Below are 72,089 nucleotides of genomic sequence, written 5' to 3' on the forward strand. Positions count from 1 at the left end.
CAAAGCTCAATTATGCCCCTTGACGAAAAGAAAAATGTCGGTAACCCCTACAGGTCCGAAAACCATGTATTAAGGCCCTAATACCAACCGTTATGGCACCACACTACCCCTGCTCTAGGAATCAGATAAAGAAATGAACTGCCGTAACCATGACAACGTCAGCTTCAGTATTCGTACAGCAGCGAGATTATCTTCTTATAAATAAAGTTGTTCGTGTCTGTTTGTCTGTCTGTTTGTTTGTTCCACCATCACGTCGAAACGGCTGGATAGATCTCAACCAAACTCCATATTTAGAGTATACTCACCCCGGGGAAAGTTTCGATATGCATAGAATTTTAAAATCTTTGAAAAGACGGGGGTTTTATAGGAAAACCACAACGGTTTTATACTATTATAGGCAAAATATCGAATTTGTCGTATAAGGACGAGACAAAGCTCAATTTAATCCTCTTGACGCAAAGAACAAAACTCGGTAAGCCCTACGTGCCCGAAAACCATGTTTTAAGGCCCTAAAACCAACCGTTACGGAGATATTGTCACCACACTACCGCTGCTCTAGGAATCGGATAAAGAAATGAACTGCCGTAACCATGGAAACGTCAGCTACAGGATTCTAGAGCAGTGAGATTATGCATGTACGTTTGGGCATAGCTGCCAACCAAAATTGGTACAAATAAGACTTAATATCTGGAAAAAATATACTGTTGTGTAAGGCACTCATAGGACTCCTTTGGGCGGGGATGGAAAGGGGGTGAAGTACGAGTATAAAAATCTTACTATATATAGAAATGGAAGTCTGTGTGTAAATGACACATCTCCTCCTAAACCACTGGAGCAATTTCAACCAAACTTGGTACACGTATTACTTACTATCGGGAGACGATCACTGTGGAGGGTAAGCCATCCCTAGCGCCCTTAAGCGAGTGGGTCAAGGGGGGGGGGTATCGTTACAATAATAATCGAGAATAGTGTCGAATTCATAGTTTTCGGAGTCGCTGAGTTGAAAAGTAATACTCTAGAAATTCTTAAAGTCCAGCCCCCTTTTAGGTGGGGAGCAAAGGAGGGGGTGAGATATAGAAATAATTAAAAACAGTTTCGAATCCATAGATTTCAGGGTCTCTGAGATGAATAGTATTACTTCGGATTTTTTGCAAGTCCAAGTGGGGAGCGAAGGGGGTTAGATATAAAATTAATCGAAAAACTACATATAAAAATATTATCTTCTTCTTCTTACTATATATAAACATTGATGTATGTGTGTGCGTGGGTGTGTGGGTGTGGGTGTGGGTGTGTAAATGACACATCTCCTCCTAAACCACTGGAGCAATTTCACCAAACTTGGTACACTTATCAATTAGTATCAGGAGACAAACCGCGTGAGGGTAAGACACCCATAGCACCCTTATGGGCAGGGGGCGAGAGGGGTGGTATAAAAATAATCTAGAATATTATCGAATCCATAGTTTTCGTGGTAGCTGAAATAATTAGTGACACTCCGAATTGTTTAAAATTCATGTTCACCCCCCTTTGGGGTGTGGGTGAGGGGGAGTGATATAAACATAATCGAAAACAGTGTCGAATCTACAGTTTTCTGGGTCACTGAGATGAATGGTGACAATTCAGATTTTATATCTCTTAGTGGTGGAGGGCGCGAGGGGGACAGTCTCATTGACAGTTGAAATCCTGTACATCGTATCTATAGTGCGACGGCTAAATACATATAGTTATCACTTATTAATTTTTGACAGGATCAAATACTTCCCAGTCGATTCGAGCTTCCATAAGGACGAAGTTTTACTCGAAAATTAAATAATCTAAAACTTGAAATCAAACACATCTAAATAATTTTAAAACTACATCATAGATCATAACATATCAATCTGCAAGTCAAAAAGGAATTCTATAAAAATTCACTTCACACATAACTAACTGGTAATGTAAATCTTAAAGGTAAATATTCAGAAACTATCCGGGCAACGCCGGGTACTACAGCTAATGTGTAAATAAAATCGTAACGACCGTGTGTCTGTACATTGACTATTTTGGCGAAATTTCCGTACAGTTATCCGTTTCAGGTGTAATAATGACCATCTGCGTACTTTTTAGCTTTGGTCTCTGTTGTTTGTCTGTTTGTCTGTTTGTCTATAACATAAAAACTACTGGATATATTTCCACCAAACTTCATATTTAGAATCCACCTGTCCTTGAGTAGGTTTCAGGGCCAATATTGTTTTAAATTCCCTGAAGTGATTGGGGTTTATACGGATCCGAAACTGTTATTTTGTACTCCCACAAATTATACACAATCATATTTAATGGAAATGTACCTGCCTTAATGGAAATTAATTTCTAAACTCTTTTTCTCATGTGCATCATTTCGATACGAGGATTAATAAGGGATTGATAAGATATTTGAACCAAACTTTATATTTAGCATCCGTCTGTCCAAAGTTAGGTTTTAAGCTCAATGCCATTTCAAATTCCCCGAATGGACTGGGAGTTTATTGGGAACCAAAATGGTGATTTTATTCTCCCATATTATATACAGTACAAGACCAACCTGACTGGAAATCGACTAAACTTGATGGAAATCCGTTTCTAAAACTTTTTTCTCATGTGCTTTTTTTTCGACCGGAAGATTAATAAGGGACATATCATGAAAGGTCGGTTTTGCATGGTAAGTTCAGTGGACACAGCCCAAAAGGGTACGTGGAGCAGATTCATTATCCATCTGTATAAATCAAATCGTAATGATCGTGTGTCTGTGCATTGACTATTTTGGCGAAATTTTCGTACAGCTTTCCGTTCAAGAGGAAATATTTATTAGCATATTTATTAGGAATAGTTTCCTGAAAGTCCTAAATTTTACACCCTCGCCCAAAATCAAGATTGCGTCACAATCTTCCAGACGAGCTGGAAAATTGAAATTAGGGAAAATTAGGCAGGATAGCTGGTATGTGGTTAAAATACCTAGGTAGTACATGTAGCTCACCTCCACTGGGGGTGTGCCTGAAAGGAGCTGCACCACCTTTGGATGAGGACACGAGTTTACTTTATCCTAAAAAAGATGACGACTGCTATAAACTGAAGGGATCAAACTGAAATCGCAGGCAGAACTGCGCGCGATCCTCCATATTGCCTGCCAGAACTGTTTTTCACTTTTTATCGCCTAAGAATATCGAAATATGGAAGAAATTTTGATAAAGGTGCAGACCTTCGTTTCGATGTGTTTCGCGGCTAAACGGTAAGTCCTATCACAAAACGGATGGCACAATCTCCGTTCAATTTGGAGTGATCTACAACTTAAGACCTGTGACTTTTTGTCGTCTCTGTTTCTCTCCCTTATACGTTCGATTTGGCTTTATTTTTCGATTGCTCGTAAATTTTGTGCTTTTTACACGTATATGACATAGTTTGACACTCTTACAGGAGAGAGTTATCGAATTTGGCATACACATTGACACGACCAATGGCTATATGCAAACCAAATTTCATGATTCTAGCTTCCACATAAGTATGTGCAAAATAGCGTATAATGTTAAAAATGTATCAAAATTTCACTCCATTCAAATATCGTAACTCAATCGATCCCATAAATACGAGAGATACGAGAAAATGTTTTAAGACCAAACATGTAGAGCGATAAAAGGGACGTCTAATGGTGAAAACTGTTTGTTGATATGACTTACCGTTTAGGAGCAGTAAATCTCGAAATGAAGGTATGCACTTATAAACGTGCTCGTGCTTAACTGTCATATATATAAATATAATCGTAACGACCGTGTGTCTGTACATTGACTATTATGGCGGAATTTCCATTCAGTTGTCTGTTTCAGTTGTTATAAAAACCATTTGTATATTTCTTAGCTTTAGTGTCTGTCTGGTTGTCTGTTTGTTTGTCTGTCTGAATTCTTATAACTTGCTTTTGGTAATAGCTTTACGTCGATCCGATACAGATAGGTCTTATGGCGACGATAGGATTTGGAAGGAAGCGGCCGTGGCCTTAATTATGGTACAGCCCCAGCATTTGCCTGTTGTGAAAATGGGAAACCACGGAAAACCATCTTCAGGGCTGCCGATAGTGGGATTCGAACCCACTATCTCCCGGATGCAAGCTCACAGCCGCGCGCCTCTAACCGCACGGCCTACTTGCCCGGTCTTATAACTTGAAAACCACTGAATATATTTCTACCAAACTTGATATTTAGAATCCACTTGTCCTTGGGTAGGTTTTAGAGCCAATATTATTTCGGAATACCTAAATATACGGGAAGGGGGTTATATTCGATACCGAAACTATGATTTTGCACTCCTTCAAAACATGCACATCCAAAATTAATGGAAACCCATTTCTAAAACTTTTCTCATGCGCATTTTTCGACAGGAGGATTAATAAGTCATGAACGGTCGGTTTTGCAGGTCCAGCGTACATAGCCCAAAATTTGTTGTACGTGGAGCAGATTCCTTATCTATCTATATAAATAAAATCGTAACGACTGTGTGTCTGCACATTGACTATTTAGGCGAAATCTTCGTACAGCTACCCGTTTAAGGGGTAATAATGACCATTTGCATACTTTTTAGCTTTAGTTTTCTGAAAGTCCTAATTTTTACCCTCCCCCCCTCACCCAAAATCCTTATTGCGGCATGATCTCTCAGATGAGCAAGGAAATTTAAATTTGGCAAAATTATACGTTTTATCCTGTAACCGACGGAATCTTCCAAGATCTTTAAATTTTTCACTTTTTATGCCCGAAGAATATCGAAATATGGAGGCAATTTTAATGATGGTGCAGACCATCGTTTCGAGGTATTTCGTAGGATAAACGGGAAGTCCTATCACATAACGGATGGCACAATCTCCGTTCAATTTGGAGTGATCTACAACCTTGGTCTTATGAATTCTTTCGTATCTGTATCCCTTATACGTTAGATTTGTCTCTATTTCTTGATTTTAAGTTAATTTGGACTTATTACATGCATAATTCATATTTTCAATCATTTATAGGAAAGATAGAATCATCAAACTCTACACGAATATTGGCCCACCCGGTAGCCATATGTGAGCTAAATGCTGTCACATAATTATCCGAAAAGTAATGCAATGTGAGATAACCTTACCCAAATTTTACCCTATTCAACGTTTCTACCTCAATCTGACCTATGAATAGATGAGATGCGGGAAAATATCATAGGATCAGCCATTTAGGCCGCTAAATACGACGGCTTATGGTACAATCCTTTGTTGATATGGGTACCGTTTAGCAGCAGTTAATCTGTAAATGAAGGTCTGCAATATTGTAAACATGCATATACTTTCGTGTGTCGATGTATATATATTAATTGATGTCGATTTGTAGCGATCGAGAAAGGGTGTGACTGCTATTGTAATCAGTACTCCCCACACCGACCTTGACTGGCAGTAGGAATGGGGTCCTTCTCCAACTCCTCTGTAACTGGCATTAGTAAGGAGGGCATACTATTGTAATGAATAATTCACTTCTCGATTTGACTTGCAGAAGGCAAGGGAGCATGCAGTTTTGTTCAAAATTCCCCTACCCGATTGTACATGGCTGTAGGCAAGGGTTTTCGCCATTATAAATAAATGTACCCATCTAAAATGTGACTGGCATTAGGAACAGTGGCCTGCTATTTTAATGGAAACTCACCAACTTGGTGTGGCTGGCAGTAAGCTGGCTGACGGAAGGGAAAATATGTCTGTCATTGTAATGATAACTGCACAACTCCATTTTGACTGGTATAAGGGAAGTTGCGTGCCATTATAATAAAAACTCCTCAACTGTAAACTGTCTGGAAGTAGAAAAGGGGCCTGCCATTGTAACGAAAACTCCTCAAATCGATTGTGACTGCGCAGTAGGCAATGGGACCTGCAATTATAATGTAAACTTCCCAGCTCGATTGTGAATAGCAGTAGGCAAGTGAGCCTGCCGTTATCATCGCAACTCCGCAACCTACACTTTACCTTGGAAACAACGTATGTGGACCTCCCCATGCTGTTTCTCGGATAATGCTAAGAGACATGCAATTTTATAACAATCTTATTTACTGCATGTGCAGTATTTACTTCGATATCCGTATACAATGTAGAATACCGCAGCGAAGCACGGGTACATTTGCTAGTCTACAATATATCACAAAAACCTAACATGTTACAGACATGAAAATTGGTATTTGGAATCTCCTTTAAAAAAAGAATACAAATTTTTGTTTTCAGAAAATCCACTTAGGGATGAGGGTGGGGGTTTGAAAATAACTGAGGAAAGAGTTGAATTCTTTATATGAGGATACATATATCTCAGAAAATGAAGATGTTACAGACGTTAAAACTGGTACTTGGAATCTCTTTAAAAGATAAATGAACACACTTTTTTTGGGGAAATCCAGTTAAGGGGGTGAAATAATAAAATAATGCGGGTGAATTTTTAAAATGATTATCTTCTTCTTCTACCGCTTTTCCCACACCTGTGCGGTTTCAGGTTCGAACTGTGCCTCACATGTAGATTTGACCCTGTTTTAAGGCTGGATGCCCTTCCTGACGCCAACCCCGTGTGTAGGGATGTAATTACTATTGCGTGTTCCTGTTGTGGTTGTAAATGGGGTGTGTTGAGTAAATATGAAGAGGAGAGTGTTGGAACAAACAAAAACAACCTGTCCCCGAGCCAGATGAATTAATCGCACGCGATTAAAATCCCCGACCCAGCCCGGAATCGAACCCGGAACCCTGTAAACCGAAGGCCCCAATGCTGTCCACTCAGCCAAGCTGTGGGGCAGTTTTTAAAATGAGTATATCTACAGTATATCTCATAACTTAACAGTTACAGACGTGAAATTCGGTATTTGTAATCCCCTTTAAAAACAAAGAAACACGTACTTTTTGCTTTCGAAAAATCAACTTAAGCTGGAGATCGAAAATAAGTGAAGAAGGAGTTGAATTCTCTTTATGAGGATGCTTATATCTCAAAAAACTAAAATGTTATATACGTAAAAATCGGTATTTGGAATCTCCTTTAGAAATAAAGAAACCTTTTGTTTTTTCGACTTAAAAGAGGACTGTTTCTTATATGTAGAGTTCCATGTCGCATGTTCCAGATTTAGCTCTGCCAGCAGCCTGGTCATCTTAGCCCCAAAAGCAATGCCACAAACGTAGTTTTCGAAAAGGTTCTGGGGTAAATGAAATGCAATTTTTTGGTGAGTTTTTATACTTTAGGCAATTTCAGATAATGTCTTAGTGCACTACCGAGGAACAATTAATTTTTATCATCATCATCATCATCTGTTTACCCTCCAGGTTCGGTTTTTCCCTCGGACTTAGCGAGGGATCCCACCTCTACCGCCTCAGGGGCAGTGTCCTGGAGCTTCAGACTCTTGGTCGGGGGATACAACTGGGGAGTATGACCAGTACCTCGCCCAGGCGGCCTCACCTGCTATGCTGAACAGGGGCCTTGTGGAGGGATGGGAAGATTGGAAGGGATAGGCAAGGAAGAGGGAAGGAAGCGGCCGTGGCCTTAAGTTAGGTACCATCCCGGCATTCGCCTGGAGGAGAAGTGGAAACCACGGAAAACCACTTCCAGGATGGCGGAGGTGGGAATCGAACCCACCTCTACTCAGTTGACCTCCCGAGGCTGAGTGGACCCCGTTCCAACCCTCGTACCACTTTTCAAATTTCGTGGCAGAGCCGGGAATCGAACCCGGACCTCCGGGGGTGGCAGCTAATCACGCTAACCACTACACCACAGAGGCGGACATTAATTTTTATCAACTTACCAAATCCTCGCGATGGAAGCCGTGGGTAACAGCTAGTTAATAAGAAAGGGAAGTACTTCGAAGGAGGTAAAGCTAACTAAAGAATTATTTTCAAAATTTGGTTACTTTTTGAACCGGCTTCGTAAGTGTAGGAAACGCCAAATACAGGGTGTATCAAAACTCAATTCGCAAATTTATAGACTTGAGAGAAGAGTTTTTGGTTTATAAAATGACGACAGGTCTGAAATCATAAGTTAATGTGCATTTTCAAATGGTTGAGAACAATGTAAATCTAATTGGATATTTTACAAAACATGACAAAAATGTCGCCATCTTACTTCGACACACGCTCTGAAACGACGTGCCATTCCCCGTCGTACACTTTCGAAGACCCCATGCGTATGCTGCAGAGTACGCAGCTGCAAGCACCTGAACGACGAGTTCATTCTCAGATTCATTTGGAGTCTCACACACTCTCCTACTCTGATCCAAACGAACTAAAACGTACTGCGTGTTGACACCATGGTATCTTTAAGAGAATGCGTGCTATTGCTGGTTTTAAATAATGAGATTCATAATTAATTTACATCCTTAGAACACAGTTTCTGATTTTGTCAGTCAGAAGACCCCATGCGTATGCTGCAGAGTACGCAGCTGCAAGCACCTGAACGACGAGTTCATTCTCAGATTCATTTGGAGTCTCACACACTCTCCTACTCTGATCCAAACGAACTAAAACGTACTGCGTGTTGACACCATGGTATCTTTAAGAGAATGCGTGCTATTGCTGGTTTTAAATAATGAGATTCATAATTAATTTACATCCTTAGAACACAGTTTCTGATTTTGTCAGTCAACAATTCGTTTCAGACCCATGATTATTTAACAAAATGGTACATTTGTTTCAGACTTTATTCAGGGGTGGCTCGTGAGGGAGCAGCAATGTAATAAAGGATTATGAGACATTTCCTCTCAAAAACTGTTTAGAGCCAATGAAGTAGATGTTAAGCCCCTTTAAACAACAAGCATCAAAAACAGATTATATTAAATTTCAAGAAAATGCTTGCATATCTTTTCTGACTTCCTATGAACGAGCGCACACACCGACATGTGTTCTGGCGGCGTTTGTCTGAGTTGTTGTGCCAGATCTCACGGGCACCACTTCCGAACGTAAGACACTACACTAAAGACAAGTTCGGGATTTTATGCGTTGTTAAGGCTGAGGGAGTGCCAGTGGATGCGTGACTCAGTGCTCCAGTTTCCTCCACTGAAATGCAGCGTGCAACAAGTACAAATATACCAGCCTAGGCACAAGTCAAAACTTTTTATATTTCAACCACTAGAGTAGAGAATATGGCAGTCACAATGTAGACAATGACCTGCGTTACCAGTATAGCGATTTTATTACTGTATCTGTATATATCCTTTAATGACAAGTTATTCTTAGTTCTCTGGTGTTAAAATAGACATCTATTGACTGTTTTTAATCTCGAACCCGGGGCCGCCTGGTGACAGGCGGACGCGTTGCCCCCTACACCGCGGGGCCGGACTTGCGTATGATTAGTACCATTTCTCTGTTTGTGATCCGTTGCGTGGAACGGGACCTAAAGTCGGATTTTTCAGTTTTGAGATTTTTGTGGTTCTAATATTGGCATAAGATGCTGAACACTTAAAAAAATGTTCATGCTTCTAGGTGAAATATATCAGAAGATATAAATTATTATTGACTGTTGCTATTAAGTAAACTGTATTTTGAGAAAAACACAATTACAGCTTTCAGTAATTTTCTTACACCATCTGGGTGGGGGACGCAGACTACACCCACGGTATACCCTGTTTGTCGTTAGGGGAGACTAAAAGGGGCGACCAAGGGATGATGAAATTAGAACCATGAGACTACTTGTGATTAGTACCACTATGTGAGGAACACCATGGCTTTACGTTGCTCGTACCCTTATGTGCGGGACACCATGGGTCTGTGTTGCCTGTGGGTGGTACCATAACGTGTGATACACCGTGGGTCTACATTGCCTATGATTTTTTATTGTTATTTTGTAAAATGTTATTTGTTTGGGGCGTCGACCTATAGAGATCTTTTGCCCCTACTTGCACCATGTGATATGAACCTGCATGTAATTGGAATGGAGGAAGTGTAGAGTGTTGAATGTGAGGAAAGGGACGTTGAGGACGACAGAAACACCCAGGCCAGGGATATTAATGATTTACAATTAAAAACCCCTGACCCAGCTGGGAATCGAACCCGGGGCCGCCTGGTGACAGGCGGACGCGTTGCCCCCTACACCGCGGGGCCGGACTTGCGTATGATTAGTACCATTAATTGAGCAACACCATGAGTATACGTGGCCTGTGTTTTGTACTTCTATGAGAGGAACACCACTGATACAGACGGCGTCCGTGATTAGTCCCACGATGTGAGGAACATCATGGGTCTACGTTGCTTGTGAGTGGTGTCCACATGTGAGGAACACTATGGATCTGTGTTACCTGTGAGCGGTGTCCACATGTGAGGAACACTATGGGTCTGTGTTACCTGTGAGTGGTGCCATTATGTGTGATATATCATGAACCTGCGTTACCCATGATTAGTACCACCCTGCAAGGAACACAGTGAGTGCGTTACCTGTGATTAGTACCGCAATAGGAGGAACACCATGGTTCTAGTTTCCAGGTTTACCCACGGTATCCCCTGTTTGTCATAAGGGGATTATGAAATTAGAACCATGAGACTACTTGTCATTATGAGCGGCCGGTGACCTGGATTTTGGACCCCTTTACATAATAAGCATCGTCCCAGTAATCAATGAAATGGATCCACAGATAGTTTTGGTTTCACGATCATTTTTCATCATTCAGTCAATGGATACTTTTTGAAGTTTTCATTTTCATTTCGTTGCACTTCGTACCATTAGGGGCCGGTGACCTAGTTGTTAGGCCCCTTTGAACAACACACATCATCATCTTACCAATAATTGTGCAAAGTTTTCATGACATCGGGTGGCGAAGGCTCGAACTGCAGCGTAACTTAGTTTGTTAACAAGACCCACAGGTAGCGCAAGAAGTCAAAATATAGAAATGCAATGTTACACAAGATACTTTTATTTACCAAATTTGTAAAATGTCCCTTGCCGACTTTGGGTTCCTTTCCGCACAGCGGGACACATTTTTGCTGTGAATTTCTTTCTGGTTCATTACTGTAAGTTGGCGAAACAGTTACCTTTCCATACCGGAACGCAGGCAAAAAAATAACAACATTGCTAACTTTGCTGCGTTCATGAATAGCGTGGTCAAAATATTTGTGTGTGTAATCATATAGGGTGCAGCGGAAATCCAATCCAAATTTATATATGTGTGTAGAGTTCCCTTGACGTGGAAGGTTTCGCATTTTGTAAATTTCGGCTTCGTGGCAACCGAAATTGTGACCGAGTGTTTGTGCGCATGCGTTTGTAGGTGACAAGCTACTTTCAGTAACGTTCTTATTAGTTCATTTGCAGGTGTTGTTTGCAGTTTTGGAACAAATAGTTTCGGTGAGGAGGGCCCATAGATGTTTCCTTCATAATTACGTATTTTCTCTGCCAAAATGTCACCTCCGTACAGGCCATGAAGGCCATTGGAAGAGTGGAAGGTAAAGGCTTCCACCATTGTTAACCTCGGCACGGGATGGGGTAGAGTGGTTAGCTCTACGCCCAGCCTCCTTTTCTCCCAGGAATTAACCTGGTACTATTTTTTGGTGTAGGCTGAGTGAACCTCAGGGCCATATGAACCTCCTGAAGTGAAAATCTCGTTTCTTAAATTTTACGATTTCCTGACGGGGATTCGAACCCACGTCCTTCCGGGCGAACCGAGCACGCCTTTACCGCCTCGGCCAGGCAGCCCCTTATTTTCTCGGAGAGGTTGTTAATTTGTTCAATAATCTTCTTAAAAAAGGAATTTTAAGGAGATGCATATGGATTAAAGTAAATATCTATAATAGTTTTTCAATTGATAGGAAAATAAAATCTGTGGTGTAGTGGTTAGTGCGATTAGTTGCTCCCCCCCCCCCCTCGGAAGCTCGGGTTCTCGGCTCTGCCACGAAATTTGAAAAGTGGTACGAGGGCTGAAACGGGGTACACGCAGCCTCGGAAGGTCAGCTGAGTAGAGGGGTTTCGATTCCCGCCTCAGATATGCTCGAAGAGGTTTCCCGTGGTTTACCTCTTCTCCTCCAGGTAAATGCCGCGATGGTACCCAACATAAGGCTACGGCCGCTTCCTTCCCTTTTCCTTGCCTATCCCTTCCAATCTTCCCATCCCCCCACAAGGCCACTGTTCAGTATAGCATGTGAGGCCCGCCTGGGCGAGGTACTGCTCCTGCTTCCCATTGTATCCCCCGACCCAAAGTCTCACTCTCCAGATCACTGTCCTTGGGGCGGTAGAGCTGGGAACACTCGCTGCGTCCGAAGGAAAAACCTACCCTGGAAGGTAAACCGACTAAGAAAGAAAATACGAAAATAAATGCACTCTCTGTACTTGCAACTTCGAAAGATTTGCTTACAAATTTTGAATTCGCTGGCACCACCGATATAATAATCACCAGCCACCACTGCTTCTATCATCCCAAGAAGTTGATGAATTTTGGTAGAGCCAGTGTAACAGAGTATGAGCTGTATTATCTTAACAGCTGCCTCCGACGATCAGAGTAAATTTCAGGGTGGTCTAACGGATCTAAGTTCCAGGGTCAGGGAAGTGCGGGTTTTGCTAACTCGTCTCCCTTTACAGTGAAAGTGAGTAGGGCTGCAACTTTTGGCCACCCTCTGTGGTGCAGTCGGTTAGTCGTTGCATACGTTAGTGCCCAGAGACTAAAAGAGAGGTAATAGCCTTCATCCTCCACGCCTCAAGGAGCCTGTGTGGAGATGACTTTCCCGTTTGCTTTGCGTATATCAATTCAGTTCTTCTTCATCCCCTTCAGGTTGAATTTCTTTTCAGACTTGTGGGTACAGGAAGGATCTAAACGTTTGAGTTTATTTCTAGGATTTGGATACACTTATCTGGAATAATTTCCCAAGGAAAGGCATGATTTAGCGGGTAGGGAAGTGGATAAAACGGGTGTTCTGTAAAGGATTTTTTCAGGAGACGCCAAAATAACAGACAATGGGCCATATGAGTTTCTTCAGAATTTAATAGTAATCACATACATTTGTTAAGAACGAAGCCATATTTTCCAGTGTCGACTTAGTTAAATACAATAAAAACTTTCCAGTCTGTCAAATACAAACTTTCCATGACCACAGTCCTGAAATAGTGTTTGGTGACAACGGACTTCGCATCGGAAGTCTAGATAAGTAAGTAAGTTTTTCATTATATTAATACTTTTATATTTATTTTATTTTCGTCATTACTGGTTCATGTTATCACTAAACTCTCTATCATTGACAAGTTTACACAACGTAAACAATACTGTACGTATATAAGTATGTTTTAAGTGATTTGATAGAATCTGAGGATGTTCTTGTAGAACGAAACATGTCATTCTTTGTATATTAGTGTGTATTTTACAGGTATGTTTATAGTGTTATAATTTATATTCTAATTGCTGTGTGTTTGACAGACTGGAAAGTTTTTATTGCATTTAATGACATAAAGGTATACATTCATCATCATTGTAGAGTTTGTGCCTTTCAGCGTTTTGTCTACAAGCCTTTTCATTTTTCCTGTTTGTTTTAGATCTTACCGACACAGGCAGTTCTTATGGCGATCATGGAATGGGAAGGTGGTGGTGGGTATTATTGTTTTAAGAGAAAGTACAACTGGACCACTATACTTCATTAACACTAGTTGGAGGGAAAGATGGAAGGGGTGCAACACTTCGAAAAATAATGGTATTGAACCCATGACCTTTGTGCCCTAAGAATATTGTGTATTAAATTGTCAATTGGATAAGAAGTTTGATTCTTGATAGAATGGAATTGACACGTGGCTACGGGGTGATTACCTTCGGTCCCACGCTCTGGGATACGTGACGTCAGTCGCACGTGTCAACGGCGGAAGAATCTTAAGTCATTTTTGTAAACTATTTCAGAAGAGCACGTGTATATGGCGTGCCCAAGCCAAGTCGAAAATATAGTGCCTATCAAATGAGGTCATTTATCCAACTAATTGAACATGTATAAATTTTAAATGTCCATGAACACTACCGCCGGAAATGTAGCGAGTATATAGTCACCTTCAGAACTCTTGTAATTACAGTTTAGTTAAGTCAGAAAAGTTATAGAAATTTTCTTGGCGGCAAAGGGAGATGCCTGGAGAGAGGGGGTAGCTGCTATATATAAGAATTGACGCCATGACGAAGCCCCTGCATTTTATGTCACGAGGCGGAAGACAGAGGGTTGAGCTCCTCTGTGAAATCGAACGACAAAAGTAGACTAAGTCCAACCAACATATTTCAGCCGATGTGGCTGGGGTCTTGACTCCATGTGGAGATAGTTTTTCTTGAGCGGAAATAATTGTACCAGATAGGACGGTCAAAGTACCGAATAAATTCTTATGTGATAAATAAAGTAATTCGTGTGCGGAAATAATTACAGTCCATCGTGTGCGCTCAACAAGAACAAGTGAATGGCATTTTCTTTTTTTATGCTTTATTTCCAGGAAACCGGAAGAATTTAAAATGATCTGTACAGCCACAAATGTAAAAATGGCTAAATAAAAATGCCAGGGTCGCTGGTGAGCCCAATGATGACCGATGGCGTAACGTAAGGTATGTGACTTACCACCTATTATATCTTGTTTCATGATCTCTAAATATGTGTATTTGAATGGGGTATATACGACGCAGTTGGTCACCCCTATGTGGTTTTTGTAAATGTCAGAATACGACGAAAAAGGGTCATTTGTTTTATTTTCCACTTGGATAATATTTTGAAGTGATACCACGTCCAATGTAGATCGTCATTTCCGTGTGTTTATTGCCTATATTTTGTGATGTCAAATTAAGATGTTTATTCGACGTAAAATTTTCCTGTCTGAAATTTTGACGTAAATAATATAAGAAATCCATGGTTACTCATTTTCAATCGAGTGGAAGCGCGCTGTCGGGTGAGAGTATAGTGTGATGAATTTGGTCACGGAATGAAACGTTTTTCTAGGCTCATTTAAACTGTGTATGACTGACAATAAAAAAGATTTAGCAGAATTTTTCAGTCATTTGCGTGAAAATCCAGTTATTAAAATACGATATCATTTTATGCGAAGTTATTCATTATTAAAGCACTGTGCGTTATTAGACGTCATGGATTCTAGTAAGGATTTTATTCCAGTTCTTTTGTCAATGATAGTCGTCAGTTGGGAAACAGAGGTTAGTTGTGTCGTGTGAGTCGAGATGAGATTTGTGAATCAGGTTGGAGACCTGTCAATGAAGCCGGGACTTGTGGAAGCCCGAGGAAGATTTTATAATGTTGGGAATGGAAAGCAGTATACAGGGAATCCGCGCCAGTAGTAATTTGCGAAGTGTATAATTATGGTGGGTATTTTAAAGTATAATCTATGTGCATTTTGTTGGTCAGAAATATCGTATTTGTTTAATTATGTCGGCGGAGTTTAAAAGGGAGCATTCTCAGAAGCCAGTCAGGTAGAACGGACCAGATGTTACATATCACTGCCAAGCGGACTTGGGGGCGAGATGCAGTCAGCTGATAAGTGTTCACCGCGGGGATAACGGGACATGCAAAGTGTGTTACGCGTGGAATTGAGATTGTATTTCTCGGCAGGGGATAACGTTAAATGTTGTAGTTAGTTGAAATTTTCATCCGGGAATAACCTGAGTGTTATTAGATACTGTCAATTTGTTTAATTGGGGACGTAATGTGCATTTGATACGACGGACTTAGAGTATAATGAACAAGATTAGCCAAATTCAGGGTTGTCCAAAATATAGAGAGATTGTAGTGATGATTGTTTGTCTGTGAGGGGTGCGCAAACTTTATAAAATGTTATGACGAGATATGACATCGTAATTACATGGCGAGTTGCTTTTGGTTTGTACGTAGATTATTAGGGTTATCCAAGTGTTAATAATGGCTAGGATTAGATTAGACTTAAAGTGTGAGATCATGAGACAAGATATAACTGGACATGAATGATGTAATAGTTCTTTTTCAGCTATCGGATTCAACAGATAAACATCACAGGATAAAAATTTTACATCACAACTGCGTAGAAGTTGTAAAGAAACCATTAGTCCGCGGAGATAGAATTTGTTGTTCTTTAAGATTTCATTAAATCATTTAAATTTATTTAATTATTAAATTCAGTGAAACCGCATTTTGAAATAACTTTAAATCAAGCGAATAACTTGGAGATGCATTCTGGAAATCTTAGTTTGTTTTCTGGGGAATGTGTAAATGTTAACGTAACGATTAAGGGGACATATCAAAAGGTAATGGATTTTACTGCCACAAAGTATTGTGAGCATTGCTATTGTTGTATTATTTAACTTTGATTGATTGAGCAGTGAATGTGCTGGGGATAGTAAAGTGGAAACTTTGGTCATCAACCGATGTAACATAACTGTGTTTAGCCTTCAGCTTAGAAACTTGGTCAACCTCAGTGACTTAGATTAGGGCCATATACCACTGTAGCATCATTTTTCTTGCGGTCATCATCCACAATGACTTTAAAGTAACTTAGAAGTTTAGATGTCGGTCCATGACATAGTCGCAGGTCACATCGATTCAATTAAGGGTCCATGCCGTATAACCACTGTGTGGCACACACCGATTGGACTGCCTTAATTATACCCAGAGTCCAGAGTTCGTGTTACGAGGGCTGGACCATAAAGGATCACTATGATGGTACATGTAGTCTCACATGGAAGCCGAATTTGAGGATTTCCAGACTTTCCTTTCTTTATTTAATAATTGAGACAATGGTTTCTAGTAAGAATGCCCATCAGGCAGTTACGTCAAAGGATCACACCAGTGTTCTGACACTCTATGTAAAGTAATTGTGGTGTCCAGTGGACACAATTGAGTCAAATGATACCGTGGATATAGCAGAAATGCTACATGAAGAAATTGAATAAATAGGAACATTTTAAACCAACCTTTCATTTGAGTAGATAGATTAGAATTACTGAACCCCACCTTTACCTCAGCAAGTGACGAAGAACCCGATACGATCCAAGAGACAGATCTCATGAAGTTTGCTGATAGGTAAGAAAGGTAGGTATCCCTCAATATGGACCCAAAGGGTTCAGTATCGGCCAAAGAAAGACAAGGGCGACGAACGGCGTGAAAATGAAAGACTCCGTTGGCCTCGAACCCTAATACCGGCGGTGTTGGTAAAGAACAAGAGTTCATCAAGAGAGGTGGGATAGGATAGATGAAAGTGAAGAGTCTGGCACAAGTACGTGGAAGCAATACCATGACCCAGCTAAGCGTCCCGTGGTTGCTAACCCACACTCCCAAGTTAAGCATCCCTGGAGCCCCTTACAGTCGCATCTGACGACAGCCAGGGTACACTGTGGGTGCAATTCTACCGTCCCTACCCACAGGGGGAAATGGAAAAGGAAAGGGCTAAGATTTGGAAGAAAGCGACCGTGGCCTTAATTGTTATGAACCGGGCGAGTTGGCCGTGCGGATAGAGGCACGCGGCTGTGAGCTTGCATCCGGGAGATAGTGGGTTCGAATCCCACTGTCGGCAGCTCTGAAGATGGTTTTCCGTGGATTCGCATTTTCATACCAGGCAAATGCTGGGGCTGTACCTTAATTAAGGCCACGGCCGCTTCCTTCCAACTCCTAGGCCTTTCTATCCCATCATCGCCATAAGACCTATCTGTGTCGGTGCGACGTAAAACCACCAGCAAAAAAATATGGTACAGCCCCAGTATTTGCTTGGTGTTAAAATGGGAAACCACGGAAAACCAACTTCAAGGCTGCCGACAGTGGGATTCGAACCCACTATCTCCCGATAATTGGATAATGGCCGCACTTAAGCGACTGCAGCTATCGAGCTCGGTAATACGCCAATCTTTTGTTAGTAGATTTACCAGCACTTAAAAAGAACTGCTGGACAAAGTTCTGGTACTCAGCGTCTCTAAAAAGCATGAAATTAGTTAGTACGGCTTATTATTATTATTATTATTATTATTATTATTCGTTTTTAAGGGGCTTGAACTAGTAGGACTTGTAAGGGAAAAGACAGACATATATAATTTTATCAAAGAAGGCAATTCATAGCAAATTACACTATATTCCACAATCGAAGTGTGAATTTGTTAACCGCAGGCAAGTGACGCTAAGGCCGCACTGCACAACGGACCCGACAGTAGTCCTGGGATCGGCTGCGGAATTTTGTCCGGTTTTACGATCGTCAACTGCGCTTTGAAGCCGTCCTTATTTCCAGTATATTTCACTCCGTAGTTAACTCCGTCGGTGTCTATCCACGAGTAGCTCCCAGTCACCTCTTGGGCTTCCTCCGGTGTACCCTCATCTCTGAGAACTCCACTTTCATCACGGACGATGCCATTGCTGGTTCGAAACCTGAAAAAGGAACATGTTGGTGTTTACTGACACTGTTCATAATGCTCTAAAAATAAAAACATCTGAACATCTGTAGGAGAAGGAGGAATTACAGATAGCATATTATAGAAAAGCGTCACATCCCTCCATATGGGATTGCCGTCAGGAAGGGTATCCAGCCATAAAACATGTGCTGCCGACCGCGAGTATTTAGGAAAAGGCCAGAAAGAAGAGAATAATTGTTCTTGGATTTGTTGAGACTTTTGTGCTGCTCTTCTTCTTCTTCTTCTCGATTCAACTCATAAAACTCGTACTATGGCTGACGAAAACACAGACTAGATCAAATGCTTTTATAATTTTGCGAGCACAGGACACATTTATTCGTGTTTATTCACATTTACAATAACAGGCAATGAGTGGCCTAGTTACATGGAAGTAAAACATGGCGGTGTGTTCCCATCCTCCTATATACAACAATTATTACCTACTATAATGATATAACGTAAGTCGTTGTCGCCTAGCGACAATCTGTCCATCACGCTCGATCCAAACTTGGTGCGGCTTTGTAATTAAATTAATTCCATAAAATTACTCATTATAAAAGCTACCCATCCGATTTCGTTGAAACCACTTCCTAAATACGCCCGTCTTTGAATGAAACGTTGTGTCAAAATTTCAAGTCAATCGACCGACTACTTTTACAGATTTGCGACCACAAACGTATGCAAGCTGAATTTTTATATATAAAGACTACCAAATGTACGGTATTCTACATTGTATACGATATCGAAGTAAATTAGTGTGCATGAAGTGAATAACATTTCTTAAATTGCATGTCACTTGGCGTTGTCCGAGAAACAGCATCGGGAGGTCCACAGACGTTGTTTCCAATGTAAAGTGCGAGTTGCGGATTTGTGATGATAACGGCAGGTCCACTTGTCAAGGTAAGATTGTTTTAGAAACGCTGAATAGGCTGAAATTTGTGTGTTTTCACACAGTGAGTTACTTTTCAGATACTTATGTGACAGCTTCAAACATAGAATTTGGCTCACATATGGCTACTGGGTGGGCCAATATTCATGTAGAATTTGATGATCCTATTGAACAAAGATCGTGCCATCCGTTTTGTGATTCTACTAAGTGTTTAGCCACCAAATACAGTATCTCTAAAGGAAGATATGCACCGTCATTAAAATTGCCTCCGTATTTCGATGATTTTCGGGGGTAATAATACATTTTTTTAAACATCTCGTAATTTTTCCGATGGTTGCACGCTAAAACGTATAATTTTGCCGATTTTCAATCTTCTAGCTCGTCTGGCAGATTGTGCCGCCGTCTTGATGTGGGAGATCGGGTTATAAATTAGGACTTCAGGAAACTGTTAAGCCCATGAAACCTATAGGTTACCGTATCGTTTTGGATAAATATATCCTACTGCGTTCCTATGCAAATTTGAAAGTCTCCGCGTGTCCCACTCAGATAATTTTGAGAATTTTCGATTCTTCTAGGGATCCTGAAGTCATCGGCTTGTCTGTTACCAAGTTTTAAGTTTCTAAGATGCCTGAAAGGGTCTCATTAATTCACGTCTGTTTTAATTTTTATACCTTAATTTATCTTACTATATATAAAAATGGATGTATGTATGTGTGTATATGACACATCGCCTCCTAAACCACTGGAGCAATTTCCACCAAACTTCGTACACTTAGGACTTACTATCTGGAGACGAGCACTGCGGGGGTAAGCTATCCGTCGCTCTCTTAGGGGTGGGGGTCGGTGGGGCAAGGTATAAAAATAATAGAAAAAGTGTCGAATCCACAGTTTTCAGGGTCACTGAGATGAATAGTGACACTCCCGATTTTTTAAAAGTCAAAGTTCAGCTCCCTTTTGGGTGGGGGCGAGGTGGGAGTGATAAATAAAATTAAACAAAAATAGTGTTGAATACAGAGTTTTCGAGGTGAATATTGTGCACTCCGGATTTTTAGTATCATGTGACAAACCACGTGGGGGTAAGACAGCCCAGGAACCCTTACGGGTGGAGGGGGGCGATGGGGGTCAGATATACAAATTAACGAAAATAGTGTCGAATCTATACTTTTCGGGGTCGCTGAGATGAACAGTGACACTCCGGAATTTTTTCAAGTCCAAGTTCAGCCCCTTTTGGGGTGGGGGCGAGGGGGGAGTGATATATAAAATTAAACGAAAATGGTGTCGAATACATAGTTTTCGGGGTCGGCGAGGTTGAATTGTACACTCTGGATTTTTAGTATCAGGAGACAAACCATGTGGGGGTAAGACAGCCCAGGAACCCTTACGGTAGGGGGGGCGAGGGGGGTCAGATATACAAATTAACGAAAATAGTGTCAAATCCATACTTTTCGGTGTCGCTGAGATGAATAGTGACACTCCGGGTATTTTAAAATTCCAAATTCATCCCCCTTTTGAGGTGGGGTGAGAGGAGGGAGTGATATATAAAATTAAAGGAAAATAGTGTCGAATACATAGTTTTCGGGGTCGACGAGGTGAATTGAACACTCGGGATTTTTAGTATCAGGAGACAAACCACGTGGGGGTAAGACAGCCCAGGAACCCTTATGGGCAGGGCGCGAGGGGGTGAGATATAAAAATCATCGAAAGTAGTGTCGAATGCATACTTTTAGGGCTCGCTGAAGTAAATAGTGACACTCCGGAATTTTTTAATGTCCATGTTCAGCCCCCTTCGTGGTGGGGGCGATGAGGGTGATATATAAAAATAATAGAAAATAGTGTCGAATCCATAGTTTTCTGGGTCGCTGCTATGAACAGTGACACAACAGACTTTTAGTATCAGGAAACAATCCACGTGGGGTAATACACCCCAGGAACCCTTAGGGTCAGGGGGGGGAGAGGAGGCTGAGATATAAACATCATCGAAAGTTGTGTCGAATCCATACTTTTCAGGGTCTCTGAGATAAATAATGACACTCCGGAATTTTTTTAATGTCTCAGTTCAGCCCCCTTCTTGGTGGGGGCTGATGGGAGAGTGATACATAAAAATAATCTAATATAATGTTGAATCCATAGTTGTCGGCGTCGCTGAGATGAATATTGAGAAACCGGATATTTTATAAGTCCAAGTTCATCCCCCTTTGGGGTAGGGGGCGAGGGGGAGAGATATACAAAATTAATAGAAAATAGTATCGAATACATAGTTTTAGGAATCGCCGAGGTGAATTGTACACTTCAGATTTTTAGTATCAGGAGACAAACCACGTGGGGGTAGGACACCCCAGGAACTCTTTGGGTGGGGGACGAAGGGGCTGAGATGTAAAAATAATCGAAAGTAGTGTCGAATCCATACTTTTCGGGGTCGCTGGGATGAATAATGATACTACGGAATTTTTCCAAGTTCAGCCCCCTTCGTGGTAGGGGGGGGGCGATGGGAGAGTGATATATAAAAAATCAAAAATAGTGTCGAATCCATAGTTGTCGGGGTCGCTGAGATGAATAGTGAGACTCCGGATATTTTATAAGTCCAAGTTCATCCCCCTTTGTGGCGGGGGCGATGGGGATTGAACATAAAAATAATCGAAAATAGTGTCGAATCCATAGTTATCGGGGTCGCTGAGATGAATACTAACACTCCCAATTTTTTTAAAATCAATGTTTATCCCCCTTTAGGGTGGGGGAGGGGGAGGGGGAGTGAGATATAAAAATAATCGAATATACTGCCGAATCCATAGTTTACCGGGTCGCTGAGATGAATAGTAACATTCCGGATTTTTAAAGTCCAACTTCAACCCCCTTTGGCATAGGGGGTGAGAAGGTGAGAAAATAAATTGTCGAAAATGACCGAGATAGTGGACGTGTGTATGTTCCAGTATGACTTTCAAGTATGACTTACTACCTGGAAAACATACTTTGGGAGTAATACGCCCCTAGAACCACTAGGTAAGCGGGTGAATTATAATCTGTATTAATGAATGGAAGTTAGTTTGGAACGATCTATATATACTGTACTATATATATGAAAATGAAAACAGACGTGAGTTAATGAGACCATTCTAGGCATCTTAGAAACTTAAAACCTGGTACCAGACAAGTTGATGACTTCAGGATTCCTAGAAAAATCTAAAATTCTCAAAATTCTCTGAGGAGGACACGTTGGGAGTTTCAAATCTGCATAAGAATACAGTCTGTGATATTTATCCAGAACGATAACTTATTGGTTTTACGGGCTTAAAAGATTCCTGAAAGTCCTAATTTTTAACCCCCTCCCCCATATGAAGACGGAGGCACAATCTTCTAGACAAGTTAGAAAATTGAAATTTGCGAACAGTATAGCTTTTTTTGTACGTTAAATTTGTCTGTACTTCTGGATTTACCTAAATTTTTCACTTTGTACACGTATAATTGATGGGTTGATTCACTTATAGAAAAGATGGGATCATCAAATTCTACACAAATATTGGCCCACCCAGTAGCCATGTGTGAGCCTAATCCTATGTTTGAAACTGTCGCATAAGTATCTGAAAAGTAATTCACTGTGTGAAAATCTTACACAAACTTCACCCTATTCAACGTTTCTACAACAATCTTACCTTTAAATAGATGAGATACGAGGAAACATCATAGGGCCAGCAATTTAGATTGCTAAATGAGGCCAGAGGTGTGTTACCGTAAAATCCGCTTTCCGATATCATGCACAGTTTAGCAGCAGATTCTGTAAATTTAGGTGAACATGCATACACTTCCGTATGTCGATCTACGATTATTCATTGCAGTCGATTTGTAGCGATCTAGAAGGGGGCGGGGGGACTGACATTGTAATTAATACTTTACAAATCAATAGTGACTGCCAGCTGGAGGGCGCCTGCTGTTGTAATCAGTACTCCCCACATCGACTTTAACTGGCAGTAGGAATGGGGACCTCCTCCAACGCCTGTGTACAATTGTAATGAATAATTCCCTTCTCGATTTGACTGGCAGACAACAAGGGAGCGTGAATTTTTTCAAAACTCTTTTAGCTGATTCTCTTTATCGTTAGGAATAGGTGCTCCACTGCATGGGTGCCACCGATTATTAAAAAAAATTACCCATCAAAATGTGACTGGCGTTACGCATAGTGAATTGCGCTAGACAAGTGGACCTGTCATTATCATCACAACTCCGCAACTCGCACTTAACATTGGAAACAACGTCTGCGGACCTCCCTATGCTGTTTCTCGGATAACGTCAAGAGACATGCAATGTAAAAAATCTTATTCACTTCATGTACAGTAATTTACTTCGATATCCGTATACAGTGTAGAATACCGTAGCGAAGCACGGGTACATCTGCTAGTATATATATAGATCGCTCCAAACTGACTTCCATTTATTAATATGGATTATATTTCACCACGTTCTCTAGTGGTTCTAGGAGCGTCTTCCTCCCGCAGTATATTTTTCAGGTAGTAAGTCATACTTGTAACAATTTTGATTGATAGCCACGCTGGAACATACATGCGTCCAATTTCTCGGTCATTTTTGTCAACTTATTTTTTCACCCTTTTTCACCCCCTATGCCAACGGGGGCTGAATTTAGACTTTAAAAATTCCGGAATATTACTATTCATTTCAGCGACCCAGAAAACTATGTATTCAACACTATTTTCGATTATTTTTATATCTCACTCTCCCCTCCCCCCTCAAGGGGACTAAAATTTTGAGTTTTAAGAATTCGGAAGTGTTACGATTCATCTCAGCGATCCCGCAAACTATGGATTCGACACTATTTTAGATTACTTTTATACCTCAATCCCTTCTAGCCCCCCGCGCAAAAGAATCTGAACTTTGACTTTTTAAAAACCGAGAGTGTCACTATTCATCACAGCGACCCCGAAAACTGTGGATTAGACACTATTTCCGATCATTTTCATACCCAACTCCCCTGACCCCCCCCCCACCCTAAGGGTTCTACGGATAGCTTACCCCCACAATGCTCGTCTCCAGATAGCAAGTCAAAAGTGTACCAAGTTTGATTGAAATTGCTCCAGTGGTTTAGGAGGAGATGTGTCTTTTACACAGACGCATACATCCATTTTTATATACAGTAAGATTACACGGCATAAACCTGTCCGGATTCATGGCTAAATGGTTTGCGTGGTCACAGGGGTGCCGGGTTCGATTCCCGGCAGGGTCGGGAATTTTAACCATAATTGGTTAATTTCTCTGGCACGGGGACTGGCGGTATGTATCGTCTTCATCATCATTTCATCCTCACCATGACGCACAGGTTGCCTACGCGCGTCAAACAAAAGATCTGCATCTGGCGTGCCAAACTTGTCGTCGGACACTAGAAGCCATACGCCATTTCATTTTTCTAGGGCATAAACTCAAAATTTACATCATGAATAATTTAACAATACTTTCTAGGATACCCTTATTTTTCACCACTTACTTCCAAAATTCGTTAGTGATATCTGAAATCGCTCCTGATTTGAATTTTTATTTAGCTTTCTCTAAATCTTCTCTTACTTCTCATCTAATGTAGGTCCAGCATACACCAGCCCTCCCGATATTCAATTTCCTTCTATCTTCGGTCTCCACCCACCTTCACCACCCAATAACTTCTCATAGTTCTCCACCCAGTTAGCATGACTTGTTTCCGTCTGGGGAGTAACTTTCTGCATTGCATATATCCGCTTAATTGTACTCCACACTTTTCTATTTTAGAATTCCTATTCAGCTCAACAGTTCTTTGCTTCTGCCTTTCAGACTTAGTTATATACAATATTTCACTATATTCTTTCCTTCTGTTGCAAAATTCAATCCTTTGAGTTTCTCCACCGTCCTTTCTGTACGCCTTCAATGTTTTCATTACTTCGTACTTTTTATGCCTGAATTTATCATTGTGCCATCCCTTTTTTATCCTCTTCCAATCCTTTACGCACATCTTCTCTCCCGTCATCTTACACATGTTTCATGTTCCTCACATTCCTTTTCATAACATAAGAATTACCTTGTACGTCCGCTTCGAGGAATCGTATTTACGCATTTGAACTTCTCCTTATACGTATCATAATTTCTACATCTTGATATATTTTCAACACTACTAGTTGATGTTTCTCAGCCATTTTAAGAGTTCAAGTCAAACTGGGGACTTCAGAGTGCGAAAAATAACTTTTAAGCGGTAATGTGTTGCAAAACGTTTGAACAGGATTGTGATACGGCCTCGGCCTCTGATTCTAACGTAGAATACCTACCACCTGATAAGTATTGTCGAAATAAAGTAGTCGCTATGTCATTTTACATCACTGGGGAAGTACATGTGCTCGCCGGGGTCTCCAGTAGCGTGGAACTCGTAACACAACGCTCGACTACTTTAGAATTAACACGTTATCAGTAAAAATTTTGACATTTGACTTTCGTTATTTTGGAATTTTTGGAATGCTTAAATGTCGCTTCATTTTCTACGGTGTGTTTTCGATAGTTTGGAAACCATTTATTGTCCACATGTCGTAGCAATTTGTGAATGGAAGGCCTTAATCAATTCAGTCTGTCATCATTGATCTACATTTAGGCTCATGTTGGGCGTTTTTAGGACTTCTTTTATTAGAACCAAGTATCCCTGCTGGTACTTCTCGTAAAAGATTGGAATGTAACTTTCCTGGACCTGATGGTAATACACTGAGTGGTCAAAGGTCATGGGGGGACACTGAATGTGCTTCTCCGCGAGCCCTTAAAACGGCAGCAGTACGGCGAGGCATCGACTCTACAAGGTGTTGTAATCATTCTGGAGGGATCTGGACCCACGCACCTTGGACTGCTACCCATAACTGGTCTTGTGTAGTTGTGCGGGGTTCATGGAGAGTACACCAACATTGATAGCATCCCATGAATTGCTTATTAGGATTAAGATCGAGGAATCTGGAGGGCCAATCCATGGTCGTAAATCCACTGGAGTGCTCCTCCAAACACCTGCTTGCCACAACAGAGCGGTGATATGGCGCATTGTACTGTTGAAACAGAGCATCTACATCTGAGTATTATAGGGCTAGAAATGGATGCAGATGTTCTTAAATAATGTCTATATAGCATGCACTAGTTGCACTCCCTGCAGCCGGCACTGGGGCCTAATTGCGACCATGAAAACGCCACCTAGACCAGAAATGAGCCACCTTCTCTCTGGACACAACCTTGTTGACACGCAGGATCCATAGCTTCATGGGGCATACGCCACACTCTCTCGTGCCCATCAGCTGGATACAACTGGAACCAGGATTCAGCGGCCTATACCACTGCTCCCATACCACTCATACCAGTGTTCCATTTTCCACTGCCGAAGTTCGCGGGCACACGCATGTCGCTGAGGTGTCACAAAGGGACACGAGTAGTTCGTCAGCTGGTGAAGTCTAAGCGGTCCAGTTGCTTCCATACAGTCCTGGTAGAAATGGGTTTCTGACTCCCAACTTTCAACTGACTCACAGTAGCCCGTCGAGCGCCCAGTATGGTTCTGGGGAGGCGACGTGATGTCCGTTCGTTGAACACCTGTGCTCTTCCCGTGCGGCTAGTTACGTGGGTGGTAACATTCTCTCTGCGATATTGAAGATCCACCCTCGACACTGTTGACTTCGGAAAACCGAATTCGCGTGTAATCTCCGCAATGCCATGACCCATGCGCCATACACCGATCATCATCTCATTTTCAAAGTCGGTTAACTCACGACGTGTTGCCATCTTCACGACACTGATGTCTGTGACAGACTGCTCAGCTACGCCGCGGCTAGCCGCAACGCTCCGGGGTCATACACAGCACATTTTCTAATGGGATACCCGTTTTCGTGACTTTTGGGCACTCAGTGTACATTCAATTAAAATGTTGTCTGATCTTGTCTTTGGGGAGTGTATCTTCTTTCCTAAAAGGGTGTGAACACAAACTTTGGTGATGACACAGGAAGATAATCTTCACATAAATGCGATTACTCGAAGCGGACGTATAAGATAATTCTTATGTTATGAAAAAGGATGTGAGGAGTACGAAACATGTGAATGGACAGGTGAAGAGTACACAGAAGTTACTGGAAAAGTTGCACAGAGCATGAACTCTGATAAACACAGCAGATGTAACAGCAAGTACTTGCTCGTTCCCACAGCCTCGAAGAAAAAAAAAAGATGATTAACTGATATTTCGTAAAGCATCAAGTCAAGAAATTAATTAGATATCAATAATAATAATAATAATAATAATAATAATAATAATAATAATAATAATAATAATAATAATCATAATCATAATAATAACTAGCCGAAACCTGTCAAAACATGACGTTCAATGGGGAAAATATTTAGTAAAGGATTTTAATGCATACGGCATCTTTGTACAGTTACTGTTTGGCAGTATTGCAATTTTAAGCACGTCAAATGTTAGCACTTTTGACATTGCAACATATTCCATGGCTGAAAATTGGCTGAGGTAAATTGAAACCTGCACGTTCCAGTGTTCAACCTTGAGCTTTATTGATCGTGATACGAAATGCCATGCGAATTGGAAATTGGTGCCACTTAAAAGAAAATGGAAGCATTAATCTAATGGAGTTAAATCAACACGAGGGATTATAGTTCTCTGCCTCTTTTCAATGCACAGTGCACTGATCGACCGTTGGGAAGAAGAATGGTGGCAGTTCCCGTCCAGCTACTTTTATAACACGAAGCCCTAAATTGATGATCACAGGGCGAGTTAGCCGTGCGTTTAGGAGCGCGCAGCTGTGAGCTCTCATCCGGGATATAGTGGGTTCGAACCCCACTGTCAGCAGCTCTGAAGATGGTTTTCCGTGGTTTCCCATTTTCACACCAGGCAAGTGCTGGGGCTGTACCTTAATTAAGGCCACGGCCGCTTCCTTCCTATTCCTAGGGCTTTCCTGTCCCATCGTCGCCATAAGACCTATCTGTGTCGGTGCGACGTAAAGCAACTAGCAAAAAAGAAGTTGAATATCCCTTGTGAGTGGGGATGGTAGAATAAAACACATGGTATCCCCTGCCTGTCGTAAGAGGCGACTAAAAGGGCCCAGGGGCTCTGAACTTGGCAGCGTGGGTCCACGATCACGGGGCCCTTAGATGAATCCTGGCATTGCTTCCATTTACTTGTGCCATGCTCCTCACTTTCATCTCTCCTATCCGACCTGCGTTGGTCAACTGTTGTTCTTTTCCGACCCCGAAGGTATTACACACGGAGGCCTAGGGAGTCTTTCATTTTCATGCCCTTCGTAGCCCTTGTCTTTCTTTGGCCGATACCTTCATTTTTCGAAGTATCGGACCACTTCTAATTTTTGTCTCTTATTACTGTTATATAGAGGATGTGTGCCCAGTTGTACTTCCTGTTAGAACAATAATCTCCACCACCACCACCACCTAAACTGAAGCACTTTTGTATTAAGCATCCGTATATATATATTTCCAGTGCGCACGGGAACATCGATGAAAAATGCATTCATGATACCTTGTGTTGTTTTGTTTGGGCACGTCAAGGATTTCAGAAGAACTGAAAAATGACACATTAGCAGCTTACTCGTATTAAAGGTACAATCCTTCAGGTTTCGATGACAGTAAATTATGACCCGGAGGATCGATTCACTTCCCTAAATACCGGAGTGGAAGAATTTCAAAACCTTAGTTTTAAAATTACGACATGGAGAAAAGTACTTTTACATTTCTCCGACAACACTTCAAGCTAGCAAATATAGAGAGAGCTACAAAGGGACAGTAACATTGCGCTGAATAAATTCTTCTCAACTGAGCGACTTTCTGCAACACAACACAGATTGGAATAGTTGGCCGAGAAAACGTCCGACTGAGCATGCGTGCTTGCCTCCTTCCACCTCCCCTCTCGCATCGCATCACGCATCTCGCCTCAGCGCTATCACAGTCCAGGTGGCCTTGAAGTACTGGGGAGCGTTTTGGCCAATCAGAACACTGCATTTTTCTTTAATAATTTAAAAATATACGGCAAGATTATTTTTTTAATACTTTTAAGGATACAGTGCAAATCTACAGGCCAAGAGCTTTTGTCAGAATTCTTTACGATGTCAATCTGTTCAGCCGTTCTCTCGAACTCGCTGTAAACATAATCAGCCTAGTGTTTTAAATATATAGATAATAATAATGATAATAATAATAATAATAATAATAATAATAATAATAATAATAATAATAATAATAATAATAATAATAATAATAATAATAATAATAATAATAATATGAATTCTCAGTGGACAGGGGTAGAATGTTAATGCATGGAATTTCTGCTCAAAGCGTTATTTGTGACAGTGCCTATAGAAATGTCAAGTAGCCACGGGTTCACACGATGGAATGTGAGGTGTCGTTTGAGGCGTCAGGCATCTGAGGCCCATGTTGTATATTAAAGGTTTGAAGAGGTATGTGTATTCTATAAAAATATAGAACATGCTTTTCTTTACAAGGGTACCTCCTTAGATAAGATACTCACCCCCATTCCCATGATCCAAGCCCATTGAAGGTGTCGTACGAACTCTCGATAACAGCGTCGCGAGGATTTCCTCGAGGCGCAGCGCAACACAAGGTCACGGCACTCAGAACGCTCACCAGCTGTATAATGCAATAATCTGTGTTAAAATTAACAAGGTAATAGTTTTGATGTGCAAGTCACGGTGGAAAACAAGGCCAAGGTTGGAAGTTGTTAAAGGATGCTTAGAGATTATTTTGAAATTATAAAATTGGGTAATTGGACCGACCTTCGTGTTTCATAATATCTGACCCATCCTCTGTAGTTCACAAGAATGTTGTCAGTGGACAACCTCGACAAATGTTTGTCCGTACAGTGAGTATTCTTTCTGTCTTGAAATAATTATGGGGCATGGTCGAATTTCTGACTATTATCTGAGAAATAATAATTAAAACAGGCATTTCCGAATGGTACGAATTCATACCGAATGGTTGTATATAATAATAATAATAATAATAATAATAATAATAATAATAATAATAATAATAATAAAAATTACTACTACTACTAAGTAGTTGTAGAACTAAACGACGCCATGAAGCTAGTTACGAACAGAGGATTGTGAAAGAGCACGATTTATTCACAGATACTAGTAGATTGATCGCTGGAACGCATAGCACTCTATAATGAAGATGCGTATTATAATAACCTTCTTTCTGGCCTTTTCTCAGTAACCTGGTATTGGCGCTTGATATAGATTCAGCCCAATTTTACGACCGAATGTTTTTTCTGACGTCAACGCTATATAGAAGGGTGTATTCACTATTGGGTATTTATGAGGTGGTTAGTGGAGCGATATGTCATGTGTAGATGAGGACTTTTATTAGGACGATCAGAAATACTCAGTCCCGGAACTAGATGAATTAACCAAACGAAGTATAATAATAATAATAATAATAATAATAATAATAATAATAATAATAATAATAATGTGTTGAGGAAATTGGAGGACACCGAAAGGCGTGGGGGAATTCGTGTTCCCGGAAAACACCTGAAATCCAGAAGTTCCAGGAAACAGGTGGAGAACTGTCAAGATCATGAGGAATCTCCGGAGAAAGTATGACAAAGAATGCTTGATCCAGATCGAACAGGAATATCAGAAAAGTAACACCCGGGACATTTATAAAACATTCAGGTGTACCTTGAGTAGATTTGATCCACCAAGTCTGAAATTCAGAAACAAATAAGAAAAATAGCTCACAATGATTTTGTAAAATTCCTTAATTGTGAAACACCATCCAAGAAATTTGACTACAATCGCAAAGAACCAAATCTAGACTCGGAACCTCCAATTGTGGAAGAAGTCAAGAGCATCATCAACACCTTGAAGACAATAAAGCTTCTGGAGAAGATGGGATTACAACGGACCTTTGAAAATATGCCGTTGATGAAGCGATCGTTGAATTGAAGAGAAGCTTGACCAAGATTTGGGAAGAGGAAAAGCTGCCAGATGGATGGACATCAGCGAGACAAAACAGTTGTTAACAATTACAGGGGGAAATCGCTTCTACCAGAGACATATTAGATCTTTTCTAAAACACTGATACATAGAGCAGAAAAACAATTATTGGAGCTACAAATTGGTATCAAGGAGGTTGTAGAAAGGGCAGGCCATGTGCGGGACAGATCCTGAATCTAAAATTGATCATTGCATACGAGAAACAGAGAAAACAAGAAATTCATGCTCTCATTTGTGGTCTTTAAAAAGGCCTACAATTCCGTAGATAGGAAAACAATGATTCATATACTAGAAGAAATGGTTTTAGATAGGAAGACAAGAGAACTCATTGAACAGACAGTAAGTGGCACAACATCCGAGGCCAAGTTCACTATGATACTATCGGAATCTTTTGGGATTCAAACAAGGGTCAGGCGGGGAGGTGGACTATCTACACTTCTACTCAATTGTATTCTTGACAATGTGATTGGAGAGTGGCGCCGCAAAATCCAAGGGATAGGTGGTATACGAATGAGATGCAGGAACAAAGGAATTGGAGTTGATTGTTTAGCCTTTGTGGATTAAATAAATTGTGGTGCTGTCAGAGTCAATACAGGAGGCACCATCCAAATTGCCCAAATCCAGGAAGAAACAAGTAAAGCAGGCCTACGAATCTCCGTCGAGAAGACACAATACATGACCAACATCAAAAAAGCCCCTACATTGATGACAGTTGAGAGAAAAAGGATTCAGAAAGTGGACAATTCAAATATCTGGGAGAGTGGATTGAATTTGGCATAAACTAACTATGAACACTCACAACAAGAAGAATATCTCGATCAATGCAAAACTCGGAGAGTACCAGACAGTGATTTTCCAGGAGCCTTTATATGCAGCTGAGTATCTGGACCTGATTTAAAAAAAAAAAATTGGTCAAGAAGTTGGAACTAGTGGAGAGAAAGAATCTGGGACTCCATAGAACAGAGAATCGATCATAAAGAAAGAAAGGAAACCAAGAATTTTACCTCAAGATGGTAAAGACCTCAGATACAATCCGGAAGAGGAGAGCCATGTTCTTCGGGTATACCTGCAGAATGAACCGGGGAAGACTGACCAATCCGATTATAAGATTTTTTTGAGATCAGGAAATGTTCGGTGCGCTGGTATCAGGAGGTGAAGTAGGGCATGGAATAAATGGGAATACAAGGAACGGAAGTCAGCAACAGGGATGCTTACAAGTCGAGGATCAAGGCCACGAAGAGATTTCAAGAAAAATGTTAGATCCCGTACCCAAGCGCCATGGATAGAAGAAATGATGAAGGATGAAAGAGTGCTGGACAAGGATTAAAGCTCAGGCACAGATGAAACTGAATTCGAATTAACGAAGTCCATAGTCGGTAAAACGAAATAATAATAATAATAATAATAATAATAATAATAATAATAATAATAATAATACCGTGTGAGCTGGCCGTGCGGTATGGGTCGCGTAGTTGTGAGTTTGCATTCGGGAGATAGAGGGTTCCAATCCCACCGCCACCACCCACGTTCGCCTCATTCATTTTTAAGAAAATGGTTAGAGGACCTGACTTGAGAGAAAACAGAGTAAAAATATAGTTTCACCCCTTCCAGTACCTGTTAAATTATCGGCCTCAACGACCTCATTGATATTACGAGGTAACGTCTTTACTCTTAGGTGAGTAGGACCTACCGTTGTACAATTGTGCATTTAGCATCTTCAAGAGCATTATCGGCACTCCTGTTTTTAATGTAATTTCATGTACTGGCAGGTCAGGTGGGGCTGCCTGGCCAAGGCGGTAAAGGCGTACTCGGTTCGCCCGGAAGGACGTGGGTTCGAATCCCCGTCCTGAAGTCGTAAAATTTAAGAAATGAGATTTCCACTTCCGGAGGTGCATATGGCCCTGAGGTTCACTCAGACTACACCAAAAATGAGTACCGGCAAAGGCGGCCGGGCGTAAAGCTAACCACTCTACCCCATCGAGTGCCGAGGTTACCTTTACCTTACACCACTCCCATGGCCTTCATGGCCTGTACGGGGATGACTTTGCTTTGCTTTGGCAGGTCAGGTGCAAGAACTCAACTGGATATGAAGGGCATCATCGTTGTACACGACGGAGTTACCTGACGTGTGTTGTAATTTCCCGCCCGGAATTAATTCGCACTATGATTTTCCTTATTTGCGCGACCTGTTCATATTTTAGAGTCGAAATAGCTTATTCACAAAGCTGGTATTTCGAGCACCATGGATATTGTGAATGTATTGAAAAACACTGTTAGCTGATAAATATTGCATTTTCACGACCGCATTGTAATCGAAATCGACTTTCAAACTACTAGGTCATGTTACGTATATATAGTACGTGTTGAAGGGATTTCAAGGAAAGAAAATTGCCAACCGGACACCAAAGGGATCCGAACCCAAAACCTCCTACTGGTGTCCGTTTGGCCATTTTTGTTCTGTACTTAACATCCCTTCAACACGTACTACAAGTACGTAACACTACCTAGTAGGTTGAAAACCGATTTCGATTACTGTCAGCTGAGTTATACTGAGACTGAACGATGTTAGTCAATGTTGCAAGAAAGGTAATATTGTTACCAGAGCCTTATAATTTTAATTTTCTGTTGAATCCTTCTTCCCCCTGACCGCCTAGTTGCACATGTTTGCTGGCTGTGAGAAAAAGCCTTGTATAAGAGCGTTCCGACCTTAAATTGCAGTACAGCGTACATGGAGCACGCTGTTGCGAAATCGACTCGTGTAAATCACGCCCGAGTGTGATTCAAACAGGGCTTCACAGTTCCACATGTTTCGTTTGTAATTTTGTAATTTTTTCATTAATTCATAAATTAATATTTGTAGGATGATAAAATAAATACAACATACCTTAATCACTGGCGTTGCTCTCAGACGTTGGACGTACACCTTTTATCATTTCTGCAACGCCTGATGTTAGCGCTTTGGATGAACCGGGTTCGGGAGATGAACTTGGGGATGATCCGGACGATGAAGAAAGTCGTATTAAAATTTTTTCATCGTCGACATCGTCCTGTAATTCGTCTGCTTTCCACAAATCTCTTTCATTTTTCTTTACTTCGTTCACGTAATTTGCCCAATTGTCTTATGTTTTTATGGCATAAAATGTTAGTTCAGCATTTGGAACAAAACCATGTTCATTACCCGCGTGGACTAAGGCAAATCGCGGTCCTCGGCTTTTCGGTGGCCTAAGTCCCGAACTCACCCCTTCATTGGCGGCCTGCCGTGTACTTTTCACTGTCGTATCCTTCCATTCTTTTGTCACTGTCTGCCCAATATTTACCCATGATTCATCTGTGTAAATTATAGCTTTATTTTATGCCCTCAAACGTTTTATCTCCCTGAGATATCTGTGCCTCCAATTAATAATTTCATCGGTTTCAATGAAAGCTGCTTTATCATCCCGTCTTAAATAACGGAAGCCTATATCATGTACGAAGCGATACAACGTAGTTTTGAAAAATCGTGGCAAGGAATCTTCTTTATTTACCCTACTCAAAATTACGTTCAATGTCGGTGGTATGTTAGCAAATAAAAGAGAGTGAACCACCCGATGCATTCCACTTCGCACAATTTCATCATATTTCATTTTCCTTTCATTCTTCTGCCGTCCTTCCCTCTCTCTCTCTTTTTTTTGTTTTTTTGCGGGAGTTCGCAAAGGACCATGTGTGTGTTCCTTCCTTATAGCATAGATTGTTCTTTCGGAACAACCTGTAGCTTTAGCTGTTTCACTGACTGCGCTGCTCACATTCATAGTCCTTAAAAAATAATCCAGGACACTCATTATAATATTGCGTTCTTTTCCCCTGATTTTACCTACGGAACGTTTCTTTTTAATTCGACGATCCATTGTACATCCTTCTGCACTTTTTCTTCGAACTAAGAACCCCCGCGCGAGCACGAGCACGAACACGAACTGACAACTACACAGACTACACAAAAACAACAAACACAACAAACACAATCCACTTGTCCTCAAGAACTATACATTTATCACTGATCTTGTCCGGTTCCATGGCTAAATGGTTAGCGTGCTGGCCTTTGGTCCAGAGGGCCCCGGGTTCGATTACCGGCCGGGTCGGGGATTTTAACCTTAATTAGTTAATTCAATGGCTCGGGGGGTGGGTGCGTGTGCCGTCTTCAGCATTAGAATTCATCACAGGTAGGGCCCCATTCTTATAGACGCGCAGGTCGCCTATGCACCGTCAACCCGAAAGACTTGCATTCGGCTTCTTCGGAGGCCACACACCATTAAATATTATATATATCACTGATCTTTATTTAATCACTCTTATAATACTGATTAAATGAACACCACTGCACACGGCTGTCAGTATATTTAAAAGCTCAGCCAGCCGAGTCACGCGTGAAACGTAAACAAACGAGACGTTCTCCCTGTCATAAATTAAGAGATAACGAGATAAGGACTCGAGGTATGATGTAAAAATAACTTCCATATCCGAAGACCGTTTGCTTTGCATTAACCACGCCATGATCCTTGTGCACTTTTTCTTCGAAATTAGATCCCCACGCACGAGCACGAGCACGAACTCACGAACCACACAAACGAAATACACTTTCCCCTCAAGAATTGTACATATGTCACTGATATGTATTTAACCACTATTATACATACTACTGACGAAATGAGTACTGCACTGCATGCGACTGTCTGGTAATGTTAAAAGCTCATGTTTGGGAGATCACTACCGGTACTTCTGCCTGCCAGCCAGCCAGCCAGCCAGCCAGCCAGCCGAGTCACGCACGAAACCAAAATTCAAGGAGATATTCTTTCTGTCCCAAATTAAGAACTAAGCAAGATAAGAACTTCGGGATTGTTTTAAAAATAACTTCCATATCTGAAGACCATTTGCTTCGCTTTGACCCCCCATGCAAACTCAATAGGAAAGACGCTGGCCAGCGACTGACTTTTTCGTGACTGCACATAAAATTCCCTGAACATGGCTGAAAATAAACGCATATACTGAATTCTGTTATCATTTAAATTTAAAAATAAACGTATCTACATCGAGCTGAAATGTTTCTTTATCAGCAGTGAAAAAATTAGGAAAATAATGAATATGAAATAGTAGTTATGACATGATAAGTTCTATGCAATGAAGATTTTGCATTTGGCGAAACTTTCCATTATATTACCATTTTCACACTAAATTATTTTTTTAACATTCTTTTGTTAACGGCATCAAATGCGCCTTGAAATTCTGTACATAACCCACTTTAACCGATAACGTTCTGATTTACGGATATTTGGCAAACCCGCTGCATTAGAGTAGGACAGCGCTACCTGCAAAACATGCGAGAAGGAAAGAGACGGAATTATCCCATTACTGCTGTACTGCAATTTAAGGTTGGAACGCTCTTTTTTTTTTTTATAGTCGACGGCCATAAGTAGAGTTTCTTCACTGAAGCTTGCGCTTCGTGCACTTTCATCTCCGTAGAGTTAGTAAATAAGCCCGACAGTGGGGTTCGAACCCACTGTCTCCCGGATGCAAACTCACAGCTGCGTGTCCTCAACCGCACGGCCAACTCGCCCGGTTAATCGCAACTGAACACAGTCTTCTTTTATCAATAAATTCTCCCATATTTATCCTTTTTGGGCTTTCTTTCTACTGGACAGAAACATCACTACTATACTGTAATGTAAGAATTTTCAATCACATAAATATCCATACAGTTTTAACTCTATTGACACTGATGTGTACCGCGGAAAGAGCTTTGTGCCAAACAGCTGAGATTTCAACATGCTCCGCTCGTTACAGTGTATTATGCCTGAAAATGGTTTTCCGTGGTTTACCATTTTTACACCAGACAAATGCTGGGGCTGTACCTTAATTAAGGCCAAAGCCGCTTCCTTCCCACTCCTAGGTCCTTCCTATCCCGTCGTCGCCATAAGACCTATCTGTGTCGGTGCGACGTAAAGCAAGTCGTAAAAAAAGAAAATAAAGCTGCGATTAAGTAACACAAACAAAAAACCAGTACTTTAAGGTTGGGGGTACATATATTTACAATACAATACAGTGGATTTATTTTGTCTGGCAAGATTAAGGCCATTAGGCTCTCTCTCCCATATAACCAGAAAATACAGTATCTACATGTGCAAAATTAGAATAAATACACTTACAATTGTATCGTCTTGCAACTACTAAACAATACAATTTTATGATAAAAATAAAAAATAAAAATAGGAAAAAATTGGAGAATGATTATGTAGATGTTTATTATTAATAATTACACAATTATGACATGATTAGCTAATTTCTATTATTCTTGGTAATAACAATGAGATTATATAAAGTCTCTAGTTTGAGAAAGGCTAAATCTACAATATTTCCATAATATTCGAATAACAATTTAGGACTTCATCTACGTATTACTTAGTAGGTAGCGGTGACAAAGTTGCCTAAAACTAGCAGGTGAGGCTCCTCTGACAGAGTCGGGTAGTGTATTCAATTGTCGTGCCGAAGAAATAACCAATGAGTTTGTGTATCGTGTGGTGTGGCGAGGTGGAATAGATAGGAGTGTAGATTTTGAACGTGTTCCGAAACTATGACTGGATGAGAGGTGGTGAAATTGACTGTACAAGTAGGAAGGTGAGCATGAGGAGAGTATTAGATGAAGAAGGCATAAAGCATGAAGTTTACGGCGCTGTTTGAGTTTTAGACAACCGAGTTCATCGTAGGCAGGTGTAACATGGTGAAAGTAACGTAGATCACATATGTAGCTAACACAGGCGTTTTGTGCGCATTGTAGTTTGTCGTTAAGAGTAGTAGTCAGGTCATTGTACACGGCGTCACAGTAGTCGAAATGAGGTAATACCAGAGTGCGAATGAGGCGTTCTTTTAATACTCGAGAAAATATGTTGCGGAATCTTGTGAGTTAAGTCTCGTAAATAATTTCCTGCAGATGCTGGTAACCTGCTGCTTCCAAGAAAGATGTTCGTCTATCATAACACCGAGATCTTTGACAGATCAACTGAAATCAATTGTTGAATTTTGTAGGTGGAGTTTTGGTAAAGTGAAGTTGCTTATGGTTTTTGAACAAAGCCGTGGATGTGAAATGATTATAGCTTGAGATTGTACGTTATTTAATCTAAGTCCATGCATGTCAGTCCAGTTACAGATTTCTTGCAAGTCTCTATTGACATTTTTAATTTCATCGGTTAGTCTTTCCGGTTCACAGTGCAAGTATAATTGTAGGCCTATATCGTCAGCGTACATGTGGTGTCTGCAGCTGTTTACCGACGACGTAATATAATTGATATAGACAGAAAATTGTATATCATCAGCGTGCATGTGGTGTCTGCAGCTGTTTACCGGCAACGTAATATAATTGATATAAATAGAAAATAGAAACGCTCCTAGGACAGACCCCTGTGGAACACCAACCTCTACGGATCGACAGGATGAGTATTCATTATTGTTATTTCTTACACACTGCAGTCGACCGCGGAGGTATGAATTCATCCACTGAAGACTGCTTGTCCAGAACTGGAGTTTAAATAGTTTGGAAAGTAGTATGTCTACTGAGTCAAAAGCTTTAGAGAAGTCAAGAAGTGCTAGGATGGTAACTACCGGGCGAGTTAGCCATGCGGTTAGGAGCGCGCATCTGTGAGCTCCCATCCCGGAGATAGTGGGTTAGAACCCCACTGTAGGCAGCTCTGAAGTTGGTTTTCCGTGGTTTCCCATTTACACACCAAGCAAATGCTGAGGCTGTACCTTACTTAAGACCACGGCCGCTTCTTCCCCATTCGTAGGCCTTTCCGTCCCATCGTCGAAATAAGACGAATCTGAGTCGGTGTGACGTAAAGCAACTAGCAAAAAAAAAAGGATGGTAACTTGTCTTTTGTCCATCGCCGCTCCGCGTGTGTTTCATTCGTGCTAAATATTCTCGTACATCGTTTTCTCTACGTTCAGATGTGTGCATGTGTTAACGCGTCTAATGGATGTGACCAATGAGAGAGAATGTGTAAGCTGGTACTGGGTCGTTCTGAGGGCTGTACTGATTTCTTGCCTGAAATGAATCTTTCTGGCCACGAGATATTAAATACTAAAGATTTCGAGTGTATCAGTGTGCGACTCTTGCACATCAATGGCATTCTAAGGAAAATAAATATATGTAATCCATCAGATTTATCTCTAAAAGTGAATATTCATGGCTATGAGCAACCAATTACACTACACCTGTCAATATTATCAGTAGGGGAAGTCCGTGTAATTTGGACCTGCGTGTAATTTGGGCCGATAATATTTTTAGTATTTGCAAGATTGGTCGCCACTGTCTGAGGCAAGGTTAGCAAGACAGCCGGGGGTATTTTTCTTCCTGGAAGTTGTTTTGCTAATGGCCTTAAGGTTGAAAGGAGAAGAGGAAAACTATCCTAATACTCACATTCCTTGTAAGCTTGTACAAGTAAGTGTACTGTGAAATATTTATTTCGGCCAAGAGGGTGTTCAGCTTTTACAAGTGCTGATGAAATATATAATGTACTATTACACGTACATTACGTTGTAGTTGATGTGGAAATATAAAGGAGATCGGGACAGACAAAATGTCCGACGGCGACTTCAAGCAGAATAAATGAGCGCAAAGTGTCACCGAAACTCAGATGGACTGCATAATAGAATGGAATCGCGAGGGCCGTGTATAAGAACCTCGGAATGGAGTATGGATCGTATTTTAAAATAATTTAATTCGAATCATTCTTTACTGAAAAAAAAAATAATAGCACACAAAGGAACTGTGAGGAAGATATCACACCATATACATAAAAAAAACTGGTTAAAAGAAAGATTAAAAATGAATGTTATGCCAGATAGCCTATGAGCAGAGAAAAATACGACAAGAGAATCCGTAATCTCAAAAATAGATAATAATAGAAGGAGATATCTGCACCATTACATCGGGAAGCAACGAGAGGGCTATTCGTACCTCTAGGCAATCCACTACAAGAAAAGAATGAGCAGAATTAATTACTTAAGATTCATATTAGCCGAGGGAAATTATAATTAACAAGCAGAAGTTATATCCATATATTTATACCGTATTGATACGCATCACAAGTAGATCAAGAAATTGTAATATAAGTGGTTATATGAATAGTATAATTATGTATTCTGTCATCCGAATGTTCTTTCATGTTTTCATGAACGAGTGTGAAACCATGGAGTCTTGCTAAACGTGGGAGTGGATTGCCCAGAATTACATAATGAGGCGCAAGATGACAATTCATAGTGACCTGAGATGAGGTACTGAAGACCAGATGCCGGCCGCAAGGATCGCATGTAGCAGCTGTGAAGAAGAAGCCAGCTCGGAAGGGTGACGGATGCGAGACAAGTTTATTGTTTTCAAAACTCTTTGTATTATTTGGTAGATAATATTCATTAAATTTCAATTGCCATTTATATTTAAACCAGGTGCCAAACATGACCTACAGAAACTAATTTATGTCAGATAAACTGACAAATGATGTTTGTGGTAGTCCATATGTAAGAAGTGACATTCGTTTTAAGTAAACTCTAACCTCAGCCACGGCTGTCTTAATGTCATAAAGGAATGTATTGTGTATGAAGATAAGATCCCAAATCATACGAAAGGGCAATTCTGTCGTATTTTAGAAAGTATTGGGAAGGATACCTCCTGTGTGAGATGTAGATTGTTTTTAGGAGGCATGTATATTGACATACATGACTACGACTATATAAGGCAAAGAAGAAATGGATCCTATATGAATTATAGGCAAATACGGAAGTAATATCGTCGAGGGAAGGTTAATATTGTAATGAATGAGTGATTTTTAAGATGATTTGAGATGAGAAGAGTTGTGACTACGATGATATAGATTTGAATTGAGTATTTATGAAAATGTAGAGATACGAATGTATATGCGTCGGCAACTATGAAGAAAGAAGAAGGTATTGCGAAATTAAATGGCACATGAGATAGGATCGTAGTTGAGTAATATTGTATGGCAGGGTTTGAGTCCAGAAGTGAATAGACGAGTATGCTCACAGCGGAGTCCCATATTGAATAAAAGTTCGTAGTAATGAACAGTAGTCAGCTGATATCCTCCATATTTGTTAATATATGTTGATATAAGGATTTGTAGTTGGAATAAACAACATGTTTAGAGTTTCTCCTTCCCAAATAAAGTTAATACTGAGATCACGATCCAGTTCAGTGAATGGCACTACTGAATAACTATAGATGTTAATGTATTATATATCAAAGATAAAAGCACAATACATATTGGCACAATCTCAGATTCTAATGCTAATTTATGATTAATGAAGGTTAGGCCTGGCATATTTATGTTTGCTAATGTGATATATGATTTTAAAATATGAAGGACATGGGTGAATATATTTTATTTGGCAATGATTAGCCTTATGACAGCGAATAATTGCTGTATATGAGAAACTTATTTAGCATCCCGAAACCCAAAAGTCAACGAAAGTCATAATAAGATACCAGACAAGCAGATAACATTATAATAAGGTTCCAAATAATAAAATTACAGAGGATAGGGTTCCTGATAATAAAATTTCATATAATAAAGATGATAAATGATGAGATTCAGATTGAAACTTTAGAATTATGTGATATAGATCAATTCAGATTCAGATTATGATCAATCTAAATATATTATCCTTTAAATAGGGCATTTTACTAGCGATGTTAAACTCCAATTCTCCAATAGTGGAGTAGATCAAAGATTGAATGAAGAAAGTAGATTAAAATGATGAGAAGTGTCAGGTTTAAAGAATGATCAGTTTTAGTTAAAGGAGCCTATTTCAAATATGACTATAATGCAAATGAAATGTAAATACGAAGGACTATTGTACAAATGAACATTTTCCGTGGATGTTTACTTCATCAGAGAAAATGAGTTGTACAGAAGCACATTGTTCTCTTCCCATATATTCTTTTCCTTTTTCTTAAAGTTATTATATTTGATATATAATTAGAAATAAGGATTAATTTTGTTTGTTATTTATAAGGATTATCACAGATTAAGATAAATAGAATTTAGGTTTGAATTTTCGGCACTGACACATTGGCAAAGTCTGCCAGATGGAGACGTCCATTCGGCAGGGTTGCGATTGATGGAATAATATTTCGTTTGCAATAGGAAGCTGATCTTTCTCGGAACCCACGTACAAATTATATGAAATTATAAAATTTCCCTGAGAAGCTGGCCGGGAACTCTTTACGTCGGATTGGACGCAGGTGAGGTAGAATATGTAGGTTTAAACATAGTTTCAATCATAAATGTTTAGTACTTAAGTACACATTATTTAGTGTTTGATTAGATCTTTGCATGTTGTGTAATTTGGACTGCTCGAGAGTGTGTAATTTCGATCGTTGCAACAATTGTACCGTAATAATTACGTTTCTTCGTAGTTTTACTGGTTATTCTAAAAACTTGTTTTATAACTTGAGGCAGGCCCTGCGATGTAGGGGTAGAGTTCCTGCCTCTTACCCGGAGGACCCGGGTACGATTCTCGGCCTGGTTGGGGATTTTTACCTGGATCTGAGGGCTGATCCGAGATCCACTCAGCCTACGTTATTACAGTTGAGGAGCTCTCTGACAGTGAAATGGCGGCCCCGGTCTTGAAAGCCAAGAATAATGGCCGACAGGATTCGTCATCCTGAGCCCACGACACCTTGTAATATGCAGGCCTTCGGGTTGAGCAGATGTCGAGAAACTGTTCACTACAGACGCAAGAAAAAAAAAAACACAAACAGTTTGCATTGTATGTGACAAGTATTATGACGACGATTGGATTTAGTGCAATAGTTGCAAAAATGGGGGGGGGGCACATGAAAATCGCACGAAACTTCAGGATGAATTGTTTTATCACTGTCCTACATGCCAAAAGTGACGACCACAATTAATACTGCCGTATTTTATTGCTTAGTATTTCATAATAAATATATTAAATACATTCTAAGTGCTTAAATTTACTAGTCCAAATTACACGATCACCTGATCCAAGTTACACGCTATCGGTCCAAATTACACGAAAACAAAATTTAAAATAACTATTACTTTTAAACAAATGTTAAAAATAATACTAACATTAAACTTCACCAAATCATTTGATACACTGTACTAATTATCGTGTATAAAGTTTGAGAAATTTTCATTACGGTCCATAGAGTTATGGACGTTCAAATTTACGTGGACCAAATTACACGGACTTACCTTACTGTAGGAAATATGTCGAGAAATCAGCATTAACTTCTGATTATAATGAAGAGTAACAGTAAGTCAACCCACTGGTTACAAAACAAATCGTTTTTGTTAGCCTACTTCTAACATTGGGACCATGCAAGTATGACCTGCCAACACAATGTATACGTATATTCGTACACTCTTTCACAATCATCTTGATCAATCTGATGACATGAGTCAGGATATTCTCTTTCATTCTCAATCAGTGAAAGAAAAATGTCATCCCGTATATTTCCTAAAGCACTGATTTCTTTCCTCAAGGTAACGTCCAAAAGTCTCACTCACGCAGAAAGGAAATTAAAACCGCGAAGTCAGCGCAAGTACAAAATTGTCACGCAAATTATTATTTAATCCGCACGAAAATGAATTTCAAAGAAACATAACCCATGAAATGATATATCAGTGCACTTTATGAACCTCTCCGTGCAGCCATAGAGACTGACATTTTCCTTCAGAGAAGTACATATTTCAATTAATTGGGAAGCTACAGTATGAAAGTGCCAAACAAGCCAGCTTTTGCCAAACAGAGCGTTCGCTCAAATTCGCATGCGACTGCAGAGCCAGTGTAAGCTCTGGCGCATATTTTACTAAATCTATGCTCGTTCCCCTTGTTACAACTGGCACTGTCAAGTGTCCGAGGGGGTTACACAACGCAATTGGTCATAGTATTATAACCGAAATCCAATAATTTACCAAGAAGAAGAAGAAGAGGAGGAATAAGAAGAAGTGCCTGAAGGAAGTCTCTCTCATCGCCAGCTTCGCCTGGCTAGAGATGGGAGTGTTATACAAACGTCCATTCGTGGCCTGCTTTGGGAGAGACAATACAGTACATTCAACTACCAGGACCGGTTAACCTTTCTTTTACAATAAAAACGTATGAGGTATGGAAGATCAGAATTTACTATTTCTCTTTTATTCGTTATAACGGATTTTGTTTAGTCTAAGATTAACATGAACGACGATAGGACTCGGGGAAAAAAGTAAAATATCGAAATAGTTCCGACCTGTCCCGAGCTGTCAGCGAAGAAATGGCGTGAAATGAAATTAGTAGACGAATAAGTTTGACTGGCTCCATTAAAAGTAGGAAAGATCACAATATGAAGGTAAAGTTGGAATTCAAGAGGACAATTTGGGGCAAGTATTCATTTATAGGAAGGGGAGTTAGGGATTGGAATAACTTACCAAGGGAGTTCAATAAATTTCCAGTCTCATTGAAATCATTTTAGAAGAGGCTAAGAAAACAACAGATAGGGAATCTGCGACCTGAGCGACTGCCCTAAATGCAGATCAGTATTGATTGATTTTTATAGTTCCGCTATTACTCTCCTTAAAATCGTCCGACTCCTCGGCTGGATGGTAAGCGTCGAGGCCTTCTGTTCAGAGGGTCCCGGGTTCGATTTTCGGCCAGGTCGGGCGATTTTAACCGCGTCTCATTAATTCTTCTGACACGGGGACTGGAGTAGTAGGGCAAGTCCGGTTCTAAAACAATGGGGGCTGAGTCAGCATTATCCCACGAGGTCATTGACCCATAGTTGAGTAGTATGGCTATGGTGGTTCGCGGATTTTGCGTACGAGAGCAAGCCTAACCTCACATACGCAATTTTGGAGGGCCTAACCTCACAGACGCCATTTTAATGTTGAGTAGTTAGCCTACCTGCATTCTATACCCAAGTAGTATGCCAGTGCCCGTTCTATGCTAAATAACGTCATATCCCTGCGTACGAGAAAAAGCCTAACCTCACAGATGTTATTTTGCAGGGGCCTAACCTCACAGATGTCATTGGTGGGCACGAGTATTATGGCTAGGTATATTCTACCGAGCTTAAGTACGTGAGCAAGCCTAACCTTAAATGCGCCATTGGAAAGGTCTAGAGTACTTTTTGACCCCTTTGTTATCCTCACTGAGTGTTTTAGATCGCATGACGTCATGGACCACTTTGGAGGAGGCGAATCGAACAGGTCCCCCAGGAGGAGTCGAGTCGGAAAGGTCAGTACGTGAGCAATGCTAACCTGACGGACCCCTTTGGAGGAGCCGAATCGAACGGGTCCCCTAGGAGGAACGAGTCGGAAAGGTCAGTACTTGAGCAATGCTAACCTGACGGACACCTTTGGAGGAGCCGAATCGATTTGGCTGCCGTGTACGAGAGCAAGTCCAACCTCACAGGCGCCATTTCGAGAGGCCTAACCTCACAGACGGCATTGGTGGGACATTTTTATAACCAGATGCCCTTCCTGACGTCAGGGAAGATATCCGTTTCTTTACGGTGTTGGGTTTGTGATGAGATGAATGTGATAAGGTGGATTTTTTAATAACCGGATGCCTTTCCTGACGTCAAACTCATTAGGGAAAATAATAAGGTCAAGGTCGTTATTTTATAACCGGATGCCCTTCCTGACGTCAGCGAAGATATCCGTTTCTCTACTGTGTTGGGTTTGTGGTGAGATGAATCTGATAAGATTGATTTTTATGACCGGATGCCCTTCCTGACGCCAGGGAAGATAACAGTTTATTTACGGTGTTGGGTTTGTGGTGAGACGAATCTGATAAGACGGATTTTTTATTACCGGAGGCCCTTCCTGATGACAACCTCATGAGGGAATATAATAAGTTCAAAATCGATTTTTATAACCGGATGCCCTTCCGACGCCAGGGAAATATCCCTTTCTCTACGGTGTTGGGTTTGTGGTGAGATGAATCTGTTAAGATTGATTTTTTATAACCGGATGCCCATCCTGACGTCAACCTCATCAGGGAAGATAAAACTGAATGACATTATATGTGATAGAAGGGCAAACTTTTGCAGGTTTATCTCACATCATACACTACAGTGTAGATAAACGGGGTAAGGGTTGAATCTTTTCAGATAGATTTTTAATAATCGGATGCTCTTCCTGACGTCAGGGAAGACGAAATGAATGACAAGATAGTAAGAAAGGAGAGGGGAAAACCTTCTCTTGTCGAAAGGCATTGAGAGGTTTGTTCAAGCCTTTACGTCTCCATCGGACGAACAAATAACCATTAACAGCATTATATGCCTTCACTGCGGAGAGGATTGGAATTTAATCAAGTAATCTAGTAATTAGAAACTGTATACAACTGGATGCCTTTCTTGACGTCAATCTCATCAGGGATGATAATAAGATGAAATGAATGACATGTTGTACATATGATAGTAGGAAGGGAGAGGGTAAAACCCGGTAGTGGCACATACCCTTCTCCTGTCGAATAGCATCAAGAGGTCTGCACAAGGCTTTACGTCTCCATCCGACAGACAAATAACTATCAACACCGTTATATGTCCCTCACTGCAGAGAGGACTGGAATGTAATCAAAGCTTTTCTAGCACACACAATCTAATAATTAGAAATAGTATACCACCACCTACCTTACCCTCTCATAGTGAATGGCTCGGACGCTTGAGACGCTGGCCTTCCCATCGCAAACTGTGTAGATTCAATGAGTCAGCGCTGAGTCAGCATTTTTCCACGACGTCATTGTCCCTTAGTTGATTAGTAAGTCTAGGGGTTTTTGACCAGAGGTCATTGAACCCTAGTTCGGTAGTATGGCTACGGTGGTTCGCGGATTTTGCATACGAAAGCAAGCTTAACCTCGCATTCGCAATTTTGGATGGGTGTAACCTCACAGACGCCATTTTGACGTTCGGTCGATAGCCTATGTGCATTCTGTACCCGAGTAGTATATCAATGCACGTTCTATGCGGTATAACATCATATCCTTGCGTACTCGAGCAAGCCTAACCTCACATATGTCATTTTGGAGAGGCCTAACCTCACAGAGGCCATTTTTGGGTATGAGTAGTTTGGCTAGGTACATTCTATGTACTGTATACCGAGCTTGCGTACGTGAGCAAGCCTAAACTAACATTCACTATTGGATTGACCTGGGGTACTTATAACCCCTCTGCTATCCTCACTGAATGTTTTTGACCGCATGACGTCATGGTCCACTTTGGAGGAGCCGAATCGGACAAACCCCCTTGGAGGAGCCGAGTCGGAAAGGTCAGTATGAAAGCAATGCTAATGGAGGAGTCGATTCGATTGGGCGCCCGCGGACGACAGCAATCCTAATATCAAAGATGCCATTTCGGGGGGGTGCTAACCTCACAGACGGCATTGGAGGGGTATTTTTATAAACGACAACCTCGTTAGGGAAGATAATATGGTCAAGATCGATTTTTATAGCCGTATGCACGTAGACTATCTACCCAACATCATAATTGCGTATGCGAGGTTAAGCTTGCTCTCGTACGCAAAATCCGCGAACCACCGTAGCCATACTACTCAACTAGGGGTCAATGACCTCGGTTCAAAACACCCCTAGCCTTACTACTCAACTCAACTTCGTGGGCAAATGCTGACTCAGCACCCATTGTTTTAGAACCGGCCCTGCTTTACGACCTACTGGGTGTTTGTGTTTGTCCCAACTCTTTCGTCTTCATATTCAGACAATACACTACACTACCAATCACCACAGGAACACTCAACAATGATTACTTCTCTCGACCTGAGTTTGGCAGTTTGGCGTCAGGAAGGGTATCTAGTCGTAAAACAGGGCCATATCTACATGTGCGACACAGTCGGACCCGCGAGCCTGCAGGTGTGGGAAAAGCGGTAGAGGAAGAAAAGAGGAAGAAGAGTTTATTCGCCCAAAATCGACTTTCACAGCACATGAGATCAAATATTTTATTTTCTACAACTGTTGTTTATTTACCGTTTATCGATAGGACGCGTATTAACGAAGCTATTTGATATAGTTTTAAAGCTTCCCTAAACTACCATTTCACCCAGCGTGAATAAAAGTATCTATAGCCAAGTTTGTAATCTCTTATCCGTTGACCTTAAATGTGATCACTTTCCATTAAAATATATTCAGCCGTTTTCTCATATTGCGCAAGCGTACGCACGGATAGGCAGAGAGAGAGACATGACGGGAATATAAAAAAATAAACATTTCATTTCTTCTTATTCTGGACGTGACCGACACTCAAATATAAAAAATTCTGACAAAACTACAGGCTAAACTCGTATGTATGTATGTATGTATGTATGTATGTATGTATGTATGTATGTATGTATATATGTATGGTCCGCCTCCGTAGCATAACGGTTAGTGTTATTAGCTGCCGTCCTCGGGGGCCCGGGTTCGATTCCCGGTACTGCCAGAAATTTAAGAATGGCAGGAGGGCTGGTATGTGGTTGAAATGGTACATGCAGCTCACCTCCAATGGGGGTGTGCCTGAAAAGAGCTGCACCACCTCGGGATGAGGACACGAGTTTTACTTTATGTATGTATATATGTATGGTCCGACTCGTTGGCTGAATTTTCAGCGTACTGGCCTTCGGTTCAGAGGGTCCCAGGTTCGATTCCCGGCCGGGTCGGGGATTTTAACCTTCATTGGTTAATTCCAATGGCCCGGGGGCTGGGTGTTTGTGCTGTCCCCAACATCCCTGCAACTCACACACCACACATAACACTATCCTCCACCGCAATAACACGCTGTTACCTACATATGGCAGATGCCGCCCACCCTCATCGGAGGGTCTGCCTTACAAGGACTGCACTCGGCTAGAAATAGCCACACGAAATTAATTAATTATGCATGTATGTATATTGGGTCTTTGCCCGCAGGCTTGTTGGATACCCCTTAGGTCCACTATCAACTGTCATAAAGTGTTATACTAAATAAATAACGGGTGACATAGTTTCGAGTTGTTTTCCTCACATAACCAGAAGGTGCTATTACGAAATGCGCGCGCCGGGCTGAGTGGTTCAGATGGTTAAGGCGCTGGCTTTCTAACCCCAACTTGGCAGGTTCGATCGTTGCTCCGTCCGGTGGTATTTGAAGGTACACAAATACGACAGCCTCGTGTCGGTAGATTTAATGGCACGTAAAAGAACTCCTGCGGGACTAAATTCCGGCACCTCGGCGTCTCCGAAGACCGTAAAAGTAGTTACTGGGACGTAAAGCAAATCCCATTATTATTATTATTATTAATATTATTATTATTATTATTATTATTATTATTATTATTATTATTATTATTATTATTATTATTATTATTATTATTATTATTATTATACGAAATGCGCACTGTTAGCAACACATCCATCATTCCATTCATACCGAGCTCGATAGCTGCAGTCGCTTAAGTGCGCCCAGTATCCAGTACTCGGGAGATCGTGGGTTCGAGCCCCACTGTCGGCAGCCCTGAAGATGGTTTTCCGTGGTTTCCCATTTTCACACCAGGCAAATGCCGGGGCTGTACCTTAATTAAGGCCACGGCCGCTTCCTTCCAATTCCTAGGCCTTTCCTATACCATGGTCGCCGTAAGACATATCTGTGTCGGTGCGACGTAAAGCAAATAGCATTCCATTCATAACAGGTACCGGCTGCAAGGAATGGCATTACTGTCATTGCTCATACATCAGTCACTGTCATATAGTGAGAGCTGAGGATTAGACTGAGACAGGTCAATGAAAGAACAACTGCAGAGATTAAATTCAACGTAACAGTACACATAACCAATGGTAGTGATGCAATCTTTGAGCAATATAATGCCAATTAAAGTATCTCCTAGTAGTGGGATGTAAATAATGACATCAATACAGTGCTCACCTGAACTATAGCCCTGTTCATCTCTGGAAGAGTTCCAGAATACTGCGAGAATACGGCATGCTCGGTTCTCATTGTAATATATCTGTCTTCCCCCCCCCCCCAGTATAAGTCGTTTCCAAACCTATAATTTCTCCTTGTATACCCGCTGGCGATGAGGTCTTTTTTCTTGCACGCTGTTGATGACCTTTCATTCGCCATATCTCTTACAGCTAGCGAACATTAAGTCTGAGGACAAACATAACCGATTTGTGATGCTAGTCTCTAACTTTCAGTTAACAGAACAAGGTGTAGAGTACCAAAGCGAGTTGGCCGTGTGGTTAGGGGCGCGCAGCTGTGAGCTTGCATTCGGGAGATAGTGAGTTCGAACTCCACTGGCGGCAGCCCTGAAGATGGTTTTCCGTAGTTTCCATTTTCACACCAGAAAACTGCTGGGACTATACCTTAATTAATGTTACGTCCGCTTCCTTCCCACTCCTCTCCCATCGTCTTCATAAGACCTATCTGTGTCAGTATGAAATAAAGCAGACTGTAAAAAGAAAGAAAAGAGAGTAACCAACTGCTACATCAAAAAAATGGTCTGATAGCTACAACACATAGAGAAAGACGCGAGAAGAGAAATGAACGCTAGCAAGTGGCAACAGATAATTATAACAGAAGCCAGTAATCTATAAAGGCTACGAGTAGGATAGAAGGAAACTATCAGAAACATGGCCCATTTTACGTGTTTCTACTCTCATAATGTTTCTACCTCTTAATGGCGGAATGTTTAAAGATTAATTCTTAGCTGTTACTCCTGACTTTTGATTTAAGAGGAACAGCGCTCTCTTCAGTTCGGCAATTCTTTAGAAAATATGCATATGCTTTTCGTTATCGACGCATTTATATTTCATCAACGGTGAGCATAATTGATGTAGAAATAATGTACACTTGCCATGGTATCGAACTAACTAGTGATGATGATGGTTATGATCGTTTTATAAGAAAAAAATACGCGTGGTCGTTTCACTCTATTCCCCAGGACGATATTGAAGTTGAATATCGAAAAGAGGTGAAAAACGTACGGGAATGATTAATGGAAGGATATAGGAGGAGGAGGAAAGAAATATCACAGGGGGGTAGATTTGAAAGCGCAAGCCTTGCATGCCCTAATATCACGGAACTGGAAGAAATGCGGTGTTCTACAGTGTCATAAGACCCTAAAAATTACCGGCAGTAACTGACTGACTATTGTTGTTAATTGAGGTGTGATATGGCTCTTCTGCTGTCTCTCATCTCCCCTACATTTGGTTCAGTTAGAAATCAAACCCGTCAACGACGGGCACAAACCAGCTAGTTGTCCCATAAAGAGGAAAAATATAAAATATATTAGAGAACAACAAATAAATAAGTACGATTCAGTAACGTGTATAAATTTACTAATCCCAGACCTTGACGTTTTATAGGGTTATGACACAGCCTTCAAAACAAGACACTGGTCCTTAATGGGTTAACTTTGGCATAGCTCAAGGCGCTTTATGTTCAATTGAACAGGCTGTTTAACTCGGCTACAATATTATCATTGATTATTTTACACTTAATTTTTTTCATGCGAGGTCGTGGTTTTTCAAGGTAGTGTATGATTTCGTTGTACAGTGAAAATAATAATTATTACAGAATTATAATTCTAATAAAAGTTTCCTGTGCTTGTAGTCCGTGCTAGGATTGTATTCGAAGCTTCCGATATTCCACTGGATACTGTGTATTCATTATCCTGACACCAGTCTTAAAAGCATAAGCTGTTACGAAATTCGTTGCAAAACGAGGACACTTAACTCTTTTAAAATTATTTTAACAGGTGTTTTTAACAAAAATTAATAATAAAACAAAATCACGTGACAAGGTTTATTAAACTTTCTGCTAGATCCAAAACATACTATATTTCCCCACTCTAGCTGCCCTTAGAGATTATTAACAACCATGTGAATATTGAGCGAACAAAGTGAAAAATATGCTGCATAAATAAGAATTTAATACTCCTGGAATGAAGACATTCAGAACGAATAAAATGTATTTTATAAGAAGGTACATGCAAGAATGAGATATATTTACACTGAGTTTACTATGCTACAATATCTATATATATATATATATATATATATATAAGTCATTGTATGTATGTGGGTGGGTGGGTGGGTTTGTACCACATCTCCTCCCAAACCCTTGGAGCGATTTCAACCAAATTTGATACACTTATGACTTGGTATCAGGAGACAAACCGCATGGGGGTAAAACATCCCAAACACCGCTGGGGGCGGGGGGCGAGGGGGTCATATATAAAAATAAATGAAAATAGTGTCGAATCCATACTTTTCGAAAATAATGTCGAATACATAGTTTTCGGGGTCGCCAAAGTGAATAGCGACACTCCGGATTTTCAGTATCAGGAGACAAACCACGTGGGGGTAAGACACACCAGGAACCCTTAGGGGGGGGGCGAGGGGGGTCATAAATAAAAATAAACGAAAATAGTGTCGAATCCACACTTTTCGGGGTCGCTGAGATGAATAGTGACACTCCGATATTTTTAAAAGTCCAAGTTCAGCCCCCTTTGGGGTGGGGGCGAGGGGGGAGTGATATATACAAATAATCGAAAATAGTGTCAAATACATAGTTTTCGGGGTCGCCAAAGTGAATAGCGACACTCCGGATTTTTGGTATCAGGAGACAAATCACGTGGGGGTAAGACACCCCAGGAACCCTTAGCGGCGTGGGGCGAGGGGGTCATATATAAAAGTAAATGAAAATAGTGTCGAATCCACACTTTTCGGGGTCACTGAGATGAATAGTGAAACTCCGAATTTTTTAAAAGTCCAAGTTCAGCCCCCTTTGGGGTGGGGGCGAGGGGGGAGTGATATATACACATAATCGAAAATAGTGTCGAGTCCATACTTTTCGTGGTCGCTTAGGTGAATAGTGACATCCCGGGAATTTTTAAATTCCAAGTTCAACCCCCCTTTAGGGTGGGGGACAAGGGGGGAGTGATGTATAAAAATAATCGAAAAGAATGTCGAGTACTCTTCGGGGTCGCTGAGATGAATACTGACACTCCGGATTTTTACTATCAGGAGACAAACCATTTGGGTTAGGGCACCCCAGGAACCCATAGGGGCAGGGGGCGAAGGGGTGAGATATAAAAATCATCGAAGGTAGTGTCGAATGCATACTTTTGGGGTCGGTTAGATGAATAGTGACACCCCGGAAGTTTTTAAGTCCAAGTTCATCCCCCTTTGGGGCGGGGAGCAAGGGGGGTGAGATATAAAAATAATAGTATTTAGTGTCAAATATACAGTTTTCGGGGTCGCCGAGGTGAATAGTAACACTCCGGAATTTTAATATCGGGAGACAAACCACGTGGGAATAAGACACCCCAGGAACCATTAGGGGTGGGGGGCTGGGGGCTTGAGATATGAAAATCATCAAAGTAGTGTCGAATACATACTTTTTGGGGTTGCTGAGATGAATAGTGACACTCCAATTTTTTTAAGACCAAGTTCAGACCCTTTGGCGTGGGGGCGAGGGGGAAGTGATATATACATGTAATCGAAAATTGTGTCGAATACGTACTTTTCGGGGTCGCCAAAGTGAATAGCGAAACTCCGGATTTTTAGTATCAAGAGACAAACCACGTGGGGATAAGACACCCCAGGAAGCATTAGGGGCGGGGGGTAAGGGGGGGTCATATATAAAAATAAACGAAAATAGTGTCGAATCCATACTTTTCGGGGTCGCTTAGATGAACAGTGACATCCCGGGAAATTCTTAATTTCAAGTTCAGCCCCCTTTAGGGTGGGGGGCAAGGGGGAGTTATATAAAAAATAATCGTAATTAGTGTCGAATCCGCAGTTTTAGGGTCGCTGAGGTGAATAGTGGCACTCTGGACATTTAAAGTCCAAATTAAGTCCCCTTTTGTGGTGAGTGGTTAGGAAGGGAGTTAGATATAAAATAATCGAAAATAATGTCACATCCATGGTTTTAGGTGTCGCTTAAATGAGGAGTGACACTCCGGTTGTCGTTTAAGTCCACGTTGATCCCCAATTGCCAGGCGGGTGAGAAGGAGTCAAGAACAGAAAATATCCAAATGACCGAGATTAGGGATGTTTTTTGTACGTTCCAGTATAATTGTCAGCAGAACTTAATACAAATATTACCTACTACCTGAAAAAAATACTAAGGGGGAAAGACACCCCTTGAAGCCTTAGATAAGGGTACGAAATGTAATTAAGACTGAAAATGACCGATATTAGTGTTGAATCCATACGTTTCGGGACTACGGGAACGATTTCAAACAAACTTGGACACTTATGACTTATCATCAGGAGACAAAGTGCGTGGAGGTATGACAACCCTAGCACACCTACGACGGGATGAGATGTAGAAATAATCGAAAATAGTGTCGAATCCATTATTTTCGGGGTCGCTGAGATGAATAGTAACGTTCCATTTTTTTAGAAGTCAAATTTCTGCCTCCTTTCGCATAGCGGTGAGAAAAAGTGAAAAACAAAAATTCGAAAATGACCGAGAGAATGGACGCATGTGTGTATACTGGACCTACTGTCTGGGGTAAGAGACTCCTAGCCTCTAAAGTAGGGGCGAAATGTAAATATTAACCGAAAATGACCGAAATTTGTGTCAAATCTATAGTTTTCGGGGTCGCTGAGATGAACTGTAACACTCTGGATGCCGTTTAAGATAAATCTCAGTCCTACTCGGCAGGCGGATGAGAACTGGCAAAAAATTGAAAACGTCCAAAGGGACAGAGTTTAAGAATGTGTGTATATTTTAGCATATATCTCAATGAAACTTAGTATACACATGACTTACTATATAGAAAACATTACTGTGGGGGTCAGATACACTTAGCCTCCACTGGTGTTGGAGAATGAGAGGGGCTGACTTGCAAAAATAAGGAAAATAACCAATATTAATGTCGAAATCCTTTGTTTATGTGTCGCTGATACGAACTGTGACGCTGTGGATAGCGTTTAAGTCCACGTTCAGCCTCCATCGAGGCAGGAGCTGAGAAGGGCTTAAAAGTAAATAGTATAAAATGACCGAGATTAGTGTCTACTCGAAAATTAAATAATCTAAAACTTGAAATCAGATACATCTAAATAACTATAAAACTACATGATAAGTCGTAAAATCAACATCTCAAAAAGAATCCTAAAAGCATTCACTTCACACTCAATTAACTGGTAATACAAATATTAAAGGTAAACATTCAAAAACTATCCGGGCAACGCCGGGTTCTACAGCTAGTAAGAGCTAAAGAACATTATTGGGAGACTGCAGAAGTATTTAAAATTCCAGGCAAGTAACTCAATGTTGAAAACGTCCGGGATGTGAGCTATTATTTTAGGAAATAAAATATAATAAAGTATGAGAATATATTATTTATTTCCAAAAATTACAATCCTTTTCTCAATCATCGTTACCCGGTCGATTAGATTAGCAGTTTGTCTTTTTCTATCACTACGAACGCTAATGTGAGTCACTGCATTATTTCTCTTCAGCACCACTACGAGCGCTAATGTGAGTCAATGCAGAGTTTCACTTCAGCACCACTACGAACGCTAATATGTGTCACTGCATTGTTTCACTTCAGCACCACTACGAGCGCTAATGTGAGTCAATGCAGAGTTTCACTTCAGCACCACTACGAGCGCTAATGTTAGTCAATGCATTGTTTCACTTCAGCACCACTACGAGCGCTAATGTGAGCCAATGTAGAGTTTCACTTCAGCACCACTACGAACGCTAATATGTGTCACTGCATTGTTTCACTTCAGCACCACTACGAGCGCTAATGTGAGTCAATGCAGAGTTTCACTTCAGCACCACTACGAGCGCTAATGTGAGTCAATGCAGAGTTTCACTTCAGCACCACTACGAACGCTAATATGTGTCACTGCATTGTTTCACTTCAGCACCACTACGAGCGCTAATGTGAGTCAATGCAGAGTTTCACTTCAGCACCACTACGGGCGCTAATGTTAGTCAATGCATTGTTTCACTTCAGCACCACTACGAGCGCTAATGTGAGCCAATGTAGAGTTTCACTTAAGCCCTTATGACTACATTCGGTGTGGATATTTCGAAAGGCGAAAAGATACTGAGGGTATTGGACAAAAGAACACATTGTGGAAAGAATTCTGTAAATCAGTTAATTTTACTAGGATTTGAAGTAAAAAGAAAACGAGTAAAGAAACAAACGATTTTAGGCCGTTATTGGAAAGATTTACTTTCGTGTGTTTTACTGTGGACTTGTAATTTAACAAATTTAACGACGTAATTGTTTTATAACCTGAAAGTTGGTTTAGTAAGAATATTTTCAAGTGATTTATCGCTTTCCATTAACTTCAGCGTTTGGCATTTCTTCTAAATGCATAATGTAATGTTTTCCTGCATTTCGCAGTTTTGTTCCTTCAGGACGACGTAACGTAACATCCCTTCGGATCAAGTGCTATAGGTTCCTTCTGAACATCTGTTTGTGGAAATGCATGTTTCAGCATCGGGATTCCTCTGTAACTCAAGGGTGTTACGAGATGACGATACATGGCGGAATTTTATTTTTGATTGTGATAATTGCTGTTAACTTGTAATGGACACCATGATTTCTAGTAATATTTCTCAACCTATCCAAAAAACTGATAGTCGATTTGGTACGATTAAGGGTCCATTCGGGGGATGTTCCAATATCCGATATGATAGTAGACTGGTGCATAAACTTAGTTAAATGTAAATCTGGAACTCTACTTGTTGAAGGTCAGATTTTCCACAGATCGTGTAGATTAACTCTCAGTTATCGTTTGGATCAATGGTGCCCGATATTCAGGTTTATTCTCGTTTTCTGGGTTTTGCTGTCCACGAAATTTACACTACATTTTCATTCTTTGAAAGACAATAAGAAATAATTTCAGTAAAACTTCACCAGTCATGTTACGCATTGTGACTGCGTTAAAATATGTTGTCAAAACTTTAAGTGATTTCCTTGCCAATTTTAATAAATGAATTATCGTGATTTAAATTGAATAAATATTGTAGTAAGCACATTTCTGCTTCTCATTTCAAGTAGTTATGCTTAACTCTGAACCCTATCGTTTGGTCGATGTAGTGACAGAAAAAAACTCGTAACGACCCCAAGATCCAAGTGTACGATATTGTTTTACCGAAGCAGCCGAGGCAGACGACCAACGATGGAACGGTAAGTTCAAGGGTTCAGTAAGGAAAGCAAGAAACAAAGAAAAAGAAAAGAGAAAGACACACAGGGAAGTAAGATATTATGGTTGATGATTGTGTATGTGAGTAAGATAAGAGAGAGAATAATGACAAGAATCGCTGCTTTATTCAGTATTTGACTGTATTAATCAAAATTGACCATCTTATCCCAGAAAGTAAGAATGGCTGATGAGATCGAAACTCTTATTTATCTGGTTCTATCGATGATTAAAATGTTTTTCATCTTTTGAGATGAGAATATATTCCTTAGTGTCTAATTTTATGTTAAAAAATATCCTCAGTGTGGTGCGGGTTTTACTATTAAATTTATAGATCAGTACTCTCTGTTTCATTCCCACAGGCAGAGAGTTTCCCATGACATTTTGGACGTGGAATACTTTTATCTCATTGTAAGTTGTGGAATCTTCGATTAATGTTTCAGCGATATGAATTGTTTCCTGCCAATTATATGGTGCTTTGGTTTTACGATGAATTTTTAGGCATGAGGTTATTTCTGGGCCGGCTAGTTGCTTTACGTCGCACCGACACAGATAGGTCTTATGGCGACGATGGGAAAGGGAAGGGCTAGGAGTGGGAAGGAAGCGGCCGTGGCCTTAATTAAGGTACAGCCCCAGCATTTGCCTGGTGTGAAAATGGGAAACCACGGAAAACCATTTTCAGGGCTGCCGACAGTGGGGTTCGAACCTACTATCTCCCGAATACTGGATACTGGCCGCACTTAAGCGACTGCAGCTATCGAGCTCGGTGAGGTTACTTCTCTCCTCTTATATTGAGATATGAGATTTCCAACGTATGTTTAAGGGGACGACAATATGCTAAATGGACTTCAATTTTACTCGTGAGTTCTTGAGGGGGTCAGCGATGTGCTTCTTCTCCAAGCGAAATGTGAGGATTCTTTTTTTACAATTTGTTTTACGTCGCACCGACACCGATAGGTCTTACGGCGACGATGGTATAGGAAAGGCCTAGGAGTAGATAGGAAGCGGACGTGGCCTTCAATCAGGTACGTACCCAGCATTTCCATGGTGTGAAAATGGGAAACCACGGAAAGCCATTTTCAGTGCTGCCGACAGTGGAGTCGAACCCGTAACCTCCCGGATGCAAGCTCACAAGGGAGTGAAGCCATCTTTTACTTCTATCTTGATATTAAGATTCCACTTCCTTTTCCAAGCGAACTGAGAGATTTCTGATGAATTCTCTGGGTGGTCGACACTTTCTTCATTCTTCTCCCGGTTAGCTGAAGATTTTTGTGAATGTTACAGGAACAAACTTTCAGATGGGGGATGTTGGAGGATTAAGGGCTATGGTTTCCGATGAACGCTGGAGGTTGAAACTCTCTCTTTCAGTATTTCCCCATTATTCTGTAAGATTTTCTATGAAATTGTAAGTTTAATATTCCTATGGTCTAAAATATTTTCGTTGTATCTTCAGAGGATTCAAACTGTTATTTTTTCTTTATCGTGCATGTTGTTTGTCTTCAGTTAATTTTCGAAGGCCGGGCTGAGTGGCTCAGACGGTTAAGGCGCTGGCCTTCTGACCCCAACTTGGCAGGTTCTATCCTGGCTCAGTCCGGTGGTATTTGAAGGTGCTCAAATACGACAGCCTCGTGTCGGTAGATTTACTGGCACGTAAAAGAACTTTTGTGGGACTAAATTCCGGCACCTCGGCGTCTCCGAAAACCGTAAAAGAGTAGTTAGTGGGACGTAAAACAAATAACATTATTATTAATTTTCGAAGGGACTCAAATGTCTTATTTATATCTGTGAATATTAGGTTATTTGATTAATTATAAAGGGTATAATTTTACAAATGAAGGGATGATAATTGAATACACAGCATTCTTTAACCAGTCGTGGAATCATTTCAGAGCCAGGAATTGGATTTGGCTGAAAGAGAACTTCTACTCTTCAACCGTATTATTTCATGTACGTTTCTCGAGCCAGAATCTCGCACACTGTATGACATATTAAGAGGATGGGTAAGATTGACTTTACTGGGGTCTAGGTGTTGCCTGACGGGTTTGAAACTAACCTGAAGCCTATATGCTCACTATATTTGTGTGATAGTGAGCAATAAATACTAATCAATATCCACCATCATTTTCTTATGGAAGGAAACATATGATTCCAGCGTCAAAAAGAGTTTTTATTTAAAATTTTGAAGGCTAAATATGTGGAAGGAAAATTCATCTGACAAAGAAAACTCTTACAAGGAATTGTATCTATAGATTATCCAGCTACTCTTATCCTTGGGATAAGAAAATCGGTGGTTAGGTTAAGTCTCAGATCAGGTAGATAACTTCCCGATAAACGTCCCATTTACATTACTTTTTCACACTGTATTTTAAAGGCGTGTCAACATAGTTTGATTCCTGTACACAGAACAGTTAGTAATGTGCTGCAACTCACCAGGATGTTTTACTCGGCGGCATGAAGAGGAAACTACGCCTTCATGTTCCCGTATCCCTCTCCAAGGGGGGCTAATAGTCTCAATGTTTGACCTATTAAGCAGCAATTGAGGAGGAAATCGTCACTGACCTCTCACCAAGGGTTTGGAATTCCGGCATTGAATATGAGACTTTGCAATGAAGGCACCACCACAACTACCACCACCACCACCACCACCACCATCATCATCATTATCATCATCATCATCATCATCATCGCCATAATCCAGATCCGTTTTTTCCCCGCCGCTGGATGCGTCATTGTTTCACGTGCCATACTCCTGAGTTTGGGGATGTAAACTGTGGTGTCAACTCCCGCGCCACTAAAATTGCGAATATGAAGTGACAACCACACCTCTTCCCCCCTCACCCAACTACTGGATATTTCATTATTGTCACTTAATTTTGACGGGCTTCTCCCTTTCGTCTTTCTTATCGGACCGCTAGGATCACCCCTTGCTCTGTTCCGATCCCAGCAGTATGAGATTTGCGAAGCTTTATTATCATCCCCTTTCTTCAGACAATATTGTATTTCTTTCCAGTGATCGGTACGTTTTCTCATTTTCATATAGCTATAGTTAAAAGGGGCTGGTTCTCTCTTTGCATTTCCCATTAAGAAAAAAGGATCACCTTCACTACAAGGGTAACGAACGGCGTGAAACAGAAAGACTCCGTAGGCCTCGAACCGTAATACCGGCGGGGTCGGTAAATAACAAGAATTCATCAAGGGAGGTGGGATAAGAGAAATAAAAGTGAGGAGTCTGGTACAAGTAAGTGAAAGAAATACCATGACTCAGCTCAGCGTCCCGTGGTTGATAACCCACACTCCCAAGTTAAGCGACCCTGGCCCCTTATAGTCGCATCTTACGACAGCCAGGGTATACTGTGGGTGTTATTCTACCGCCCCCACCCACAGGGGGAAATGGAAAAGGAAAGGGCTAAGATTTGGAAGAAAGCGACCGTGGCCTTAATTATTACGGTACAGCCCCAGTATTTGCCTGGTGTGATAATGGGAAACCAACCGAAACTCGCGCAGTAAACACAAAATTAAAATGCTAAGACACCTACCCCTGTAACCTGCGATGCTGAAACGCAGACTCTGTTTAACAATCGGGGATGAGTGGTCAGGCGCTAGAAGCGTAGCCCAGCTCAAATACGCCATTCTTGTGTTGGTAGATTTACCAGCACTTAAAAATAACTCCTGCTAGACAAAGTTCTGGTACCTCAGCGTCTCTAAAAACCGTAAAATTAGTTAGTGTGGCTTATAACCATTATTCTTATTCTTATTCTTATTCTTATTCTTAATTCTTAATTCTAAATTCTAAATTCTAAATTCTAAATTCTAAACTCTAAATTCTAAATTCTAAATTCTAAATTCTGAGGGAAAAGACAGACATAAATACTTAATTTTATTAAAGAAGGCAATACATAGCAAATTACACTATATTCTACAATCGAAGAGGTGTGAATTTGTTAACCGCAGGCAAGTGACGCTAAGGCCGCACTGCACAACTGACGCGTCAGTAGTCCTGGGATCGGCTGCGGAATTTTGTCGGGTTTTCCAATCGTCAACTGCGCTTTGAAGCCGTTCTTATTTCCAGTATATTTCACTCCGTAGTTAACTCCGTCGGTGTCTATCCACGAGTAGCTCCCAGTCACCTCTTGGGCTTCCTCCGGTGTACCCTCATCTCTGAGAACTCCACTTTCATCACGGACGATGCCATTGCTGGTTCGAAACCTGAAAAAGGAACATGTTGGTGTTTACTGACACTGTTCAAAATGCTCTAAAAATAAAAACATCTGAACATCTGTAGGAGAAGGAATTACAGATAGCATATTAAAGAAAAGCGTCACATCCCTCCATATGGGATTGTCGTCAGCAAGTGTATCCAGCCATAAAACATGTGGTGCCGACCGCAAGTATTTAGGAAAAGGCCACCCCACTGTCGGCAGCACTGAAAATGGTTTTCCATGGTATCCCGTTTTCACACCAGGCAAATGCTGGGGCTGTACATTAATTAAGGCCACGGCCGCTTCCTTCCCACTCCTAGCCCTTCCCTGTCCCATCGTCGCCATAAGACCTGTCTGTGTCGGTGCGACGTAAAGCAACTAGCAAAAAAAAAAAGGAAAAGGCCAGGAAGAAGAGAATAATTGTTCTTGGCTTTCTTGAGACTTTTGTGCTGCTCTTCTTCTTCTTCTTCTCGATTCAACTCATAAAACTCGTACTATGGCTGACGAAAACAGAAACTAGATCAAATGCTTTTAGAATTTTGCGAGCACAGGACACATTTATTCATGTTTATTCACATTTACAATAACAGGCAATGAGTGGCCTAGTTATATGAAAGTACATCTCGATAACAGCATGTTCGATTCCTATTCCCCAATAATAGGCAATGAGAAGAAAGGTCATGCATAAAACATTGCGGTGTGTTCCAATCCTCCTATGTACAGCAATTATTACCTACTATAATGATATAGCGTAAGTCGTTGTCACCTAGCGACAATCTGTCCATCAAGCTCGATCTAATCTTGGTGCGGATTTGTAATTAATATAATTCCATAAATTACTCATTATAAACGCTACCTATTCGATTTCGTTGAAACCACTTCCTAAATACGCTCGTATTTGAATGAAACGCTGTGTCAAAATTTCAAGTCAATCGACCGGCTACTTTTACAGTTTTGCGATCACAAACATATGCAGGCTGAATTTTTATATATAAAGACTAGCAAATGTACAGTATTCTACATTGTATACGATATCGAAGTAAATTAGTGTGCATGAAGTGAATAACATTTCTTAAATTGCATGTCTCTTGGCGTTGTCCGAGAAACAGCATCGGGAGGTCCACAGACGTTGTTTCCAATGTAAAGTGTGAGTTGCGGAGTTGTGGTGATAACGGCAGGTCCGCTTGTCAAGGTAAGATTGTTTTAGAAACGTTGAATAGGGTGACATTTGTGTAAGGTTTTCACACAGTGAATTACTTTTCAGATACTTACGTGACAGCTTCAAACGTAGAATTTGGCTCACATATGGCTACTGGGCGGGCCTTCATTCATGAAGTATTTGATGATCCTATCTTTTCTATAAGTGATTCAAACCAATTATTTTACGTGTTCAAAGTGAAGAATTGAGGCACAATCCAGAAATACAGAAAATTTAACGTATAATAGAGAGAGAGAGAGAGAGAGAGAGAGAGAGAGAGAGGGAGAGAGAGAGAAAGAGAGAGTGCTAAGACAAAAGACCATAGGATCAAAGTTGTAGATCACTCCAAATTGAACAAGGATTGTGCCATCCATTTTGTGATTCGACTAAGTGTTTAGCCACGAAATACAGTATCTCGAAAGGAATGTCTGCACCGTCATTAAAATTGCCCCCATATTTCGATAATTTTCGGGGGTAAAAAATAAAAATTTTAAACATCTCGTAATTTTTCCGACGGTTACACGCTAAAACGTATAATTTTGGCGATTTTCAATTTTCTAAGTCGTCTGGAAGATTGTTCCGCCATCTTGATATGGGAGAGCGGGTTAAAAATCAGGACTTTCAGGAAACCTTTTAGCCCATGAAACCTATAGATTACCGTACCGTTTTGTATAAATATATCTGAGTGCGTTCTTATGCAAATTTGAAAAACCCAGCGTGTCCCCCTCAGAGAATTTTGAGAATTTTGATTCTTCCAAGGATCTTGAAGTCATCAGCTTGTCTGGTACCAAGTTTTAAGTTTCTAAGGTGCCTGAAATTGTCTCATTAATTCACGCCTGTTTTCATTTTTATACGTTAATTTATATATATATATACAGTTGGCCTATATATAGATCGGTACATCCTGACTTCCATTCATTAATATGGATTATACTTCACCCCCTTCTCTAGTGGTTCTAGGGACGTCTTCGTCCCACAGTATATTTTCAAGTTGTAAGTCATATTTGTAACAATTTTGGTTGATAGCCACGCTGGAACATACATACGTCCAATTTCTCGGTCATTTTCGACAATTTACTTGTCACCCTTTCTCACCCCCTATGCCAAAGGGGGCTGAACTTAGACTTTAAAAATTCGGAATATTACTATTCATCTCAGCGACCCAGAAAACTATGGATTCAACACTATTTTCGATTATTTTTAAATCTCACTCCACCACCCCCCTCAAGGGGACTAAATTTTGAGTTTGAAATAATCGGGAGTGTTACTGTTCATCTCAGCGACCTCGTAAACTATGAATTCGACACTATTTTAGATTATTTTTATATATCAATCCCCTCTCTTCCCCCACCCAAAAGAAGCTGAACTTTGACTTTTAAAAAATTGATAGTGTCACTATTCATCACAGCGACCCCGAAAACTATGGATTCCACACTATTTCCGATTATTTTCATACCTAACTCCCCTGAACTCCCACTCTAAATGTGCTCCGGATATCTTACCCCCACAATGCTCGTATCCATATAGTAAGTCATTAGTGTACCAAGTTTCGTTGAAATTGCTCTAGTGGTTTAGGAGGAGATGTGTCTTTTACCCACACACATACAAACATTTTTATACACAGTAAGATTACACGGCATAAAACTGTCCGGCTCCATGGCTAAATGGTTAGCGTGCTGGCCTTTGGCCACAGTGGTTCCGGGTTCGATTCCCGGCAGGGTCGGGAATTTTAACTATACGTTGTTAATTCCTCTGGCAAGGGGACTGAGTGTGTGTGTCGTCTTCATCATCATCATTTCATCCTCATCACGACGCGCAGGTTGCCTACGGGTGTCAAATAAAAAGATCTGCATGTGGCAAGCCGAACTTGTCCTCGGACACTCCCGGCACTAGAAGCCACACGCCATTTCATTTCTTACGGCATAAACCCAAAATTTACATCATGAATAATTTAACAATACTTTCTAGGATACACTTATTCTTCGCCACTTGCTTCCAAAATTCGTTACTGATATTCGAAATCGCTCCTGATTTACTGTTTTATTTAGCTTTCTCTAAATCTTCTCTTACTTCTTATCTAATGTAGGTCCGGTATACACCAGCCTTCACCACCCAATAAATTCTGGCGAGCAACTTTCTGCACTCCACATATCCGCTTCATTTTACTCCACACTTTTCTATTTTCATTATGTTTAGAATTCCTATTCAGCTCAACAGCTCTTTGTTTCTGCCACTCAGGCTTAGTTATATACAATATTTCTCTCTATTCTTTCCTTCTGTTGCAAAATTCAATCCTTTGAGTTTCTCCACCGTGCTTCCTATACGCCTTCAATGTTTTCATTACGTCGTATTTTTATTGTATCATCGCTTTATTATCCTCTTCCACTCCTTTACGCACATCTTTCCTCCCGTCATCTTTACACACGTTTCATGTTCCACACATTCCTTTTTTCATAACATACGAATTACCTTGTACGTCCGCTTCGAGGAATCGTACTTACGCATTGAAACTTTTTCTTATACGCATCATAATTTCCACATCTGGGTATATTTTCAACACTACTAGTTGATGTTTCTCAGCCATTTGATGAGTTCAGGTCAAATTGGGGACTTCAGCGTGCGAAAAATAACTTTTAAGCGGCAATGTGTTTCAAAACGTTCGAACAGGGTTGTGATACGGCCTCGGCCTCCGATTCTAACGTAGAATACCTACCATCTGATAAGTGCATAAAGTAGTCACTATGTCATTTTACATCATTGGGGAAGTACATGTGCTCGCCGGGGGCTCCAGTAGCGTGGAACTCGTATGACAACGCTCGACTGTTTTAGATTTAACACGTTATCAGTAAAAGTTTTGACAGTTGACTTTCGCTATTTTGGAATTTTTGGAATGCTTAAATGTCGCTTTATTTTCTGCGGTGTCTGTTCGATAGTTTGGAAGCCATTTATTGTCCGCATGTCGAAACAATTTGTGAATAGAAGCCTTTTTCAATTCAGTCAGTCATCATTGATCTACATTTAGGCTCATGTTTGGCATTTTTAGGACTTCTTGTATTAGAATCCAGTATCCCTGCTGGTACTTCTAGTTAAAGGTAGGAAATACTGTAACTTTCCTGGACCTGATGGTAATACACTGAGTGGCTAAAGGTCATGGAAGGACACTGAATATGATGTTAATAACGAGTTGCTTATCCGCGAACTCTCAGAACGGCAGCAGTACGGCGAAGCATCGATTCTACAAGGTGATGTAATCATTCTGGAGGGATCTGGACCCACGCACCTTGCACTGCTACCCATAATTGGGCTTGTGTAATTGGTACGGTGTTCATGGAGAGTACACCAGCACTGATGGCATCCCATAAATTGCTCATTAGGATTAAGATGGAGGGATCTGGAGGGCCAATCCATGGTCGTAAATTCACTGGTGTGCTCCTCCAAACACCTGCTTGCCAATACCCAGGTGATATGGCGTATTGTCCTTTTTAAGCATAGCATCTCCATCAGGGTATTCTAGAGACATAAATGGAAGCAGATGTTCTGAAAGAATGTCCACGTAGCGAGCACCAGTCAGTGCTTCCTGCAGCCGGACACTGGGGCCTAATTGTGACCGTGAGAACGATACCTAGACCAGAATTGAGCCACCTTCTGCCCGGACACAACCTTGTTGACAAGCAGAATCCATAGCTTCATGGGGCATACACCATACACTCTCGTGCCCATCAGATGGATAAAACTGGAACCAGGATTCATCGGCCCATAAGACACGCCGGCACTGTTCCATTTTCCACTGCCGAGGTTTGCGGACACACGCATGTCCTGAGGTGTCAGCAAAGGGACACAAGTAATTCGTCAGCTGGTGAGCCTAAGCGGTCCAGTTGCTTCCTTACAGTTCTGGTAGAAATGGGTTTCTGACTCCCAACATTCAACTGGGTGGTGATCTGACTCACAGTAGCCCGTCGAGTGCCCAGTATGGTTCTTCGGAGGTGACTTGATGTCCGTTCGTTAAACACCTGTGGTCTTCCCGTGCGGCTATTTAAGTGGGCGGTAAAATTCCATCTGCGATATTGAAGATCCATCCTCGACACTGTCGACTTCGGAAAACCGAATTTGCGTGTAATTTCTGCAATGCCAAGACCCATGCACCGTGCACCGATGATCATCCCATATTAAAAGTCGGTTAACTCACGACGTGTTGCTATCTTCACGACACTGATGTCTGTGACAGACTACTCAGCTACGCTGCAACTAGCTGCAACGCTCAGGGGACATACACGGAACATCTTCTAATGGGATACCCGTTTTCGTGACTATTGGGCACTCAGTGTACATTAAATTAGAATGTTCCTTGATCTTTTGTTTGGGGAGTGTATCTATTTTCCTAAAAGGGTGTGAACACAAACCTCGGTGATGACACAGGAAGATAATCTTCACAAAAATTCGTAAATACTATTCCTCGAAGCGGATGTACAAGATAATTCTTATGTTTTGGAAGAGGATGTGAAGAGTATGAAACATGCGAATGGTCAGGTGAAGAGCACACATAAGTTACTGGAAAAGTTGCACAGAGCAAGAACCCTGATAAACACAGCAGATGTAACAGCAAGTACTTGTTCGTTCCCACAGCCTTGAAGAAAGAAAGGTGATTAACTGATATTTCGTAACGCAGCAAGTCATGAAATATCTTAGACATCAATAATAATAATAATAATAATAATAATAATAATAATAATAATAATAATAATAATAATAATAATATTGATAATAATAATAACTAGCCGAAACTTGTCGAAAACATGACGTTCAATGTGCAAAATATTAGTAAAGGATGTTCATACATAACGCATTCTTTGTACAATTACTTTTTTGGCAGTATTGCAATTTTAAGCACGTCAAATATTAGCACTTTTAACATTGCAACATATTCCATGGCTGAAAATTGGCTGAAGTAAATTGAAACCTGCACGTTCCAGTGTCTCACCTTGAGCTTTATTGATCGTGATACGAAATGCCATGCGAATCGAAAACTGTGCCACTAAAAAGAAAATGGAAGCTTTTAATCTAATGAAGTTAAATCAAACGAGGGACTATAGTCCTCTGCCTATTTTCAATGCACAGTGTACTGATCGACCGTTGGGAAGAAAAATGGTGGCTATTCCCGTCCAGCTATTATTATAAAAGAAGCCCTAAATTGAAGGTCCCCTGTGGGTGGGGATGGTAGGTTAACACACACGGCATCACCTGCCTATCGTAAGACTCGACTAAAAGGGTCCCAGGGTACCTGAACTTGGCAGCGTGGGTTCGCGATCACGGGGCCCTTAGATGAATCCTGGCATTGCTTCCACTTACTTGTGCCATGCTCCTCACTTTCATCTCACCTATCCGACCTCCCGTGGTCAACTGTTGTTCTTTTCCGACCCCGACGGTATTACATACGGAGGCCTAGGGAGCCTTTCATTTTCATGTCCTCCGTAGCCCTTGCCTTTCTTTGGCCGATACCTTAATTTTCGAAGTATCTGATCCCTTCTAATTTTTCTCTCTTAGTAGTGTTATATAGAGGATGTTTGCCCAGTTGTACTTCCTCTTAGAACAATAATCTCCACCACCACCACCACCACCACCACCACCTAAACTAAAGCACTTTTGTATTAAGCATCGGTGTATATATTTCCAGTGTGCACGGGAACATCGATGAAAAATACATTCATGACACCTTGTGTTGTTTTGTTTGGGCACGTCAAGGATTTCAGAAGAACTGAAAAATGACAAATTAGCAGCTTACTCGTATTAAAGGTACAATATTTCAGGTTTCGATGACAGTAAATTATGACTCCGAGGACCGACTCACTTTCCTAAATATCGGAGTGGAATAATTTCAAAACATTTGTTTTAAAATTACGACATGGAGAAAAGTACTTTTATATTTCTCCGACAACACTTCAAGCTAGCAAATATAGAGAGAGCTGCAAAGAGACTGTAACATTGCGCTGAATAAATTCTTCTCAACTGAGCGACTTTCTGCAACACAGCACCGATTGGAACAGCTGGTCGAGAAAACGTCCGACTGAGCATGCGTGCTTGCCTCCTTCCACCTCCCCTCTCGCATCGCATCATGTATCTCGCTTCAGCGCAATCACAGTCCAGGTGGCCTTGAAGTACTGGTGTTTTGGCCAATCAGAATGCTGCATTTTTCTTTAATAACTTAAAATGTACGGCAAGAATTTTTTATACTTTTAAAGACACATTGCAAATGTACAGGCCAAGAGTTTTCGTCAGAATATTTTACGATGTCAGTCTGTTGAGCCGTTCTCCCGAACTCGCTGTGAACATTATCAACCCAGTGTTATTAATATATAGATGATAATAATAATATAATGAATTCTTAGCGGACAGGGGTAGAATGATAATGCATGGAATTTCTGCTCAAGGCGTTATTTGTGACAGTGCTTATAGAAATGTCACGCAGCCACGAGATCACACGATGGAAAGTGAGGTATCGTTGGGGCGTTAGGCATCTGGGGCCCATGTTGTATATTAAAGGGTTAAAGATGTATGTATATTAGGTATGTATATTCTATAAAATTATATAACATGCTCTTTTCATACAAGGGTACCTCCTTAGATAAGATACTCACCCCCATTCCCATGATCCAAGCCCATTGAAGGTGTTGTACGAGCTCTGGATAACAGCGTCCCGAGGATTTCCTTGAGGCGAAGCGCAACACAAGGTCACGGCACTCAGAACGCTCACCAGCTGTATAATGCAATAATCTGTGTTAAAATTAACAGCAAGGTAATAGTTTTGATGTGCAAGTCACGGTGGAAAAAAAGGCCAAGGTTGGAAGTTGTTAAAGGATTCTTAGGGATTACATTGAAATTATAAAAGTGGGTAATTGGACTGACCTTCGTGTTTCATAATATCTGACCCATCCTCTGTAATTCACAAGAATGTTGTCAGTGGACAACCTCGATAAATGTTTGTCTGTGCAGTGCTCTCACTGTCTTGAAATAATTAGGGGGCATGATCGAATTTCTGACTATTATCTGAGAAATAATCATTCAGACCGGTATTTCCGAACGTCACGAATTCGTATCGAATGATTGTATATAATAATAATAATAATAATAATAATAATAATAATAATAATAATAATAATAATAATAATAATATTGTTGTTTGAGTCATGAGTCCATAGACTGGTTTGATGCAGCTTCCCGTGCCACCCTATCCTGTGCTAACCTTTTCATTTCTACGTAACTATTGTACCCTACATCTGCTCTAATCTGCTTGTCATATTCATACCTTGGTCTACCCCTAACGTTTTTTCCACCTACACTTCCTTCAAAAACCAACTGAACAAGTCCGGGGTGTCTTAAGATGTGTCCTATCATTCTATCTCTTCTTCTCGTCAAATTTAGCCAAATCGATCTCCTCTCACCAATTCGATTCAGTATCTCTTCATTCGTGATTCGATCTATCCATCTCACCTTCAGCATTCTTCTGTAACACCACATTTCAAATGTTTCTATTCCCTTTCTTTCTGAACTAGTTATCGTCCATGTTTCACTTCCATACAATGCCACGCTCCACACGAAAGTCTTCAAAAACATCTTTCTAATTCCGATATCAATGTTTGAAGTGAGCAAATTTCTTTTCTTAAGAAAGCTCTTCCTTGCTTGTGCTAGTCTGCATTTTATGTCCTCCTTACTTCTGCCATCGTTAGTTATTTTACTACCCAAGTAACAATATTCATCTACTTCCTTAAAGACTTCGTTTCCTAATCTAATATTTCCTACATCACTTGCCTTCGTTCGACTGCACTTCATTACTTTTGTTTTGGACTTATTTATTTTCATCTTGTATTCCTTACCCAAGACTCCATCCATACCATTCAGCAACTTCCCGAGATCTTCTGCAGTCTCAGATACAATAACAATATCATCGGCAAATCTCAAAGTTTTGATTTCCTCTCCTTGGATTGTGATTCCCTTTCCAAATTTCTCTTTGATTTCCTTTACTGCCTGTTCTATGTAAGCATTGAAAAGGAGAGGGGACAAACTGCAGCCTTGCCTCACTCCTTTCTGGATTGCTGCTTCTTTTTCAAAGCCCTCGATTCTTATCACGCAGACTGATTTTTATACAGATTGTAGATAATTCTTCGTTCTCGGTATCTGATCCCTATTATCTTCAGAATCATAAATAGCTTGGTCCAATCAACATTATCGAATGCCTTTTCTAGATCTACGAATGCCATGTACGTGGGCTTGCCCTTCTTGATTAGATCCTCTAAGATCAGACGTAAAGTCAGGATTGCTTCACGTGTTCCTACATTTCTTCTGAAGCCAAATTGATCTTCTCCCAACTGAGCTTCAACTTGTTTTTCCATTCTTCTGTAAATAATACGTGTTAAAATTTTGCAGGCATGAGATACTAAACTAATGGTGCGGTAGTTTTCACACCTGTCAGCACCGGCTTTCTTGGGAATAGGTATAACAACATTCTGCCGAAAATCGGATGGGACTTCTCCTGTCTCATACATCTTGCACACTAAATGAAATAGCCTTGCCATGCTGGTTTCTCCTAAGGCAGTCAGTAATTCAGAGGGAATATCATCAATTCCAGGTGCCTTCTTCCTATTTAGGTCACTCACAGCTCTGTCAAACTCTGACCTCAAAATTGGGTCTCCCATTACATCAGCATCAACAGCCTCTTCATGTTCCAGAACCAAATTATCTACATCTTTACCTTGATACAACTGTTGGATATGCTCCTGCCATCTTTCTGCTTTGTCTTCTTTCCCTAGAAGTGGCTTTCCATCTGAGCTCTTAATATTCATGCACCTAGATTTCCTTTCTCCAAAGGTTTCCTTGATTTTCCTGTATGCAGCATCTACCTTTCCCAGGACCATACAGCCTTCGACATCCTTGCACTTCTCCTTCACCCATTCTTCCTTAGCTACCTTGCACTTTCTATCCACTTGATTCTTTAATCGCCTGTATTCTTTTCTGCCCTCTTCATTTCTAGCATTCTTGTATTTTCGTCGTTCATCAATCAGGTCTAGTATCTCCTGAGTCATCCACTGATTCTTAGTTGATCTTTTCTTCCTTCCTAACATTTCTTCAGCAGCCCTACTGACTTCATTTTTCATGACTCTCCACTCTTCCTCTATAGTGTTTCCTTCAGCCTTTTCATTTAGTCCTTGTGCAACATGTTCCTTGAAACAATCCCTCGCACTCTTTTCTTTCAACTCTTCTAGATCCCATATTTTTGCATTCTTTCC

At 40.8% G+C, this 72,089-nt stretch overlaps 2 protein-coding genes across 2 annotated transcripts in view; both read right to left on the reverse strand.

Moving 5' to 3' along the window:
- Nucleotides 1-17,986: 17,986 nt before the first annotated feature.
- On the reverse strand, nucleotides 17,987-50,230 carry LOC136874843 (endocuticle structural protein SgAbd-6-like). The gene is made up of 3 exons (XM_067148562.2): nucleotides 50,159-50,230; nucleotides 29,739-29,857; nucleotides 17,987-18,295 (listed from the first exon to the last, which is right to left on the reverse strand). Exons 1-3 carry the CDS (start codon nucleotides 50,228-50,230, stop codon nucleotides 18,031-18,033), a joined length of 456 nt encoding a protein of 151 aa, XP_067004663.2. The 3' UTR covers nucleotides 17,987-18,030.
- An 11,054-nt stretch (nucleotides 50,231-61,284) lies between these two features.
- Nucleotides 61,285-72,089, reverse strand: part of LOC136868032 (endocuticle structural protein SgAbd-6-like) — a 15,455-nt gene continuing 4,650 nt past the window's right edge. The window contains exons 2-3 of the mRNA XM_067144748.2: nucleotides 69,444-69,562; nucleotides 61,285-61,620 (exon numbers count right to left, since the gene is read on the reverse strand). Coding sequence (XP_067000849.2) covers nucleotides 61,356-61,620; nucleotides 69,444-69,562 — 384 coding nt within the window. The 3' untranslated portion in view covers nucleotides 61,285-61,355. The remainder of the gene's footprint in view (nucleotides 61,621-69,443; nucleotides 69,563-72,089) is intronic.

This window comes from Anabrus simplex, chromosome 1 (genome assembly GCF_040414725.1).
Source record: "Anabrus simplex isolate iqAnaSimp1 chromosome 1, ASM4041472v1, whole genome shotgun sequence".
NCBI lineage: Eukaryota > Metazoa > Arthropoda > Insecta > Orthoptera > Tettigoniidae > Anabrus > Anabrus simplex.

Excerpts from the sequence above, each read along its gene's own strand:
- LOC136874843 (XM_067148562.2), bottom strand. The coding sequence starts at position 50,230 with ATGAGAACCGAGCATGCCGTATTCTCGCAGTATTCTGGAACTCTTCCA. Across the intron at positions 29,858-50,158 it reads TGAACAGGGCTATAGTTCAG|CTGGTGAGCGTTCTGAGTGC; the intron begins GTGAGCACTGTA and ends TGCATTATACAG. Across the intron at positions 18,296-29,738 it reads CTTGGATCATGGGAATGGGG|GTTTCGAACCAGCAATGGCA; the intron begins GTGAGTATCTTA and ends TTCCTTTTTCAG.